General features: G+C 43.3%; 3 protein-coding genes across 3 annotated transcripts in view; 2 read left to right on the forward strand and 1 right to left on the reverse strand.

Moving 5' to 3' along the window:
* lhfpl4a (LHFPL tetraspan subfamily member 4a) overlaps nt 1-11,195 on the reverse strand; it is a gene marked incomplete at both ends in the record, with an annotated part of 15,618 nt that extends 4,423 nt beyond the window's left edge. The window contains one exon of the mRNA XM_079242871.1: nt 10,790-11,195. Within this exon, the coding sequence (XP_079098997.1) occupies nt 10,790-11,195 (406 nt within the window). The remainder of the gene's footprint in view (nt 1-10,789) is intronic.
* Nucleotides 11,196-14,378: 3,183 nt separating this feature from the next.
* On the forward strand, nt 14,379-59,135 carry mtmr14 (myotubularin related protein 14). The gene is made up of 19 exons (XM_079241879.1): nt 14,379-15,043; nt 17,567-17,715; nt 20,370-20,478; nt 22,307-22,382; nt 27,237-27,297; nt 27,499-27,621; nt 31,257-31,330; nt 31,789-31,859; nt 31,941-32,015; nt 35,817-35,883; nt 38,085-38,170; nt 40,760-40,836; nt 43,157-43,193; nt 43,443-43,513; nt 43,602-43,660; nt 45,821-45,953; nt 46,884-47,060; nt 49,564-49,776; nt 57,347-59,135. Exons 1-19 carry the CDS (start codon nt 14,909-14,911, stop codon nt 57,525-57,527), a joined length of 1,974 nt encoding a protein of 657 aa, XP_079098005.1. The 5' UTR covers nt 14,379-14,908; the 3' UTR covers nt 57,528-59,135.
* A 3,810-nt stretch (nt 59,136-62,945) lies between these two features.
* Nucleotides 62,946-71,877, forward strand: part of LOC306757746 (copine-9-like) — a gene marked incomplete at both ends in the record, with an annotated part of 209,250 nt that continues 200,318 nt past the window's right edge. The window contains one exon of the mRNA XM_079242872.1: nt 62,946-63,022. Within this exon, the coding sequence (XP_079098998.1) occupies nt 62,946-63,022 (77 nt within the window). The remainder of the gene's footprint in view (nt 63,023-71,877) is intronic.

Here is a 71,877-nt window from a genome sequence, read left to right on the forward strand (position 1 = left end):
AAGACGGCGGGTTAAGTCTTGGGAATATTTAAATCATGACAAAACTGTGAATACGTGTTAGCATGTAGTACCACATATACATTCTCACACATACTGTGTATGTAACACAACAGTGTATACATGAGTGTTTCTGTATGAATGAGTGTGTCTGGTTAATATAAACACGTTTCTTCACTGCATTTCAGGGGTGTCCTTCAGGTTTTACATGTATACCTGCTCCAACACACCTGGCTTCCATTAAATGGATCCAACAGCCAATGAAGTTCTGCACAATGACTGATTCATTTCAGTCAGGTGTGTTGGAGCAGGGATACATGGAAAACCTGCAGGGTTGTGTCTCTTGAGGAGCTGGACTCCCCCATGAATATACTGAGATTCAGGTCATGGACGTGTCTTGGACATTCTTGTAACTTAAGTAAATAAAATGTTGGAAATGTTTAATCCTCAGTCCTGGTCGTCCAAGGTCGGTGCCCTGCAGGTGTTAGATGTTTCCCTGCTGCACCACACCTGGCTCAGACTCAAATTTGTGCACATCTTCATGTCTGGTTCTGCACAAGTCTGGTGATTACCCTCTGATTTATGTCAAGTGTGTTGGAGCAGGGAAATTTGGAGGACACAGGCCCTCGAGGACCAGGATTAACGTCCCTGGCTTAATTGCTTTAAAAAAATGAGATGATATTCAAGGTGTATTTCAGGGGCTGCACGGTGGTGGTGGTGGGCACAGTCGCCCCCAGCAACGAGGTTCCAGGTTTGAGCCTTGGCTTGGGGTGGGGGTGGGTACCCACATATGTTCCATGTGGATATCCAGTTTCTTCCCAAAGTTCATAATCTGCCTATGAACACCTTCAGAGCCAGCTAATTAATACAGGATTGTGTCTGTGTGTGTGTTTGGTGTGTGTAAGCGGGACCTGTTGGCCAACCTGTGCAGCAGATGGAGGGATAACAGGAACATATCTGTTCTGCATGAACAGAGGAGAAGGATGATGAATGCAGAGGAACCTTCCCATGAGAGGCAGTGCAACCTCTCTGTGTTATTTAGTGATGTTAACATCATAAATAGCTACGATAAAAGTTCTCTCTTAAATAGCCGATTTCTGTTATGGATCCAATGCCAACAAATGACAAGAGAAACGTTTTCTAAGTGTAAATCGTACACACTACTGTACTATTTACTAAGGTTTTGCCATAACCCTGTTGGAAATACATTTAAATGCTTCTAAACTCATAGAAATCAACCACACACACACACACACACAGCAGAACATCTGCTGGTTGAAGCTTGGTTCCTCCAGATGTTCTCACACCAACCAGAAATATGTTGAAATGATGATGCATTCATGGAAAATACATTACCCCAAAATATATCTGAAAACTGAAGTATTTGTTTGCCTTTAACAGATTTTCTTTCCTTTTCTGACAGGAAAAGATGTCAAAAAAATGTATGCATGTCTCTGTTTGTGTGTGTTTGTCTGTGTGTTTATGGTCCCTTTGGTGCCTCAGTAGTATCCTGGTGTGTTTAAAGTCCAGCTGATGCCAGGCTGTCCCAGACAGATGGGTCCCTGAATGCCTCATTAACTAGACCTCTGTTACTGTGAGAGCCGACAAAAGAAAACGGAAGTTCAATTCAATTCATGTCATGTCATGCTATGCTGTGTTATTTTATGCTATGCTATGCTATGCTGTGCTATGTTATGTTATTTTATGTTATGTTATGTTATGTTATGTTATGCTATGCTAAGCTATGCTATGCTATGCTATGTTATTTTATTTTATGCTATGCTGTTATTTTATGCTATGCTATGCTGTGCTGTGCTGTGCTATGTTATGTTATGTTATGTTATGTTATGCTGTGTTATTTTATGCTATGCTATGCTATGCTGTGTTATGTTATGTTATGTTATGCTATGCTGTGTTATTTTATGCTATGCTATGCTATGCTATGCTATGCTATGCTATGCTGTGCTATGTTATGTTATGCTATGCTATGCTACACTATGTTATGCTAAGCTATGCTATATTATTTTATGCTATGCTATGCTATGTTATTTTATGTCATGTCATGTCATGCTATGCTATGCTATGCTAAGCTACGCTATTTTACTCTATGCTATGCTATGGTATGGTATGGTATGGTATGGTATGCTATGCTTTGCAATGTTGTGTTGTTTTGTGTTGTGTTGTGTTGTGCTGTGCTATGCTGTGTTATGTTAGGTTATGTTATGCTATGCTATGCTATGCAATGTTGTGTTGTGCTGTGCTATACTATAGTATGTTTTGTTATGTTATGTTATGTTATGTTATGTTATGTTATGTTATGTTATGCTATGCTATGCTATGCTATGCTATGTTATGCTATGCTATGCTATGCAGTGTTGTGTTGTGCTGTGCTATGCTAATCTTTATTTGTATACAACACAAATTCCCTCATATTAACTGATGGTGGAAGCACAACGTGGAAGAGAAAATTTCTGGAGTAATTACTTCCCATCCATCTGTTCAACTTCCATTTAATACAAATATCTAATCAGCCAATCACATGGAAACAACCCAACACATTTAGTCATGTACACATGATGAAGACGACTTGCTGAAACTGAGCATCAGGATGAAGAAGAAATGGAATTTAAGTGTATTTGAACTTAGCATGTTGCTCTGAGTGTTTCAGAAACTGTTGATCTGCTGCTCCTCACACACAACCATCCCCAGAGTTCACACAGGATGAAGAGGTCAGTGGAGAATAGACAGACTGACATGAAGGGAACGGGGGTTCGACCGGGTACTAGAAGTTGGACATCATAAAGTAGAGGCTGGCAGAATATTAAAAGTATCCCTGCAACCTCTTACTCCTCCGAACTGGTTTGGCCTATTACCATGACAACTGTAGTAGGCATCATCCTCCCTGCTGCATCTGATTAACTTCATCCTCATCATCCTCCTCTTTCACTATCTATCCTTTATCTAGTTCTGTCAGCCTGGCTTTCCATCCAGCAGACCTCCTCTACCTCTTGTTCTCTCCTTTCACTCACTTTATCTTCTGGATTTGATTGTTGGTTAGATGATTAAAATCTTGCACTAACGTAAAAACACACTCAGTAACGCACACATCCATATCTTCCTGTAGCTCTGACACAAACACAAAAACAAACTTCCAAACTAATCTCTCTCTTCTTCCCACTTGATTGCTGGTCTAAATAGACGTAATGCCCTGTAACTCACACCGCTCTTTGAGAATATGAGACATGAACATCGTGTCCTGGTCAGCTAGAATGTCTTTTTCTATTCCAGCTGAAACCACATGACAGCAATGCACTTTGCAGAAATGATGTGGGTATTTGCTGCTCTGGGATGCTGTTTATGCCATTAAAAGGAACCAGTGTGAGATAATATCCCTCTGTGCTCGGGTGAAATGGGCCAGTTAAGTCAAAAGAAACACTGCGTTTCTGTAAAGGAGTGCGGGGATGTCTGCATGAACGGACGGCCTTCTCACAATAGTTAAATTATTTCACAAACTCAAATTTTATAGCCTTCATAAGCAATCCTACATGTGAATGCAGAGAGAAAGAATCACTCACCAGCATTCCCGACACAAACATTATACCTTATTAATTATTAAAAGCTAATTGTGTCCACTTCTGTTCACTCACGGAGCATGCAAACACTTAACCGCTCTTAAAACCCGTTGCTGTAGAAATGGGATGTCACGTGTTCTGTTTGGCCAGAAGGCACATACATGGTTCGATCAAAAGTAGACGCTTGAACAACTTTGCACTAAGTGTTTTTAGAAAGTCTGCAGTCAAATATCAATGGATGATTATTAATGAGTTAATATCAATGAACATCATGGACTTTTTCAGGTGCTCATGACCCTTATCATGGGTTAGATGCCTTCTTTTCTTCAGAACTGCCTTCATTCTTGGTGTCATTGATTCAGCATGGCTGTGGTGGTTGTGGAGGCCATTGGTGTACAGTGAACTCACTGTCATGTACATGTACATTAAGTCATGTAGACGTCTTGACTATGCCCACATAAGAAGCACTAACTTGCTGCTGTGTGATTGGCTGATTATATTTCTATGTTGAAGTGGACAGTGAGATTTATGTCCTCTTCCCGTTTCTCAGACCCAATGAGACGTTAATGAACACACAGGATGAGATGATGGACATGTTTCTATAGAAACATGAGGCACATGAGTACCATTTATTTGGCACCTCTGAGCCAATGTGTAGGAGCCATAATGTAAGTTTTGGTTGTTTGGGAATACGGTGATGTGTGCACACTTGATTGGCACTTGGGTGGAGGGTGTGTCACTTTGGGTGTGTATGCTGAGGGTACAAATAGTTGCACTCACCTGAGCGCACCCCTCGTCTTGGAGGATGTAGAGGTGAGGTGAGCTTGGGAGTGAACCTTTTGTTGACCGCAAATTAGGTGACTTATGTATCTAGTACTGCGTGTTGTAAGTTTGTTGTGTTAGCTGATTTATTTAGCTGTAAATATAAAAATTAAACAGACGTAAGATGGAGAACATGCAACTTGGTACGTGTTATCAATATTTCCCGTACTTAGCTTGCCGCGGCTGAAGAAGATGATGGTGTTTGACAATTAGCCGCAACACAGTGGATAAGACTTGAAGGAAGCATAAAAGGTACAGATATTGAGGGAGATGAATATTTTTAACGCATCATGCAGTATCTCTTCCAGCAGTCATGTCAGTATTAAAAGAATTTGGTTTTTTGTCAGGTTATAAAGTAAACATGGAAAAGACACAGGTAACACAGGTAACACACATTTAACTACATACCAGACTGTCAGAGAGCAATACAAATTTAAATGGAATTCAAAATCCTTTAAATATCTGGGAATAACTTTGTTCAAAAACTTAGGCGGATTGAAAACGATTAATTATATACTGCTGATTTTAAAAATAAAATCAGACGTGAATTAAATTGAGTTTCAGAGTGAAATGAGAAAGACTGCAGTGGCTAAAACACATCAGACAGGATGAAGACAGCTAACTCTGCTTTATCAGCTTGTACTTGCACTAAACAATGACTGAATGTTTTTTCTTTGAAATAGATGAAACACATTATTTATCACCAATGAGTTCCAGGTGATGTGTTGGAAGTTATGAGTGTAAATTGTTTTCTTCATTGATCTCTTTTAGCTGTATATTGATAATGCGAATGATCTCAGGGTGGTTAATCATCTGTTTATATTTAGGAAAGCAACAGGTTTGTAACTGATTAATAACGTTGGCTTATGCCAAAGAGTGATGACAGATGAGGGAACATCTGGAAATGGAAATCTGTGGATACGGTTCTTTTTAGATTCTTTTATCTGTACTGGGTTGTTCGGTGTTAGAAATACCAAGACCGATTCGAGAGAAAACACAGGATCAAGTCTGTTGGAGCCTTTGAAGTGTGTTTGGTTGAATTCATTGTTTTTGCCTTTACAGTACAATGCTCTTTGGCTTAACTGGGTTTCTCAATTTCATGTTATGTATGGTTTGGAGAACTTTTACTTTTACAGAAGAGATGCACCAACAAAAAGGTGAGAGTTTGTCTGTTGATGCTATTGAATAAAGAGGTAAGACTGAGTATAAACACAAAGTGAGGATTTGATTAATGGAGATATTTTGGTTTTATCATGATGGAACAGCTCCCAACCTCAGCACCCCAGCCAACGTAGCTTAACGGCCTGGACAATGGATCCCATCAGAGCTGTAAAGCTCAGATTGAAGGGAAGAAAGTTGTACGAGATGTGAGATAAAGGTAAATGTCATCAGCATATAGGCTCATTATGATAGAATCGGTTTAAATTCAGGCTGACGGCTGTGGCGAGTTGATGTATAAAAAAATAAAGAGTTAATGGAGATAATGGGTATCAATGTCTGGTACTGTCTTATTGTAAATGGTCAGTATTTTCCATCATTTGAACATGCTGAGTGAGTTGTATAATGTTTTAATCCAGTTTATGAAGCATAATCCAAACCTGACATGATTTAGGATGGTGAAGGGCGATACCAAGTTCAAGTCATTAATTTAAACCATGTGCGTGCTTTCTACGTACAGTATGCAGCACTTTTTCTCCACAATCGTACATTAGTAATAGTGGGAGGGCCACTAGTTTCCCATATTTACCCTTGGAAAGCCACTTCTTTAATACATCCAGACTCTACCTTGGTAAATTTGACTTTCTTGAGGGTTATAAGGCCATGACCTCATCAAAGATTACTGAGGAAGTATCTGCATCCAGGCACTGTCTGAATGACTAGCTGCGGTGAAACTCACCAGACAATGTTTGAGTTTTTAAATGTGACATATCTGGGACAGTGGGTGCAGCAACCAATATCATACCAACTGAACCGTATACTTACACACAAAAAAAATGACCTATTTGGCCATCAAGCTTTTGATTCTGCTGGGCTTCTTTGAGAAACCTCACACATTTACCAAGCATTTCTTTTCTAGGGGGATGCCAATCCGTTGGGGGACAATCTTACTGCAGGACAATGACAACAATTTTGCAAGACCAGTCAAGACTCTTTTTTTTTTCTATTTTCTTTTAAATCCCAAATATCAGCCATGGTCTGTTTAGAGGACGATTAAAAGCTACTGGACTTTTTGTTGTTGTTGTTTTTGTGTATGAAAAGCCACACTTGGCAACGCATCGCTGAGTTAACTGCAATAGTGAAGGATCTGCGGTTTAAACTAGGAATCCCCAACCCTGGTCCAAAAGCACTGGTGCCCTGCAGGATTTCCCAGTGTCCCTGCTGGAACACACCAGACTCAGACTCAGACAAGCTCTGCAAACGTCTGCTAAACACACACTGATTTGAGTCAGGTATGTTGCAGCTGGGACACTTGGAAAACCTGCCAGACACCAGTCCTCGAGGACCTGGATTGAGGATCTCTGGTTTAAACCAAGGATCAACAATCCTGGTCCTTAAAGGCTGATGCCCTGTAGCGTTTCAGTGTTTACCTGCTGCAACACACCTGATTCATGACCATTCACAGGCTAACGCAGAGTGACATCAAGCAATTTTATTTGTATCTGGTATGTTGGAGCAGGGGCCCTGCGATGGACTGGTGACCTGTCCAGGGTGTACCCTGCCTTTCCCCCAAAGACTGCTGGGATAGGCTCCAGCTTCAGTGTGACACTGAATTGGATCAAGTGGTTAAAAAAAATGAATGAATGAATGAATCTTTTACACCCCAGTCCAGACTCCTCATTCTTTCACCTTAATTTTCCACAACATAACCTCTCTTGTTTGATTTCTTGCTTGTGTTTTCTCACTCTCAGATGTAAATCGCTTTGGATAAAAGCATCTGCGAAATGACTGTAGAATAGAATAGAATAGAATAGAATAGAATAGAATAGAATAGAATAGAATAGATTGGAGGTCCTTTCTCCTCGGTCTGTCTTTGAACTGGGAGCTTACTGACTGAGGAAAACAAAGTCCCAACAATACCGTGCCCTGAGCTGAGAGGAGCTCTTTCTTCTCACTCTCTGTTCAGCGGAGAAAAAAAAACAACCCAGTGAACTGACAAAACATTCACATTTATTCACTAAAAAACAAAATCCTCTGTGAGTTGAAAACATCCCAAAATAGCCCATGACATTCATATATGGACTGTCTTTATATAATCCTTGGATTCAGCGGGAGCCTGGTAAACTCGTCATCAGCCCCGGAGCATACACCAACAGTCAGCAAGACAAACGTCTCAGGCCACTTTAGAAAATGGATAGTGACAGCTCATTAAAGCAAAAATAACCTAAACCATCACAAACAGGATTTTTATCATCCCTTCACCTCCTTCGCTCCACTGGTTTACAGTTCTGTTCAGAGCGGTAGAGCTTTAGTAGTCGCTTTAAGACAAGACAATGTGCAGGAAGAACATTTTATTCCTCCTTTAACTGAATTTGACCAAACTGTCCTTTATATGCATGAGATGCCAGACAATCCTTCGTGCTTGCCAGCCTACATAAGCTGATTGCCACTGGAAGATGAGTGTGTTTTCAACCCTGAGTCTCTGCCCACTGACTAGCTGCCTGACACAGCTGAAGGTATGGGCTGCTGCTGCCTTCCGGCCTGTGGTGCAGTACTTTCCATCCATCCATTTTCGGAACCACTTCATCTAATTTAGGTCCGCAGGAAGCTGGAGTCTATCCCAGCAATCATCAGGCGAGAGGCAGGTATACCTGGACAGGTCGCCAGTCCATGGCAGGGTGAAGTAGCTGATTGTGGCTCTCTGTAGCTCGTTTCAGACCCTCCCCTCCCATTGCTGGTATCTCTTTCATGGTGGTATTTTACCAGTGGCGATAAGTGCATGTGCTCCTAGAGCAATCCGGCAGGTTTTGGTTGTTTCCCTCTACCAACACAGCTGATTCAAATAAAATGGATCCAGCAGCTCGTCAACCTGTTTATGGATTTTGGTTGGGTGTGTTGGAGCATAGAGACAACAAAAACCTGCAGGATACCGGCCCTCGAGGACTGGAGTTTGACACCTGTGCTCCTAGAGGTTAGCTGGCGGAGTTTGAGCTGTTCGTCTCTGGTGTTTTTAGATTTTGCTGCCTGCTTCTATTTACACACACACTCTTTCTTTAACTGAAGTCAGTAAACTTTTGTCTGCATCATAGGGTCTCCAGGTCAGGCCCAGCGCCTCCTCCTGCAACCTTCTAGAGCAGCTAAGTGTTGCTGCAGCCGACACCGGCTAACCTGCGCTACCACCAAGCACACACTCTGCTGCTGCTTTGCTTTAGTTTCATCTTTGCTATTTTAGTTTGTTTTAAAACTGGTTTTACTGGCTGCTGCTGACTGGATCCCAGGAGGGACCTTGTTTGTGTGAAGCTGGAAACTATTTCATCTGTTTTAATGTGATTTTGAATAGATCTAACAGCTTACAAAGTTCTGTACTGTGACTCATTAATTTGAGTCAGGTGTGTCTGAGATGGCATACATTAAAAACCTGCATTATAAGGATAAGGATAAGGATAAAAATAAGGATAAGGATAAGAATACATTTATTTTTAACCCACTTTACATTTTAATCCAAATCTCAAAGTACTACATTAATATACATATAATCTGAATATGACTTTGCCTGTGTGGTTTCTGGTCAATGGAAGTCAGAGTTTAGATTTGCTGAGGGAAAGTCTGGATAATGACATTAAATTCTGCACAGTTTTAATGAATCTGACATGGTTTGGACTTTATGTGTCTTTAGTTCTGATTACCTGTTTTATTTTGTAGTTTTCCTTGTTTAGTTCCGTCATTTCTTATTTCCTGTTTTAGCTTCCCGTTCATTAAGTTCACCTGGACTCAATTAGCGTATTTATTACCCCTTGTTCTGTTTCACTGTATTTAAACCCCTTGGTTTCTGTTCCCACTGCTGGTTCATAGTGTTAGCTTCATGTGTTTGTCTTCCGGTCATCCCTGTTTTGCCTTCAGTTTAGTTCTTTAGGATTAAAGACGTCTTGGTTGTGCATCCTGCCTCAGAATCCTGTTTCAACGCATGTTGTTGAAGTTTTTTATTTTTTACACCACCCAGCACTAACCAGCATGTTCTTCCTTTGCCTGCATGGATGCTTGGTCCAGGAACTCTAGTTTTCCCCCGGAAGTCCATGAACATAGTGGGCTTACTGTTTATCATAATATTATATATTAAATCAGGTGTATGAGATGTTTCCATGAATCTGTCTTTGTCTTCTTGTCCGTTTTGTCTCTGAAGACACAGACAACCTGAATAAGTAAAAGATTTTCTAAAGGTCCACTTGCAGCAGCAGCAGCAGCAGCAGCAGCGATCTTGGAAGGAGGCATTGATACTTGTTCCTATTCCAGACCAATGCACAATTAGATACACACTCACATTTCCTCACACAGAAACACACACTCACCGTTTAATCTACTTTATAAACTGAAATCATACATCTATCCATTCATTTTCTTAACCGCTTTTTCCAAAGGGTGGCGGGGAAGCAGGAGCCTATCCCAGCAATCACCCTGGACATGCCGGCAGTAAATGAAATTATTATAAAACAAAATCTTAATGCAAATCAGTGCTCCAATCTAACCTCATCTTCAACAGAGTTATGAACAGTTTTATCTAAATCTCATAAATCAGGAGTTTATGTTCAGGAATCCCACAGTGATGATGATGGGAGACAGATGAAGGCTCCACCTGAACTCATCTGTTCAACATAAAGCCAGACGAACACACACACACACACACACACGGATGAGCATAAGAAACAGCCCTGCAAACATTAAGAGAACTCTCAGCTGTTTTACATCGAGGTTAAATATTTATTTGCTGCCTTTTATCAAAATAGTTCATTCCTGACACTGTAACTTTTATTTAATGCATTTTATCTACTTATTTATTTTCGTCATTAAAATCATTTGGTTTTTTTTAAAATGCATTTTGCTTTACAGCCTTTAATGTTTTATGTTTTTATGTCAAGCACTTTGCATTGTCTTGTACATAAAATGTGCTGTACTAAACTTGCTGCTGATATACTGAAACTAGAAGTACTGACCATCACATATTCCACAGTAAACTGTGATGCTGAGACAGTTTAACCTTGTCCAGTCTTCAGCAGATGCACTTTGCATCCTCTAGAACAGGTAAACACAGACTTTGCGTGATGATTTCAGCTTCAGACTAATAAATGGACAGGAGGGAAACATGACCATGCTTTGGGAAGCTCTGCTGTGTGTTTTGCAGCAGCTGTGTGCAGATGTTGTGCAGCAACCTGCAGACAGCATCCACACCCATCCTCCCTTCTTACCGCAGAGCAGCTGCATCCACGCGCACGTCTTGTAAACCGTGGCGGGGTTGCAGAAGAAGAAGAGGGCGAAAGCTCCGATGCAGCTGACGGTGAGCACAATGGACATAAACACGAAGAAAGAGGCCGCCTTGAAGGCTCCTGAAGGGATGGAGCTGAAGTACGAGACGCTGCCCTCGCAGAGGAGCTCCCGGTCGGACTTCCCGTTGCCCACGCAGAAGTGGAACAAGCCGAAGTGTCCAGCTTGGGGGGTGCTGATGCTGTCACCGATCCAGTACGGCTCGATGAAGACCACCACGTTGATGCTGGCCAAACAGATGGTGAAGATGCCCCACAGGATGCCGATAGTCTGCGAGTTCCGTATGTAGTTGTCATGGTAGATTTTAACGGCTTCTTGCGAAGGAAGCATTTTTTCTCCCACCCCCCCCACATCCACCAGCACAGCACTGACAGTCTGGATGTCCTGCTTCACCTGATCTCTGCTCTCTGGCCACTGGCGTAACAATCAGATTAAACAGGGTGATAATAATAATAATAATAATAATAATAATAATAATAATAATAATAATAATAATAATAATAATAATAATAATAATAATAATAATAACAACAAATCCTGTGCAACAAATGTCCAAAGATCCACTGATTCCACTGCTCTCACATTTCCCACATCCCCCCTCTGCCTCCCCTCAGATCACGAGTCAGTTCAGAGATGCGGCTGATCCCAGACCAGCCATAGACAGCGGCCAGAAATGGATGAGCAGCATTGCCTCCTGTCAGCGCCTCACCTCCTCTTCCTCCTCTTCCTCCTCACAACAGCTACAAACTGATGATGTCCACTCAGCTGTGCGTAAGAGGAGACGCGTCACCCTGTGGAGTTTCCCTGAGGTGATGATGATGACAGAGGTACACAGATCCTCCCACACCCTTTACCTTGCTCCACTCAGATAGATTAAAGAAATAAATAAATCTGGGTCAGTCCTCACACGCCGCGCGCTTACAGCCCCAGGTCTTTGGATGTTTCTTCCCCCGCCAGTCTCTCCACTGCGCGCGCATCCAACCCCCCCACTCTCTTACTCATGATTTCACGAAAGCACGTTCACATTCTGAATTTTGATATGGCACAAGTTCTTCTTACACCCTCCACGGTGTCCATATTTATACTGAGGTTCTGATCCGGATCAATAATTCCCTGACAGACAGACAGCAGCCTGTTCAGAGGGTCGACAAGTTTTTATCACATGTAATAAATACATGATTAATCCTTAATAAATGCTCCAGAAAGCAGGAAAAGTGTATTTTCTAGGTTTTGTAAAACTTTGTTTTTGAGAAAAACTTTTAGAAAAACAGAAAGAACCATAATAATTTAGATAATTTACTGTAACTGTATCAATCCTGTTAGAAATTATTATATAACCATCTTTTAGTCATCGCAACAAATACTGTCTTTACCGTCAAATCACAAGACATTATAATTCTTTTTTTTTCATTGTTTTATAAGATTTTCTTGGCTCTAATGGTCTTTATTTTAGTTATTAGACAGAAAATGGGATCCGAGAGGTGGCGAGACATAAAGAGTCTCAGGTGAGGCTGTGCACCTCTTAGAAAGCACAGCCTCTGCACATAAACTGCATGTTCAGACTGTTAGACTGAACCATCCCATAATTATCAATATTAATTCTACATTCAACATCGTCCTCCTCCTTATCCATACGGTTCAAATTAGTTCATTTATAGATTATTTAATTGTTTGCAGGTGTCACAATAGTGTTTCACCTCTGATTGACTTCTGTACCCTTTGTGTATCATGTATAGAATAGAATAGAATAGAATAGAATATGCTTTTATTGTCATTGTAACATTCCCCATGGATGACAAAATTAAGTGTTGATCAGTTCAAGGTGTGTATGATCGCTCCTCTGTCTATAAAGTGAATATAGTGGGAATGCAGACACTTCATGTGACTGCGTCCTGGGTGGCCTTGAACTCATCACCACTCCAGCGCATGTAAAGTTTATCAGTTTTCAGATTCCCACCATTTGTTCTGATTTGGCACAAACTAAATAAAAAAATTAATCTCTACTGATATGGATCATTAAATTAGACCCAAAACAGTGACAATGTACACAAATTTGTTGTTGAAAAGTGTACTCTTTTTTTTTTTTTTTTTTTTTTAATAGATATTTGGATCATTTTAAGAAAATAATTCTGTTAATGTTTTTTTTTCTATTGCTGTCAAATGTCAAAAGAGTTAAGTAAGACATGAAGACAGTAAGAACCATAATCCAACCTTATGAATGAGTGTTTAAAATTCAGTCTATCCCAAAATAATGTTATCTCAAGATAAAAGTTACATTTCTTTAAAAAAACAAAACAAAACTAAGACTTGATCTATAAAAGCACCCCCAATCCAATATTTCACATTAGGATCAGACTAACTTTCAAAATGTAGTAATTTAAAATGTAAGTACATTTCTATGTGTGTAGTAATACCGACCGCAGGAACTGACTCATACAAGCTGAAGCCACATCTATTAAGTCAGAACGATAGAAAAGAGGAAGTTATCCTTTGTTGAGTTTCTCACATGTCCCTGTGTGTATGAGAAACACTGATTTAAAGTGTTTATTTTCAGTTAATGAGTGAGACATTTAAACAGTAAAATTGATGTAATAATAAATTATTTACTCCAGTTTTTTTTTTCACTCCTGCTGACAATCAGGACACAAACTGATGACCGACACCTTCCTTCCTCCCACCACAACACTCTTGGCTATTGGCAGAGAATTTCCCTCATTTTAAAAATCCAGAACTTGACAGGTTATACTAAGAGCTTTTATTTTGTTTGTGCAGATGTGTGCATGTATTTCTGATACTCCCATTTTTTTTTTTTGTTGTGACACATTTCTTTTTCACCTTGTTCATCTTTTGGTGGTGCTCCTGATGATTGTTTTCCAGTATTGGCAGTAGGAAATTATCAATAAAGTTTCTGTTTTCAGTTATAGAGTATTTTGTATCCTCTTTCTTGTCTTTTCCACACATCTTTTAATTTCTTCTCACAATTCCTTTTCTGTCCCTCTCTTGTCAGGTTCAGCAATATTATATAAATTCAGTAAGAAATTAACAAATAAATAAACAAATATCAGATTATCAAATTGAGCCTATGCCCATACAAACCCTTTAGTATGCTGTATTTGTTCAGCACAACATCAGCAAGATCACTGTGCTTGCCAAGATGCTGATTCTATTCTACAGTCATTTGGCAGACACTTTTATCCAAAGCAACTTACTTACACATTCATAGGCACATCGGGGGGGCAACTTAGGGCTCAGTGTCTTGCCCAAAGACACTTCGGCACATAGTCAGGAGAAGCCTGGAATCAAACACCCAACTGCTCTTCCTCCTGAGCTATAGCCACCAAGAAAAGTTTAAATACAAAAACAAAATAAAAAACAAACAAACAAACCAAAACTCAATGTTGCATTTTTGTGTTGAATTGTGGCACTTTTGTGCTTCCATACATGCAGGTGCAGTTGGTGACGTTTCCAAACATCAGCCTCATGATCAACAGACGTAAAAGGGGAGATGGCTGTCACGTGCTCACGCCGTCTTCCTGTTTACCGCCTGAGTCTTCAGACTGTTATGTACATTGCAACACCACACTTCTGCTCTGTCATCTCCGCGTATTATTGATTTCCTGCTGCTGCGGACTTCACGTCTGAGCTGCTTTGACCAGCTTGTCTCGCGGAAACATGAAGACGTGACATTGAGAAACGTGAGCAGGCCTGGAAGGATCCTGGAGATTTCCTGACTCCAGGTGTCCGGAGATCAGCCGGTGAGAGCGTGGAGCAGCGCGGCGGTGAAAAAGTCCTGCAGCTGGAAGAACCGGCGCTGCTGGCTGGCTGTACGCCGGCGACAGGCTCGTGTCTGCGGGGTGGAGCTGTAAGCCGGTGCCCTGAATCCAGGAAGGGTCCCCGGCTCTGGCCCCCTCAAGCGGGCAGTCAGGAAGAAGCTGGCCGGGAAGGGATGGCCTGTTCGGCCTTCCCGCTGCACAGGACAAGGCTCTGCGGTGTTTGAAGGGGGTCGAGTCCGGCTAGAGGCCACCGCGGCCGGGCGAGGCGTGATGATGGCCGCGCTGCCCTCCGCGGGCGACGGCTTCACGGCCTCCGGGCTGTCGCTGAGAAAGGGCGAGGAAATAGCGGATTTGATAGATTTGTTCTCCAAGACTCAGTACAGAGCAAAGGAAGTCAGTCCTCGGGTAAGATTGTGGGGGGCGTGTCAACATCACCCCCTTTCCAACACCTCTGTTTACAATCAATATATCTGATCTAATCAATGTCACAACATAATATATGTGATTTATGACCAATAAATTAGTTTATTTGGGGGGGTTAGGAAGATTTTAAGGGCCCCACGACTTGATGGGGAGCCAAAAAGATGTAAAAACTATATAAGAAACTCATTAAAATATATTAAACATTTTTTTCAAAGGTTGGAATAAAATATTGCAGTAAAATAAACTGATAAGCCATTTATATAATTAAAATGACCTAGTTAGATGTATGCCCTTTATAGGGCACTCATTGAAATACCTTCAAATTAGAAATATTAACCTAAAATTGTCCTAGTATGAACCAAGACCTTCATTCTGTTTTTACATTAACAACAAAAAAAAAAAACTAGTTTCATGCTGAATATGAAAGGAAACAAAGTGATAAAAAATAGTCACTTGCCCCATAAAAGGTTAAACACAGCCCTATATCTTTATTATTCCCATGAAAAGTTTTTTTTTTTTTTTTTTTAATCAGCTTGAAGCAAAAACAAAAATCTAAAACTTGCAATCCAGTGGTGGGGTCTATGCTGTTGTCTTTCATAGGACCCAAAATTCCTGGCGGCAAACCTGCTTGTATTAGAGTTGTTACAAGTTTGATCAGAGTAGATGTGATATGCTGCAGATTATTTGTTGGGATAAGATCACAGATTCTGCAACAATATGATCTGGATCAAATCCAGAGATCGATATCAGCCAAAGTTACAGCTGATTTCACACAATAACTTCCATGTAAATCAATCGCAAATGAAATTTCTGTCCTGATCAATCAGACATTTAAATAAAAAAACAAAACAAAAGCAGACTGAAACACATCATGCATGTTAAGATTGAACATGTTTACACCGTAGAACACAAACAAATAAAAATGTATTTTTGTTATTCATTTAAAGCAGGATAACACATTTTGTGAAAAAACCCCCCCAAAAAATACCAAACAAACCTGTAGTTATCTATACATTTATTGTCTTTTGGGGCATTTAAAATTATGTGGGAAAATGTGATCCTTCTAAGCTTCTGATAACCATAAAAGTGACTGTTTTACTGTCTGATAAATCTGGTAAATGCAGACTGGCGGGGAGATATGTGAGAATAATACATCCTCCTCCTCGTGCTGAAATACAGACACTTGATGCCTAAGGTTTTGTTTCTGGCATCATGTTCGGACTCCGTCTGGGTGTCATGCTGGTTTAATAAACAACAAACAGATTTAAAGCCGGCTCTGCTGAATCCTCCGTCCAGAGGTCGCCTCATTACAGCGTCGCAGTGTGAATATGACACATGACAGACTGACCGGATGGTTTAAATGTCATCTGAGCTGATTTACAGATCAGAAATGAACACACTGATGAGCGGATTGTGCTGCTTTATCCTCCTGCAGTTCTGAAGCAGGAGCTCTTTCCCATCTTCACCATACCGCACACGTACGCAGATTTATGGATTGTTATATGCCTATAAATGATCAAACTGCTGTTTAAAATCATTACATCGGAACTGATGATGGATGTAAGAAAATGTGACATGATGGACCAACAGGAAACTGTTTGGAACCATTGGTTAGGTTGGGACAAGTCATGTGAATTATCTGCTGCTTATTTCTGTTCACATATTTAATCTTTTCTCCTTCTATATCTGAGGTTGCCAAAAGTTTTAAATCTACAGGTATACTGTGTTCTTTATAAATGTAAATGTTCTTGGATATGAAGCTGAAACTAACTCTGAAAATGTCTCGCTAAAAACGTATTGATAAGTTTGTTTATTGGTATATGGCAGCAATACAATAAAAATATTGATTTAAAGCCATATTTTGATTGAAAATGGTTACTTTTCTTGTTAATTTTCAATATTTTTGTACAATTTAGACATTTTTTAGTTCATAAGTTCTATTTTCATACAAAGTTTTTATATTTTCCTTTCTTTTTTCTTTATTTTATTTACATATTACATTTATTTGACATATAATTTATTATATTTACTCATATCCACGTCTGTTATAACTTGCAGATCACAATGAATCTATAAAACCACCAGAAATTTACTCCCAGGTTTTTAGAAATGAAAAATTCAGTATTTCACATGATCAGAAAAACTTTCCATGATCTGTAAGTTATACATGTGAACATTTCTACGTGTGTAGTAGTTCTGACCACCAGAACGGAGTCATCTCATCATACGAGCTGAAATCAGGAAGAAATATATATTTAAAAAAAGGTGTTTTGAAATTTTTTACATTTAAACAGAAACAAATTAAAGTTAAGGTGGACAAATTAAGAACTTTTATTGAAATATTACAGTAAATCTCTTCTATGTTGTTTTCATATTGACCAAATTCACCCTGCGGACCAGATTGGACCCACTAGTGGGCCGATTCTGGCTCCCGAGCCATATGTTTGTGCAAACCCCAAACTGTTAGCAACCATTAACATCATGTTGTCTCGTTTCTTCCTTCAGGTGGAGGCGATAGAGAGGCGCTGTCTGGAGCTGTTTGCCAGAGATTACAAGTACAGCGTCATCCATAACTCCAACGGAGAAGTGTGTGGCCACTATCCCCGCCAGATAGTTTTCCTGGAGTATGAATGCACGGATGTCGACAGAGACAGGTACTTGTACTCTGTCAATCCGATCATTTCTGGATGCAAAGTCCAGCCAGCGGAGTTACAGATTACCCTGCTTGTTGTTTGTGTGTCTCCTCAAAGCGCACACACATCTCGCAATGGGGCCGGGAGCAAAGGTCAGCCTACGTCTCTGACCCCTCTGAGCACATATAGGGAAATGTTGGGATTCCTCTGTCACATCCGCCGATGTTGCAACCAAAACAGGGAAAAGAAAAATGTGGCGATTAAATAAGCGACTATCTGATAAGGGGAGCTTCTCCTGAAAATGGCTGCATGTACCGTCGTGAAAGAGCCTCTTCCTCTCGCATATCGACCCTTTATGAAATGAATGAATGGAAAATACTTTATTATTCCCCAAAGGGAAATTCAGTATTGTAGTAGATAATAATTAACTAGAGGAGATCTTGTTCTGGAGGCTGATGGCTGCTGGCAGGAATGATCTTCTGTATCTTTCAGTCTTACATCGGACCTGAAGAAGCCTCTCACTGAACACACTGTGTTGTGGAGAATCCTCCATCATCTTCATCAGCTTGTGCAGCATTCTTCTTTGGACAATCAGCTCCAGCGGCTCCAGAGTTTATTATGAGATTTCAGATAAACGTAAATGAACCACTAACAGGACAAACGCTGCTTAACTCAAACATACTGCTTAGATTAGGAAATATTTAGCTAGTTCTCCAATAGGGCTGCTCAATTATGGTAAAAATAATAATCACAATTATTTTGACTGAAATTGATTATTTAACACAATTATCCGTTATCTTTAACAACATGAATTTATTTAACATTAAACCGTAGCTTTTAAACTCTGTCTTTAGGATTCAGCAAATGTTAGAAAGCAAATAACATGAAGCTTTGTCTTGATAAAGTGCAAATACTGATGTACACTGAGTAGATAAGTATAAACTATGTTTAGGTGAACTTCCACAACCTGCTGCAGGTATTCTACATTGACCTGCAGCCGGAGCCGACTGAGACTGGCCGCCTGGGAGTGCTTTAGGACGGGAGAGGCTCCCGCTGCTCCTTCCTTACAGTAACTGCAGAACAATATGTGCCTTCAAGTCAGTCGCCAAAACACCAGAAAAGTCTCGAATAACTCCAGTAAAAGCTGCTAGATTTGTCGCTTTTAACAAAAAAAAGTCTCCAGATTTAGTGAGAAAGTCGGCAAGTTGGCAACAGTGTCTGAATGAAAGCAAAGCGGCTGTGGGAGGAGTTTACAGCACAGCGCTGCAACGCCAGAGACGCTCGATTAGCAGCTGAAGACAGCAGGAGAGGAAACTGCAAAGAGAAAAATAATTGCACCTTTTTTTTTTTTTTATGATTGTTGAAAACCTAGATCGTAGTTGAGATTAAAATCCGATTAATCGCTCAGCCGCGTGCACAACCCGCCCTGCCGCGGACAAAGTTGCTCGTTAAATATGAAACTATAAAAGCACTCGGAGAGCGCAAACCTCCACCAAGGCCTTTAAAAAGTTCCTGGAAACGGTGATCTGGATCATCACCAAAATTTAATCAGTTCTTCATTTTCACATTTCCATCAACTCTTGAAATTTTGATAAGTCTGTCTGTAACCTTTTGAGTTATCTTGAGCACAAAGAGGCCGAGAAAAAAACAACCTCCTTGGCGGATCGTAGTTGAGATTAAAATCCGACTCATCGCCCGGCTCTGTTCTCCAACTGAGTTACCGACGTTTTCCTCATGTACAACCGACTCTTTCAGGATGCGCATGTCCCAGTTGACATACTGGTCCGAGGAAACAGGAGACTCGAACCCTCCTGGTAAAACTGTCTCAGGTGACAAATGAGGCAGGTTTCGGTGGTGATCCTGAACTCTGACCTCTGACCACGCCTCCGTTCGCTGCAGATAATGCTGAAACCTTCATCGTTCTAGTCGGAGCTCAGCCCTGAAACCTTCCCAGTACGGTCAGTTCCTTAAACATGACTCTTCAGAGTGTAAAGTTGGATCGTACATGACAACATGACAGCAGCTTCTTTCTGCGTGGAAACGTGTACGGACACGCGGAGGAAATGCGATGATCAGCAGAGAGGAGAACTGGTTGATGCAGCTTCTGTTTCCATCAGAGTAAAACACGGAGCTGAATCCGATCCAAGCGGTGTGAGCTTGATCATGTTTCTATCAGAACCTTTACAGAGTTATTCCACATCTAACCGCGGCACATTTTCCCTTCTGTGGTTCTCCCGCTACGTGTGTTTTCATCGTGTTTACCCACAATGCCCTGCGCTGTAGTTCCCTTCCTGCATTTGATTCACTTCACGCACACTGAGAGCTACGTTTGTAGCCGGACTGGAGTTCACGGGACTTCCTGAGCAAACGGAGGATCCCTCGGAGGGCGACGTACTTCCACACTCTGGCTTTTAATGCAGAAGTTGCTGTCAGGCATTCACGTGCGCGCCACCAGCTGTGCAGCTGCTGCATCGCCAGGACTTCTACCTCCACAGTTTGCATTCCTCCACACTTTGGGGTTAACAGTAAAAAAAAATGGATTTAACACTTGGATGCCGAATCGTCGGCGCCTGCATCGTTGTAACCTGCTTCTGCAGAGATGAAGGCAGGCGACAGTGTGGAGCGTCCGGGTGAGGCGGTGTGTGCAGGTATTTACGTTTGCTTTGTGTTCGCAGGTTTGAGAGCACGGTACAGATCAGTAAGCTGCAGGACTTGGTGAGCCGGAGCAAGTTGGCCCGTTGCCGAGGGAGATTTGTCTGCCCGGTCATCCTCTACAACGGCAAGGTAAGACGTCTAACGTCCGCCGTTAACACAGCTTTTCATGAATGCCGCATTTTACAACGAGTTCAGTGTGGAAGGTTAAGTACAGCGAGCAGTTTTCAGTTGTCTCAGATGAACGATGTCAAAGCCGTCTTTTGTTTTGTGTTTGGTATTCCAACAAAGCAGGAAAGGTGAAGAAGGACTTGTGACCTGATCGACGGGTCTGATGTCATCCAGCTGATTCATGCAGACTTTTACCTCTTTGTGCGGTTACATGATGTTTTTTTAAATCGGAATTAATAATTCGGAGTTAACGTATTCTCCTACAAGTTTACATGAAAATAACTGAATAAAGGTTTACATAAAACACATCCTCACTTAATTCCTCTTTAGAGCGGCGGGTTGGGAAGGGTTCTGATTGGACAGAGGGTGCACGTGACGTATGACGTATACTGGAAATAAACAAAGTTAACTCCCTGCTTCTCGTCTTTTCAGTCGTAACTTGTAAAAACTACATAATAAGTACCAGTTTTGCTGCTATTTTTATTATAAATGTGAAGTAGCAGCTCAACACGAGCATACTACTTCACTTTCTGCAGCAACTGAGAAGGAGAAGAAAGATAGACCAGCGAACACGGGAGGCAAAACAGCGGGACAGGACAAGGTATGACGAGCATGCTCAGAACGACCGGAATTAACTTGGAGTGGAATAAAAGTTTACATGACAGAGGAATTAAATAGTTCAGAATTAAAATGCGAATAAACCAGACACTTACATTGGAATTAAGTTTAATTCTGAATAGAAATTAGCATGAGGAATGAAGTGTTTACATGGTCGTTTCTTATCAGTTTAAAGCAGAATTACTTTTATTTGGAATTAAAGAGGAATTAAAACTCCCATCTAAACACAGCAAATGTTGAGAAATGATGCTGTGAATTTCCTGCAAAATGTTTACAAGATTTGCAGGAAATTCAGAGAAATCCTGCACATTCCCCACAGTTCTGTCACAGTAAAGAAGATAAGATTTTGTCCGGATTTGATTCTGATTTTTTTGGGTATCGATTCGATTTAAATTGCAATTCTCACAATTCTTTGGTATGCAGATTTTTGTAGATTAAAAACCAAAAAAATGTATAAAACTTTATTTTTGCTCGTCATTTTTTTTAATTTCAACGAGGAGAAAACAACACAGTAGCCAGACCGTCATTCTGCTGCTATAATGCCCAAGAAGACAAAAAGATCAATAAAAACAATAAAAATGACAAAAATTTGGATTATTTTTTATTTATTTGGAAAAAAAAAAAATCACATTTAGAGTTATTCCACATCTAAAAAAAAAAATCACATTTTTTTTTTATCAAACAATTGATTTTAAAATTGTAAAGCAAAAAAAAAAATCCTGATTTTCAATTTTTCGATTCAATTTTCCCACCTCTAGTAAAGACCTTTACACACCGATACATTCATTCATTCATTCATTTATCATCCTAACCACTTAGTCCAATGAAGGGTCACGGGGAAGCTGGAGCCTATCCCAGCAGTCTTAGGGTGAAAGGTGGGGTACACCCTGGACAGCTCGCCAGTCCATCGCAGGGCCCGATACGATGGACTGGCGTGGAGGTGAATCATCAGCGTTTCTGTCTACGCACACCGAGCATCGTGTGAAATTGTGAATAAATGATGAAAATTGTAAATCAGACTTGCAAGGCGGATTCCACATGTAGCCACGACAACAGCGTGTTGATGCTGGAAGAGAAAAGACCGAAAGATCGCCGGACTGGAAAAGAGGGGAGAACTGGGAGAGTTTCACTGTTTAACCGTCAGTCTGATCCTCTCCTCCTCTCATCGCAGCATATCTGCCGTTCCTCCACTCTGGCCGGTTGGGGCGAGCTCTACGGACGCACAGGCTACAACTACATCTTCTCAGGTACCACACAAACACCATGCCTGTGTGTGTGTGTGTGTGTGTGTGTGTGTGTGTGTGTGTGTGTGTGTGTAGTACACACAGAGGAAGTCACAGCAGTCAGATTTTCCATTCTGGCTTCACTTCCTCCATTTTGAACTGTTAATAATCAGAGCAGCTGCTAGAAGTTCCTCAAAGTGTCAGAGGATCGGTTTTGTTACAAAGTCGCCGCCTTGTCGGATGTCAGGACGCTCCGACCAGTGATGTGCAGTGAGGTTCAAGGCTGGGGAGGCACTGACTTCTCAAGAGTCAGGTTTACAATAGTAAGAACTGGAACAAACAGCACCTTTCCACACAGCCAGTCTTTTGGCTCGTACCACTCAGTTTGAAAAGAACGACTCCTCTGCCCCGCAGTTTGAAGCAAACCTTTTAGCTCCGGCGTTGCTCTTCCAGCACGTATCGCCTTCTGTTTGGACTGGAAATGAAGTTTTGAGACATTTTTTAGTGTTGAAATATAATCCTCCATAATGAGATGGATCAGGCAGAGTATTAAATAGCTGCTGGCTTCAGCTTGGCGCCGACTTTCCGTTGCCTCTGCTGAAGCCGCTGCAGCGGCTCACTGGCTGACTTTTCTTTGCACTTTATTGTGCGATCGGCAAGGATAACTCTCTCACACATACATACAAGACATTACACAGACTGTAGGAAGTCATGGTGTTTCACTAATGTTTATGTTAAGTTCATATTGGCTATAGGCCGAGGAACAGAGACGGGCATGCATCATTTTATCCAGTTTGTATTGGATTGTGCTGTCGGACGTGTCGCCACAGCCTCACCCAGGGTTTCTCCCTTCGGTGATAACTGACGGACCTCCGACCGACTGACGGACCTCCGACCGACTGACGGACCTCCGACTGACTGACTGACCTCCGACTGACTGACTGACCTCCGACTGACTGACTGACCTCCGACTGACTGACGGACCTCCGACCGACTGACGGACCTCCGACTGACTGACTGACCTCCGACTGACTGACGGACCTCCGACTGACTGACGGACCTCCGACTGACTGACTGACCTCCGACTGACTGACGGACCTCCGACCGACTGACGGACCTCCGACTGACTGACCTCCGACTGACGGACGGACCTCCGACTGACTGACGGACCTCCGACTGACTGACTGACCTCCGACTGACTGACGGACCTCCGACCGACTGACGGACCTCCGACTGACTGACGGACCTCCGACTGACTGACCTCCGACTGACGGACGGACCTCCGACTGACGGACGGACCTCCGACTGACTGACGGACCTCCGACTGACTGACGGACCTCCGACTGACTGACTGACCTCCGACTGACTGACGGACCTCCGACCGACTGACGGACCTCCGACTGACTGACGGACCTCCGACTGACTGACCTCCGACTGACGGACGGACCTCCGACTGACGGACGGACCTCCGACTGACTGACGGACCTCCGACTGACTGACGGACCTCTGACTGACTGACGGACCTCCGACTGACTGACTGACCTCCGACTGACTGACGGACCTCCGACTGACGGACGGACCTCCGACTGACGGACGGACCTCCGACTGACTGACGGACCTCCGACTGACTGACGGACCTCCGACTGACGGACCTCCGACTGACTGACGGACCTCCGACTGACTGACGGACCTCCGACTGACTGACGGACCTCCGACTGACTGACGGACCTCCGACCGACTGACGGACCTCCGACTGACTGACGGACCTCCGACTGACTGACGGACCTCCGACCGACTGACGGACCTCCGACTGACTGACGGACCTCCGACTGACGGACCTCCGACTGACTGACGGACCTCCGACTGACTGACGGACCTCCGACTGACTGACGGACCTCCGACTGACGTTCAACCGGGATGTTCGATTGGTTTCATCGTTCTGCAGCTGCCGCCGTGAAGACGAGAGAAAAACGTTGCGGTCCCGCCCAAACCGAAGCTCTTTAACGCTGACATAAAGGTCTCGATGAAGAACTTCCTAATCCGTTACAGATCAACCATCAGCAGCAGAACAAATCGCCTACTGGAAGCGTGGTTTCCGTGGCAACCTGATGAAAGCCTGCATGTTGTTTTGCTAAAACTTCAGTTTGTTTATATTCAGTATTTTTTCTTGTTTCGTTGTTCAGTTCTGGTTAAAAAAACAACAAGTTTGGGTTTAAATCTCCCAGATGTTTGATCTCACACCGTGGACATGGACGGGTTTTCACACCGCTACACTTTCAGACTTTATTATTTTTCTGTCGCGGATGTTTTTCTTCTTCAGAAAAGTCTTCCATCCTGAACCCCCCTGTAGTCCAGACATCTGGAGGATACAGGAGATTCTTCTCACACGCAGGAATCGACCAGAACTTCCTGCAGCTCCTTTAGCACAACTGCAGGTCCAGTTTTTCCTGCTCCATGGCAGATCCACAGCTGTGGTACCTTCCAGATCTTTTTCACGGCTTCTGCTCTGCAGGAGACCTGAACAAACACCAGGAAGGTCATACGAGGACAGCTGGACTTTATTTCATCTGAGCCTCTTGGACTGATGACAGCTGCGGAGCGACTCGTTCTTTATATCAATCAATGTCGTCGTTTGATCGGAATAAAAACACTGGCTGACTTTAGGTTGCTGAGAAATTCCTGATTTTTTTTTTGTTGTTTTTTTCACAATTTAACATTTATTTAGTGTTTATGAAGCTATTTCAGTTTCAGCCTTTAAAACTCTGGCGTTTCTCAGAAACTGTTTCTATGTGTTTATTCTGCAGACAAGTCTCTCTGTGTTTCTGTTTTCCTGTTAACAGCCCAGGTTTTATCTCGTTGGTATCGTTGGTACCGAGTACGGTTACAGGCACAGAGCGTCGGGCCCATACCGAATACTGGTATCAGGGTATCCAATGTACACAGTATCATAAATAACTGTAACCAGCAATAAACAGCTGGAGGAAAAAGTGTAAATATGTAAATAGTTTCTGTTGTGTGTCTGTTTTAAAGGCATTTTTTTCCCCCCTAAAGTCCAAGACCTGAGAGAATGATGAAAAGGCTTCATCTGCGCGCGTGTGTGTTATTTCTATAAAGTTCTTCTTCTGGTTGCCTGTCCACTGCTACATCTACTGACATCTAACATTGACATTGATTTAAAATAATTTCAACCTTATAACCTGACCAGTGAGGCTGTCATGAAACCATAATACCAGCATGTTGACTGGGATTAAAATGGTAGCGTTTCTACATTCAGTTCAATTCATTTCAATAAACGTTATTGTCATTGCACAAGTGCAATGAAAGTGACACAGACCGCTCTCGTGTTAAAACGATTAAATCAATAATTAAACACATAAATAAAACACAGAAACAATACTATAAAAAACAAAACATGCATTAAAATAGAAGGAAACCTCCCAAAACAGCAACGACTGGTTGGAGTTTTAAGGATTAACACAATGTGAGACATAAACTTTAAAAACTTGTGCTTGAGGATGTTTAAATGTTACGTCGGCTGTCTGGAACATGATCAGGAAAAGTCTCAGATATTTGTTTAAACTGGATTTACTGAAGCTAAACTTTACGGAGCAGAGTGGGTTTCTGTAGCTCTATAAATGCCACCTTCCTGACGGCGAAAGCTGACTGTCAGCGTGACGCAGCTCACCGCGCCTCCTCCAGTCTTCTACATTAAACACAGCGATGACAGCAGATCAGCGTAAAAACCAGTCCTGACTGGGTTTGTAGTGGTTTCCTTACAAGCAGACTGGTGTTTCCCCCCAGACCTGCTGGTGTTTCTGTTCACCACACAGTCCGGACAGGACAGGAGTTTAGTTAAGTGTGTGTGTGTGTGTGTGTGTGTGTGTGTGTGTGTGTGTGTGTGTGTGTGTGTGTGTGTGTGTGTGTGTGTGTGTGTGTGTGTGTGTGTGAGCGGAGGCTGAGCCATCAACATGTTTTATTTTCCAGGGAAAAGCGTGAAGATACAAACATACGATTGATAGAAATGTAGATTTAATCTGGACTTCTGAGAGCAATAAAAGCCATAATATTCAGCGTGGTGTGTGTGACGCTGCTGCGCTGCGGATCTGATCTCACCGAGATGTTAAACACGAGATGAAGGCTGTTTTCTGCTCTCTTCTCTCATGAACATCATGGAAACATGTGGAAGAACGAAGTAACTGTTGTCTGATCAGATAAAACGACTTGCTGAGCGACGCTCCTCCAACTTTCAGCTGTTTCACACACAACTGGATCGCACAGAAGTTGTCATTAAAACAATAATTAGGATTTAATGTGATTAGTTAATCGTCAACTTTAGAAAAAGTGCATAGACAAACCTGCTTAAACCGGTTAAATCCAACATTAAATGAGACGTAGAGGAAAAGTGAGGGATTGTATGTTTAATATTTCATTCCCAGTTCAGACTGCTGTCCAGACCAACACACACTCTGGACGTTGAGCTTTGATATTTAACATCATGGGAAAGAAAAACGACAGATTTTCTGCTTGTTGAATCAGGATAGAGTGGAAACCTTCTCCTTCCTGGTGAGGATAACCAGGTTATTACAGTCTGACTTTATTGGCTCATTGATCGCTGAACTGACCTATCATTAAAGCTGCAGTGGGAAACTCCACCTCGTGCATGTGAAGGTCTAAAACCTGGCTCTTCTATCCGTGTAAGCTTAAATCTGCCTCTGCTGGTTTGGTAAAGAGTTCATGACATGCCCAGCAGTTAGCATGCGGCTTGTTGCTCTGGTGCCGATGCATCGCCGGCGGCGTAATGTTGTCATATTTCTACACGGAAGTGCGTCTGAAGAAAACCTGTCATTAAGTCTCAGTTCTGGCCTCATCTCTCGGTAGGGGGCAGTGACGACACATGGACGGAGACAGAAGAGGTCCCAGAGGACGACAGCGCAGTCAGGTAATCACATCTGCTTTGTTTCATTAAACCAGACTCTGCTCTGTTGAGTCAGCATCACTGTGAAGAACCTGGAACCAGAAGCTGTCAGGAAAACAGAAGATTTATATGTCAAAGTGCTGAAAAGGATTTTTAAGCTGCAGAAATCTTGAGATGGATAAAAATCATAGAAATTCGAAGATGTGTTGTTCCTCTTGTGCTCAGGAATGGGGATTCGCAGCTCTTTGACAAGGTTCGAGGACACGACATCAAGCTCCTACGCTACCTGTCGGTTCGCTACATCTGCGACCTCATGGTGGAGAACAAGAAGGTTAAGTTTGGCCTGAAGTAAGGAAGCTTCTCATCAACTCTGCTAATTGTCATGCATGTTTTTATTTCCATGTGCGTGAGGAAAAGGACTGATAAACAGGCCTTAGATCAGGTTTTATCTCTCTGATTGCTGCTTTCATCTGTGGTTTAAATCTTCATTTAGTTTTTTTTAAAGCTTCGTTCAACATGTTGCGTGTTGGAAGTTGACATTTAATAAGATGCAGTCACATGACGGCATGTCAGCATTCATTACAGCATCAGACCAACACACTGAGCTGCTGTCAGAGCTAAAGCCGCGTGTGCGTCTGAAAGAAGTTCCTCTGTCGGGTTTAATTGATAACTTGAGAAAAACTGCATTCATCCTTGTTTTAAAAAAGCTTCAGGCTTTATCGTTGCTGATCTGTTTTAGCTGCTTCCGCTGCAAGAGATGCATGATTGGCCACAAAAGTCCTGATCCAAGCACTTTGTGAGAAGTTCATTTTGGTGCTGAACAGCGAAGTGGTGGAAAAATCTGAAACACCTCTGGCTTCCAGTTCAGCTCCAACTCAGCTTTATTTGTTTCACATCAATTCACGACAGGTCGCTTAGAAAATGTGGAGCCGAGTTAGAATCCATGTAGAACAAATCCATCATATGATCCACGTTAGTCCTGTTTATAATAACTGTTCATTTAAACATAGAAATCATGAGCTGGATAAGAGACTAGCAGCGGATCAAACGGTCTCTTTGACTCAGTCCTGAGTCCTGAGCTCCAGTAGAACCAGTACAAGGAAGGAAAAGCTCCAGTAAAACCAGTACAAGGAAGGAAAAGCTCCAGTAGAACCAGAACAAGGAAGGAAAAGCTCCAGTCGAACCAGAACAAGGAAGGAAAAGCTCCAGTAGAACCAGAACAAGGAAGGAAAAGCTCCAGTAAAACCAGTACAAGGAAGGAAAAGCTCCAGTAGAACCAGTACAAGGAAGGAAAAGCTCCAGTCGAACCAGAACAAGGAAGGAAAAGCTCCAGTAAAACCAGTACAAGGAAGGAAAAGCTCCAGTAGAACCAGAACAAGGAAGGAAAAGCTCCAGTAAAACCAGTACAAGGAAGGAAAAGCTCCAGTAAAACCAGTACAAGGAAGGAAAAGCTCCAGTAGAACCAGAACAAGGAAGGAAAAGCTCCAGTCGAACCAGAACAAGGAAGGAAAAGCTCCAGTAGAACCAGTACAAGGAAGGAAAAGCTCCAGTAGAACCAGAACAAGGAAGGAAAAGCTCCAGTAGAACCAGTACAAGGAAGGAAAAGCTCCAGTAGAACCAGAACAAGGAAGGAAAAGCTCCAGTAAAACCAGTACAAGGAAGGAAAAGCTCCAGTAGAACCAGAACAAGGAAGGAAAAGCTCCAGTAAAACCAGTACAAGGAAGGAAAAGCTCCAGTCGAACCAGTACAAGGAAGGAAAAGCTCCAGTAGAACCAGAACAAGGAAGGAAAAGCTCCAGTAGAACCAGAACAAGGAAGGAAAAGCTCCAGTAAAACCAGTACAAGGAAGGAAAAGCTCCAGTAGAACCAGTACAAGGAAGGAAAAGCTCCAGTAGAACCAGAACAAGGAAGGAAAAGCTCCAGTAAAACCAGTACAAGGAAGGAAAAGCTCCAGTAGAACCAGAACAAGGAAGGAAAAGCTCCAGTAAAACCAGTACAAGGAAGGAAAAGCTCCAGTCGAACCAGTACAAGGAAGGAAAAGCTCCAGTAGAACCAGAACAAGGAAGGAAAAGCTCCAGTAAAACCAGTACAAGGAAGGAAAAGCTCCAGTAGAACCAGTACAAGGAAGGAAAAGCTCCAGTAAAACCAGTACAAGGAAGGAAAAGCTCCAGTAGAACCAGTACAAGGAAGGAAAAGCTCCAGTCGAACCAGAACAAGGAAGGAAAAGCTCCAGTCGAACCAGTACAAGGAAGGAAAAGCTCCAGTAGAACCAGAACAAGGAAGGAAAAGCTCCAGTAGAACCAGTACAAGGAAGGAAAAGCTCCAGTCGAACCAGAACAAGGAAGGAAAAGCTCCAGTCGAACCAGTACAAGGAAGGAAAAGCTCCAGTCGAACCAGTACAAGGAAGGAAAAGCTCCAGTCGAACCAGTACAAGGAAGGAAAAGCTCCAGTAGAACCAGAACAAGGAAGGAAAAGCTCCAGTAAAACCAGTACAAGGAAGGAAAAGCTCCAGTCGAACCAGAACAAGGAAGGAAAAGCTCCAGTAAAACCAGTACAAGGAAGGAAAAGCTCCAGTCGAACCAGAACAAGGAAGGAAAAGCTCCAGTAAAACCAGTACAAGGAAGGAAAAGCTCCAGTAGAACCAGAACAAGGAAGGAAAAGCTCCAGTAGAACCAGTACAAGGAAGGAAAAGCTCCAGTCGAACCAGTACAAGGAAGGAAAAGCTCCAGTCGAACCAGAACAAGGAAGGAAAAGCTCCAGTAAAACCAGTACAAGGAAGGAAAAGCTCCAGTAGAACCAGTACAAGGAAGGAAAAGCTCCAGTCGAACCAGAACAAGGAAGGAAAAGCTCCAGTAAAACCAGTACAAGGAAGGAAAAGCTCCAGTAGAACCAGAACAAGGAAGGAAAAGCTCCAGTCGAACCAGAACAAGGAAGGAAAAGCTCCAGTAAAACCAGTACAAGGAAGGAAAAGCTCCAGTAGAACCAGTACAAGGAAGGAAAAGCTCCAGTAAAACCAGTACAAGGAAGGAAAAGCTCCAGTAGAACCAGTACAAGGAAGGAAAAGCTCCAGTCGAACCAGAACAAGGAAGGAAAAGCTCCAGTAGAACCAGTACAAGGAAGGAAAAGCTCCAGTAGAACCAGTAAAAGGAAGGAAAAGCTCCAGTAGAACCAGAACAAGGAAGGAAAAGCTCCAGTAGAACCAGTACAAGGAAGGAAAAGCTCCAGTCGAACCAGTACAAGGAAGGAAAAGCTCCAGTAGAACCAGAACAAGGAAGGAAAAGCTCCAGTAAAACCAGTACAAGGAAGGAAAAGCTCCAGTCGAACCAGTACAAGGAAGGAAAAGCTCCAGTAGAACCAGAACAAGGAAGGAAAAGCTCCAGTAGAACCAGAACAAGGAAGGAAAAGCTCCAGTAAAACCAGTACAAGGAAGGAAAAGCTCCAGTAAAACCAGTACAAGGAAGGAGAAGCTCCAGTCGAACCAGAACCTCCTAAATTTAATGTTTATCAGAAAGAAATGTTTGAAGTGTGATCTTGAAGGTGGACCGGGTTCTGCCATGGAGAGGGTTGTGAAAGTCGTGGTAAAAGCAGCGACATTCTGACTCACGGGTAGCTGAAGTACAGCAATACTAACAGTATAAAGCTAGATTATCCGATTTTACACACACATATGTATATATATATATATATATATATAGAGAGAGAGAGAGAGAGAGAGAGAGAGAGAGAGAGAGAGAGAGAGAGAGAGAGAGAGAGAGAGAGAGAGAGAGAGAGAGAGATATACACGTGTGTGTGTGTGTGTGTGTGTGTGTATAACAACACTGTCAACAATCACGTCTGAAGCACCTCCTGATTGATTCTCTGGATTAAAACTTTCCTCCCTTCATCTGTATGAAGTTCATCTGTTAGCGGCTGTGTGTTCACAGATTTTCTGTGTGTGTGTGTGTGTGTGTGTGTGTGTGTGTGTGTGTGTGTGTGTGTCTGCAGTGTGACGTCCTCGGAGAAGGTGGACAAGGCCCAACGCTATGCAGACTTCACCTTGCTCTCTGTGCCTTACCCAGGTAAGCAGCCGCAGCGTTTCACCAGAGGTTCAGAACAGAAACGATGGATCTGTTCTGAACTGGGTCACCGTGGTTACGTCCCTCAGCTGCGTTTCACCAGCTGGGTTTCTGCAGCCAAAGCCAGTATTTCAGAACCTGGCCGCCTTAGTCGTAGTGACAAAATCCAGTTACTTCTATCGATCTCACTGGAAACTGATCATATCTGTCCACATGAGCTTTACTCAGCTGTTCATGTGGACGAATGTCCTCATTTTACATGAAATTCCTGTTTCATCAGACGTTGCCTGTCTGCTGGACAAGATGAAGTCTCTGTTTGCTAGAAAGCAGGACAAGAGCTAACAGATGTTGACTGACATCTGGAAAGTAGCTCAAACCATCACATGAACTTTTCAGTCTCCTGAAGCATGTACCAGGTGCTGTGTTGGAGCTTTCTTATAAAAAATGTCTTTTTTCCCCAGGCTGTGAGTTTTTTAAGGACTACAAAGACAGAGACTACACAGCTGAAGGTCTGGTGTTCAACTGGAATCAGGTAGAGGCTCTGTGCTCCCAGTTAATCCAGTCTGTGATGGGAACCGGATGTGTTCTGACTCCTCTGTGTCTGCTCCAACAGGACTACGTGGACGCTCCTTTGACAATCCCAGAGTGTTTTACTCAGAACTTGAACATTGACTGGACCCAGTACCAGGTTAGTTCTCCTCCTGTTGTCTCTTCTCCTCCTCTCCTCTTCCTGTCTTGTTTTTCTCACTTCCCGTCTCCGTGCCGTCACCTGTCTGTCAGCTGGCCTCCGTAGCATATGTGGTGTTTCACTGCCATCTGTTGTACACATCATGAACTTCTCTGCTCAAAGATCCTGAACAGCAAACGTCTCACACTGTGTATTCCAGCATCATTCAACCCACAAAATGTTTCTAAATCCAAGTACGCCCAGTTCTGGTCCTCCAAAGACCTGATTCAGATGAACGGATCATTAATGGGATTGTGCAGAACGTGTCAAGCTGTGTAGAAGGTTTGTTTAATCTGAATGAGGTTTGCCGAAGCAGGAAAATATCTAAAACCAGCAGGACAGCGGAGCACCAGAACAGGAGATCCCCGACAAAAATCCACTGTATAAGCCAGACCTAGTCAACTTCCTGTTATCTAACCAGCCAATCACGTGGCAGCAACTCAGTGTGGTTAGTCATGTGGACATGGTCCAGACGCCTCAGTTCAAACTGAGCATCAGAATGAGGAAGAAAGATTTAACCCTTACAACTCCAAGCAGTTTCTCACTTTTTCTTTTAATTATTTATTATTTTAGTTTAAAAAATGCATTTAGAAGTGCAACCCTTTTAATTCCAGTCAACATCCAGACATTTAGACATTGTCAGATGGCGGACGATGAGGCTAAAACCAAGCAGCAACCTGTGGCGGGTTAAAAGTGAATAAAACTGCAGTTCCCCCTTCATCCACTAGGGGCTCCATAACAGAGCGAATCCCCTTAGACTCCCATGTTAAAAAGACCAACTTCACAGCAGAAATAAACATGTTTACTGTCTGGTTCAAAAATCCATTTTCAGTTGAATAGGTCAGGTTTACCTTCATGACAACTGTGGGGGGAGGGAATTTTTTTCACACTCCCCCATTTAAAAGTAATTTAATCTAGAAATTCAGCATATTTAGGGGCATGTCATTTTGATTGACAGGTACCCAATCTCCCGCTTCAAGTAAGAAGAACGTAGAACAACCGCGGTTTTTAGCCGGTTGACAATATGACTTAGCTTTAGCTCGCTTACCTCCGTTAGCTGGTTAGCTCCTGTTATCTCGGGGTTAGCTCGGTTAGCTCTTAGCTACAGGCAGGTCGGAGTTAACTCGATGTCAATCATCCACCATGATGCTCACAGCCCCCCGTCTCAGCTCCAACTCTTTGCCTGTATTTGTATTTTCCGAGAGACGACACGCATGACCCTGCCAAGATGGCGATGGTAGGAACTGCCCACTGAGCTTCAATTCAGCTCTTCAGAAACCTACGGGTGACGTCACGGAGGCGCCCATACAGTCTATGGGCTAAAATGATGTAAAAAAACCAATCTAATATTGAATATTTTACTTTGCAGTGTTAAATAAAGCACTTTGCAGAAATTACACACAGATTAACAGTGAACAAACATTTTGTCATTTCCAGTTCATCTTTCATGTCTTGGCTTTCAGGGGGAAAATATTAGCTTTAAACAAACACACAACACAAAATATTTACATATTTATCTTTTTTCTTCCGGCTGTTTGTTGTAATTTAGGCCACTATTTATTTACAATAAATAAAAAGCAGTTAAAGTAAAACTATATTACTCTACCTACTGTACAACAAAGCTGCTTTTAGTACCACTCTGGCTTTATTCCAGCCATAGAGGACCATTATTTTTCTTCTTTTCAGACACACAGAACTTTTGACTCCGTTGTTGTTATTCGGCTGCTCCTGATTGGACATTACCGTCAATTTAAGCTCTGATTGGTGGAAAGTTCGACAGGAGGTGGTTTCCTCATAACCCCCAAGATCAAAATAAGAGGTTCTTTAGCTACATAGTAGTGTTGGTGATCTTTTTTTTATTATAGAAATGTCATAACTGATGGTGTTATCATGGATCATAGTGGATTTACCGTAGAGTCTCTGAATACATTTTGAGGCTGGGTGGCAAACCTCCCTGATGGGATGTAAATGCCTGTAAAACTTCTGTAGATCAACTCAAGGGTAAACTGTCCATCATAATTAACCCCATAGAGTTACACATTACTGTTCCTGAGACGTTGTTGATAATATAAGCGATCGGGCTCAGGGCTGCTGGAGATCTAGCGGATTTTATGGTTTAATGTGGAGCAAATAGAACCTCTGTTTATAGTAGCCTCAGTTTCCTGTTGTAGGCTGGCACTCGGTGTGGTTTTCTGCTGCTGTAGACCATCTGCTTCCAGGCTGGACGTGTTGTGTGTTTAGAGATGTAGTTCTGCATATCTTGGTTGGAAATAGTGCTTGTTTGACTTCCTGATGTCTTTCTGTCATCTCCAACCAGTCTGCCCATTCTCCTTTGACATCAACAAGACATTCTGGTCTAGACAACTGCTACTCACTGGATATTTTCTCTTCTTCTTTTATGGTTTTTATGGTTTTAAACTTTACAGTTTTATTGTTTTGTTTTATTGTTTTCTGTTTTAATATTTTAATTATGTTATGTTTAGCACTTTGTTTGCAGTGGCTGTCAGAAAGTGCTTTATAAATAAAGTTGGCTTGGCTTCTTCAGATCTTGTCTGTAAACACTAGAGATGGTTGTGTGTAGGCCTGTCTCTGTAACAAATTGTACCATGCGTTTAATTGTCTCAGAAATAATTGCGATAGACGATAATATTGCGTGAAGCGATTATTGTTGTCATTTTGAGACATTTTCATCTAAAATAATAATAATGCTATAGTAAAGCAAGTACATCCTTTCAGAGATCAACATACTTTCATTTCTAAAGAACATTTAGCTTGATGTGCAAACTAGACTCATCCAGTTCCCAGTCTGCTGAAACAGATCAGGACTTCTCCTGGGGTTTTGGCAACGTGGTCATCTGGAACACATGGTCTCTAAACACCATGTAACACAGTTACATAGTCTATGGTCAGCTCATATAAGGGGACATGTTTGGACTGGACCAGAGGTGGAATGGTAAAGTTGAATGTCTTTGATCGCCTTCAGTTTGGCATTTTTCATGTCGTCGTAAAGTTGGAAGTTGCCGTTTGTAAGATGTATGTTCATCCAGGCTATTCATACTGGTTGTGAAATGTTTGCAACATTTTTCTAAATGTCACATTTTTAACAACATTAAAGGATGGCGTCGCTTTACCAACCACGCTGTCTGAGAGCACACCATGTTGCCCTGTCCTGTTTGTATTCAATCTGTCCTTTAAACACCACAGTGATGGTACTGTTGGGAAGATGGAGCTAGCCTGTTTGTTATGGTCTTTTTTTTCCCAGCTGGGAAAACTGAAGTTGATAATTGTGTTTTAAGTGCAGATAAAAGCTTGTTGTATTGCCATTTTTAGTTAATATTGCCTTAAAATAAATACGGCACTCGACAAAAGAAAGAAATGAAAAGACAAATGAAAATAATTGCATCCAGCGCACATTTTTTGTTACTGTGCGATTAATTGACTTATTGCGACAGGCCTAGTTGTGTGTGAAAATCCCAGTAAATCAGCCGTCAACCAACAAAATGTCACATTCAAAGTCTCTTAAATCCTCTTTCTTCTTCATCCTGATTCTCAGTCTGAACTTCAGTAAGTCGACTTCATCATGTTTACAGACTAAATGTGTTGAGTTGCTGCCATGTGATTGGCTGGTTAGATATTTGTGTTATTAGACAGTTTAACAGCAGATGAAGTGGACGGTGTTACAGTTAACAGGTTACCAGATCTCAGCGTTTGGTTCTCTTGTAAAAACTAGGAGTTCATTCGTATGTTTTGTTTGTTATTCAGTCCTGGGACCTGGTGGAGCAGACCCAGAACTACCTTAAGCTGCTTCTTCACATCATCAACAGTGATGGTAAGTGGATGTTTTTGTTCTTTGTGGCTTAATCTTGCTTTAAATTTTTCACACAGACTTCTGGACTTTCCAGCCTCTTCAACAACATTAAAAGTTCTCAAATTAAATGTTGACTCATTTGCAAATTGTTCTTTTACTTTTTTTTTTTTTTTTTTAAATCCGGAGTGAAATCTTTCTACATGCATTGGTTCCCATTCGCTTTTAAAAAGTTCTCAGTTTTTTCATGGGAAATGTGTGTTTCCAGACTGGTTTTCCTGTTTTTATCAAATGACAAAAAACTGTAACTGATGCACACTTGGGATGAACAGTAGTCCAGCAACTTCCTTCTTCATCTTTATTTTATTCTTTTTTCACGTTTTCATGGCACAAATATACAAACACATGTAGGTCCCCTATGAAAAGCACATATTGTACATTTGTACATTGTACAAGTTAAATTCAGATTAAGCTTAGTGTGCAAAAGAATAAAAAGGAAGACACACGTCTCGAAGCCTCAGCCGGCAATTTCAACCCAGCACTTCTCACCTGAGAACGCTGTGGGTCTAGTACTTAAAGAAAACTATGAAGTCGCACACGGGCTTGCCCAGTGACTTCACAATAAAAGCAGTGCGTTCGACAATCACAATATATCTATATAATACGTACCGTGATCAGAGACACGCTTACAGTAAAAAGTATATGGGCTGACAACATAACAATGAGGATGTATTACAATAATCGCCTTTTAAAGGGTTATTAATCATTTTAAAGCCTGAGAATTTGAGATTTTCCTGCACAGAGGTTTCCCAGAAGATTACTTATGGCCGGGGTGTCCAGCTTCGGTCCTTAGGGGCCACAAGATGGAAGGTTTTCTGTGCATCCCTGCTCCAACACAGCTGACTAAAATGAATGAGTTAATATGCAGACCGTCATAGGCTGTTGGATCCATTTAATTTGAGTCTGGTGTGTTGACGCAGAAATACGTAGAAAATCTGCAGGTCCGACTTCGGACAGCACAAAGAGTCACAAAATCAGAGGAAGAGGAACCTTATGGCCGCTCCGCGCCGACCTGGTGATGGAAGTAGTTCATCTCACACACATCTCCGTGTTTACAGTAACATTTCCTGACACGTGTTGGGAGGAAAACGGTTGCAGTGAAATTCAGATGAACATGACTGAAGGAGCCAGAGAAGTCGTCAATAAGTTTCTGTTTGTGTCTGAAAACAAACATCTGAACATGTTAATATAAACTGTTCATCTCTGGTCGTTTATTCTTAGTAAGAAAAACACTAAAACAATGGTGAAAACAAGAAGCAATTGATTATTGGATTTGGTAGAAGATAGAATATTATGGAGGAAAAAAACCACTCACGATCATGCGTGTGTGTGTGTGTGTGTGTGTGTGTGTGTGTGTGTGTGTGTGTGTGTGTGTGTGTGTGTGTGTAAAATACATGATTTATAATGTGTGTAAACTAATTTCTGACTAACTTTAGGTAGATGTAAGTTTATGTTTAAATGCACACTTAAAAAAAAAAAGTAACACAAATATTTTACACGCAGTTTTTCTTCAGCCTCACAATAATAGTTTTGTGTTTAAAAAGACTCTAAGCAGACGAGTCGTTAAATAAACCATCCAGAAGTTTACACACTTTTCACGCCTCATGTGGACGTGGTGCATTCAGGTGCATCAGATTTTCTTCTATAGTTGGTTTAAAGGGACTCCGTGTGACTTTTGGGGCGCTAAACCTGTGACTTCCGCAGGCTACACGACACGATTAAACAGTCTACATCCCTGATGCTTGAAAAAACACTCGCACAAAGCAAAAACTGACTCAAAAACTTTAGTAAAAGTGAGTTTTGAGTATTAAAAATCATTGTTTGCACTGCAAAAACTGAAATCTAAGTAAGATTAAATATCCTAAATTGAGTACACATACGCTTATTTTTTTAAAGGTAAGATAATTCTTAGTTTTTATGCCAGAGAATTCCTCTCATTTTTACATGTTTTTGGAAGTCTTGACAAGACAAATATTCTTGTTCTGTTGGCAGATATTTATGTAATTTTAGGCAACATTTACCTAATTTTCGAATTTTTTTTTTTTTTTTTTTTTTTAAGGCTGAGTTTTTGTAGTGTAGGGAGTCACATCATTGAAGCCAATTAGCTTAAATTAGCCCCGCCCCCTTCACGCCTTAATGTCCAGTTTGGTTTTGTGTCGTTGCAGATGACAGCGGCCTCCTGGTCCACTGCATATCAGGGTGGGACCGAACGCCTCTCTTTGTATCCCTCCTCCGGCTCTCCCTGTGGGCAGTAAGTTTTCTGTCTTTCTGGTTTCTGAAGCTCACTTTGTCTTTAAACATTCATGAAGGACAAACCAGGAAAACTTAAGTTCCCATCACATTAAACGAGTCTCGTGTCCAGTTTCCTGAATTTCACACAGAAAGCACAAGACTCTTGATGTGTTTTTCACTAAGATTCATCCCTTCATCCTGATATTGACCCATTTCCTAACATACAGAAGGTGGGATGACTGGTGTTTCCCAGCAGACATGCTGGTGTTTCTGTTCAAAATCACAAAATTGAACTACAGAGTGCGTGTGTGTGCATTAGTTATGAATGTGTTTATTGATTTTGAGGAAAAGTATGAAATAGTTGAGCTTATAAAACCATTTTTATGTGTATAAAAAGCAAAAATGAGTTCAAAAGGTTAAAAAACAGATAAATCCTTTAAAAATCAGCCCATGAAGATGTCTTGCACAGGTTGGCCTGGTTGCTGACAGAGCTGTTTACACTGATTACAGTCAGTCCCTTCAGGATTTCACCGCTTTTTCAAGCATTTTTTTTTCTTATTTTGGGATCTAAAATCCCAGACTTTGTTGTTGTTGAGAAAAGTTGCAACAATTCTTTATTTCTTGCAAAAGCACCTGAAATGTTTTTAACATGATTTATAATAATAATACCTGTGGTGGCAGTGGTTCAGGAGGGAGGACCACTGGCCTGCAGGTCGGCGGTTTGAGCCCCCACAATGCAGCCATCCTCTGAGGACCAGCTTGGATAAATGCAGGAGTTGCGTAAGGAAGGGCATCTGGCATAAAACATGAGCCAGCGTAAACATGCTTACGTGGCTTCTGATTGGTGGGTGGGAGAGAGTGGGTTGCTTTGGCAACCCGTTGAGAAAAGGACGAAGCCAAGAGCAAAGGAGGAGGATTTATGATAATTATAACAGTGAATTAAAATCCAGATTCTGGTACACCGAGACTTTTAACTGGGAGGGTTTTTCCCCGTTCAGCAGAGCGAAGCTCCAGCAGGAAGAAGGAACGATTCAGGTTCTGTCAGCACTGGAAACAGATGCTGATACTTCTGTTCCTCGTCAGATCTTCTCTGGAGGTTTCTCTTTGAAATGAAATGAAAAATGTAAGGGATAATGCCCGACGAGGTGTCCATTATCAGAAATTAATGGACGACGCGGGGGCGTGAACCATCCTACGCGAAGCAACAAATACCCGATGATGCGCCTCAACGTGGGTGCATCATCGGGTATGATGATGCGCCTCAGTCCGCACACTGTGTATGAATGTGAGTGTGTGTGTGCACAGTGTGCCATCCAGCAATCGAGTCTGAAAGATAAGAGTGTTGAACAGAAGTGCCGTCCCCCTCCTCTTAACGGGTTCCAGTGAAAATGTGATTATTTTCTGCCTGAAATGCATATTTCTTCACAATATGAAGGAAATCGGGGAGGATGTTTATCATGTTTATGTGATGTCTGACGTTGTCAGTCCAGATATTCTTTCTAGCCGTTTGTCACTAACATTTCTGTTGCCACGGTTACCAACTGCTGTTTGAGCCAGCGCACTGATTTAGAACTATTAGGCTATTTGACGGAACTTTTTTTAACTGGTGTCGAATATTACTTTTTAAATGACAACCTGCAGCCAATCAGAATCGAGTATTCACCATGGTATAAACTTTATTAATCCCCAAAGGGAAATTCAATATTGTAGTATATAATAATAATAATTATTAATTTGAGGTCTTTTTCCGGAGGCTGATGGCTGCTGGCAGGAATGATCTTCTGTATCTTTCAGTCTTACAGCGGACCTGAAGAAGCCTCTCACTGAACACACTTTGTTGTTTCATCACTGTGTTGTGGAGAGGGTGTGAAGAATCCTCCATCATCTTCATCAGCTTGTGCAGCATTCTTCTTTGGACAATCAGCCCCAGTGGCTCCAGAGTTACTCCAAGCACAGAACCAGCTTTCTTGATCAGTTTGTTGATTCTCTTCAAGCCTCTGGTTCTGATGCTACTACCCCAGCAGATGCTGCAAAGCTGACTGCACTCTCCACAACAGACTTATAGAAGATATGCAACATCCTGGTGCAGACGTTAAACCATCTCAGCTTCCTTAAGAAGTACAGTCTGCTCTGACCTTTCTTGTAGATGTAGTCAGTGTTGCATTTCCAGTCCAGTTTGTTGTCCAGCTGAACTCCAGGGTTCTGGTACAATACTATGGTTTTCAGCACAACCCTGCAGTTACAGAACAGTTTAGCTCCACCTTCACGCAGAACTTGGGAGGAAGAGTCGTGGATGTTTTGAAGCCCGTCATCCAGAATGTGCTTCAGTCTGATCTAGGTTTTATGTAAACATCTGATTGATGAGGAAGAAAATTAGACATTATTGTTGTTTTAAAGAACAACATTTACATATTTAACAACACACTAACGTTGGGGCTAACGGCGGTTCGTTCACCTCTCAGATTTAGTTTCTATGAGGTTGTCTGATCACATCCTGATCAATAATTATTGATTGTTGTGAAAGGAAGACGATTTCCTGGTGGATTTGAAGTGAACTTGACCAGAGACATGAAACATGAACGTTTAACGTGTTTTTGTACGTTCACAGGATGGTGCGGTGCACGCCAACCTGGAACCTGCTGAGATCCTGTACCTGACCATTGCTTACGACTGGTTTCTCTTCGGGTAAATTCATCTTCTTTTCATCTTTCTTAATTAATATTGAGGATTTTTGGCTACTTGTGGTCTTTACTTGACAGTAGCTTGACAGGAAGGAGGTCAAGATGTGGGGTGGCATGCAGCAAAGACCCTAGACTTGGACTCCAACGTCGGTCAAACTGTCCACTCCATCTATGACTGTCACGATGCGTGGAGATGAGGACCCAAACGCTGGCTAGAGCGACAGGACAGAGATGTTTTAATGAAAAACTTGAAAGGACAAACAGACAATGAACTAACAACTGAGAACAGAAACCAAGTGATATAAATACAGAGAAAACAACGAGTCTCGGGTGTAAACGATAAGCTAAGTGAACCAAGGAGAACTAATGAACAGGAAACACAACTGCAAAACAAAACAGGAAAGAAGAAGTAAAGACTAATAATAACACAAAAGCCACATCATTAAAAGGAGCGTCCATCTCCAGTCTGCTGCACTCGTATTTACGTCATCATGGATCAGGACTTGGTATTCTTTCTCAGATGGTGGAGATCATGATGCAACCCCCCTTTGCTCCTGTCATCTTGAACCCCTCCTTGCTGTAACATCTTGGTTGTACTTCAGATGCTTCAGTGATCCAGCTCACCAGGATGTACAACAGAAGTGTTGGAATGTCGTTTGGATTGGATAAATGTGGATAAATGGCATCAGAGGGGGGCAAAATAATCACAACTGAAGGGGTCACCACCACCAGAAGGCACTGTAGCAGAGGTTTAGGACAGATACCAGTACTTAGGGATGCCAGAGACTGATAGCATGGACATTATCTACAACCTGTTATCTACAGAGAGTAAGGCAGGGCCTGAAGAGTAAGCTTAATGGAAAGAACAAGTCCAAAACATCAGAATTACCTGCCAGTGATCACATCCCAGCTGGTAGGGGCGGGAGACAAAATAGTTTCACATAAAAATCTGGATTTTTTTGTTTTTTGTTTTACAATTTTTAAATCTTTTTTTTTTTTTTTTTTTTGGTCAAAATCTTTTTTTTTCTTCCAATTTTACATGTTTATATTCCAGATGGAGAAGAAGTTTGCGGTTTTCTCCAGCAGAAGGCGAAATGTTTTATCTTCGACTGTAGTAACATGACGCTATTTCTGTTTTGGAAAACACTTAAACAGAAGATGACAGACAACCTGCAAAAATTCACATGAATCCTCCAGCATCACATTTTAAGTGAAAAGTGTCGACACGTTTAGAATTATTTGCTTTTAAGTGAAAAGTAGAGCTGGAGAAAGTTGTTTGTAATCTCTGTAATGCACATGTACATCTGCAGTAACACGACTAACGTTACTGCCCGCCTAGCAAGACGCCATCCTGAGGTGTAAATGCCGAGCTAGTAGCCAAACTTAGTGCAGCAACAAGGTGACACTCAAACCAGCACTTTTATAAGCAGCAAGCTTATTGAAACAATAAGTTTAGACAAGCTGATACTAATGGGAATGAGGCAAAAGATTCTCATGGTGCATGGAGGCTTTCACCCAAAGTCCTGCACCCTGAGACTGGGCAATAAGAGGCAGGAGGAGGAGGGGGGCATACAAGCCAGTATGCAGGATGAAACAACTCCTCCCTAACTGCTCTCTCTGGACATGGACTTTGGGACCCCCTGTGTCCTTTAGAGGACCCAGCTGGTCCAGGACGTAGTAGCAGGTGGAAGATGGAGCCAGGTAAGGCAGGAACATCTGTAGTAAGTTCAGGGTGGAAGTCCTAAAGATGCCTCCAAACATGGTGGAGAGTGACACAGCTTAAGTCCTGCAGGACTTCCAGATCCAGTCCAATACACTGGTGATAGAGAACCAGTTAGACTTCATGGCGGTGGACAAACCACAGAAGAAGACAGCAACGATACATGTAAAGATCCTGAACGATGAGAAGCTGGAAAGAAGACGACGGTGGTGTCAGCGGTTTATCAAGCAGTGGGAGCTCCACACTGGGACACTGGGAGAAGGGTTCCAGAAAATCCCAGTAACGCCATCAGAGGAGGAAAGAGTCGTGGAACTGCTGGGATCCTGCAGAGAACTTTGAAGCTGCCAGACTTCTGGTGGAAATCCCAAAGCGGTGCCGTCAGACTTGACGCAATGAAGACGTCCTGTTTAGATTCATCTGTTGGATCAGAGAGATTGATGGTTCTGGACTTCCTCCAGTAAGAAGGACACAACATCCGTAGGCTTGTTAGTTCCTCCTGACAAACCTGGTCATCATTGCATTTCCTCTGAGCATGAAGGCTTTTCTGTCTTGTCATGAATTTACAGACATGAAACGAGCTCATATTTTCTGTATTTCTTTCTAGTCACATGCTGCCAGATCGACTCTCCAAAGGGGAAGAGGTACTTCTGTTTTTCTCTCAAATTACCTTAAATATGATATAAATAACTCCAACCTCAGAATGAGGCCATGAAGCTTCAGAAAAATCCACATCTCCTTGTTTAAAATGGAATAAACAACCCCCAGTTGAAGTTTTTCAGCTGCACGTATCGCCTGCATGAGCATGTTTATTTATTTTCAATAAGACAGTAATGGTAAAAGTATGGGAGCCTACTGTTGTCATGACTACATTGTTTTTTTCTCTTCCTCAGATTTTCTTTTTTTGCTTCAATTTTTTGAAGCACATTGTCTCAGAGAAGTTCTCTGCTGTTAAGAAACAAAGGTACTGCTGTCACGTTGGAGGTCATTCATCATAGTTTCGGGGGAATCTTTCCATGACTGACATTGTTGTACCATCTGTTATTTCACAGGAGGAAAAACTCCCACTTCAAAGACGGTGATTTCACTGTGGAAGACCTCTGTCAGCTGAGTAAGTCTCTGTGTTTATGATTCCTGAAGAGTGTGGGAAGGATTTTATTCCTCTTTAATTCCCATTTAAAGTTAAACCCGCTTTAATGAAAAATGGCTGTGTAAACACCTAATTCTGAATGAAAAAGACCATTCGGAATAAAACTTAATTCCAAAGTAAGTGGCGTTTTAAATCCAAACTAATTATTTCCTCTGTCATGCAAACCTTAGTTACGCTCAAGTAACAACTTCCAGCGGTAAAAAGTGAAGCCTGTGTGGAAGTGCATAAAACTGCAGTTCCCCCTTCATCCACTAGGGGCTCCAAAACAGAGAATCCCCATAGACTCCCATGTTAAAAAGACCAACTTCACAGTAGAAATAAACACGTTTACAGCCTGGTTCAAAAGACAATTTTCGGTTTAATAGGTCAGGTTTACCTTCATGACAACTGTGGGGGGAGGGAATTTTTTTGTAACTCCTCCGGACTCAGACAAGCTCTGCACTAGGACTGGGTCATATGGCCAAAAAAATAAAATCTCTGATTTTTTTTTTAAACCAAATTCGATTTCCAATTTTAATAAATTTTTCCCCTTACTGTAAAGAAAAAAAAATAGTAAAAAATTACAAATGTCAAAAATGGTTCTTTTTCCAAAAATTCAGGAGTTTACCTGAATTTAAAGTGCAACTAAACAAGCTGTTAGACAAGATTGTAAAAAGAGATGCAGGTGCTGCCACTGTAAACATTATAAGAAACAACATGTTTGCATTTAGTGCGTTTCCACTGTGAGATAGTTTTTAACTTTTGATCATACTTTTAAGAATAGACCTCACTTCACCTGTGTAATTTTATTCTAAAATAAAAAAAACTGATAAATAAATAAATAAAAATGCCTCCTCTTGGAAGAAAAATAGTGATGCCTTTTAGAGTATTTTGACATTAAATAACCAAAACAATTTCCCACATTGGCAATGAGGTAATAAAAATGAATGTTTCTTTACACTTAACGTGTTTCGAGAAAATTGACCTCTTTAATACAAAATACCATTTTTAAAAAATCCCAAAATGTAATTAAAGCTATATTTCTAACATACATGTAATGTTACATTCTTGCGGTTTTTTGTTTAATTTACATTTTTGGCAAGAAAGACGAGCCTGTCAGCTGCATCTGGCTTCAGACCCCTGTGCCATGTGACAATGCCCCCTCCCACTCTGAAAACCCTGCGTTTCCATGACACCTAGAACTGTGCAAAAACTAAATATCACCATAAAAACCGCTGCTATAAAAGTTTTTACGATCTCAGGAGGTGGTTTTTCAGACATTTCGATATAGGAACATTTTACAAAAGTGTAATGGAAATTATTTTGCAAAAAAATGTAATGGAAACACAGAGGGGGCACTTGTTGTTCGTTTCTAGCTGCCATGTTGTGTTTATGCGTTTCTGTGGGAAACCAGCAGGAGCGTGCTGACGTCACTATAAGGTATGGAAGCCCAAAACGTGCTGGCGGGGCAAAAAAAAAAATCCAGATTTTCATAAAAATAAATCTTCATAAACAGTAAATTCGAATTAATCTTTTAAATTGATTAATTGCCCAGCCCTGCTCTGCACGTCTGCTAAATACACATTGATTTGAATCAGGTGTGTTTGGGTTCATACCGATGACTTTTCCAGCCTTTTGTTCCTGCTTTTTACAGATGTGTTGCTGCCATCGGGGTCAAAATGAGTCATGAAATAATAAAAAGTCTGTTTCAACATCTGATGTCTCTTTTTTAGAGCTGGGATTTTATCTGAGCAGACAAACCTTCACAGGGAAGGTTCCTCCGTGCTTTATTGACTTTTCCCTTCAGTTCCGGTTCTGTAAGCTGCAGAGTTGTTGTCTTGCCTCTGGTCTGATGCAATGAGGGATAATATGAGGCTTGCAGAGCTACGAGCACTGGAGTGTGGGAGCAGACATAACAATGATAACACAAAGCTTTCATCTCTTCAGAAAATTGCAAGATTTAAAAATCCAAAACATGTTGCATCATGACGGAGAGACGTCTGCAGGCTTCCTGCCTGTTAAGTAGGACAGCTGTATGTTGAACATAGGAGCCAAATATTTCCAGTTCGCGTTAACGTGTCGACCAACATGTTTAAAAAAAAAAAAAAAAGAGGCTAAAATGTAAAATGTGTTTTCTCTCAGAGCCCAGGGATCGGGGCAGCGTGACCAGTCTGAGCAGCGAGTTTTCCCTCATCACCGAAGAGGTGGGAGGTACCTCCTGCCCCAACGCTGACTCTGTGGACCCGTTATCCAGCCAACCCCAGGCCTCCAGCTGGTCAGCCTCACACACACGTGCGCGCGCACGCGCACACACACACACACACACACACACACACACACACACACACACCTCCGACTGCTCCACCTGTTCTTACTCAAACTGGCTTCACTTTAATTCTGCATCCTCAGTCTGGTCATTTATCCATCTGTACTGCACTAATTCATCCATCCATCCATCTGTCAATCCATCTGTTTGTCGATCCATCCCTCCGTCCATCCATCCATCTATCCATCGAATCATCCATCCGTCAATCCATCTATTCATCCTTTCAACCATCCATCCATCCATCCATCCAACCATCCATCCGTCCTTTTAACCATCCATCCATCCATCCACTCATCCATACAACTATCCATCCATCCATCCACTCATCCATACAACTATCCATCCATCCATCCATCCAACCATCCATCCGTCCTTTTAACCATCCATCCATCCATCCACTCATCCATACAACTATCCATCCATCCAACCATCCATCCGTCCTTTTAACCATCCATCCATCCATCCACTCATCCATACAACTATCCATCCATCCATCCATCCATCCACCCGTCTATCTGTCCGTCCGTTCGTCTGTCCGTCCGTCCATTCGTCTTTCCGTCCGTCCGTCCATCCATCCAAACAACCGCCGTCCATCCATCCATCCATCCATCCATTCGTCCAACTAGCCGTCTGTCCGTCTATCCATCCATCCGTCCGTCTGTCCATCCATCCATCCATCCGTCCATCCTTCCATCCGTCCGTCTGTCCATCCATCCGTCCATCCGTCCATCCTTCCATCCATCCGTCTGTCCATCCCTCCATCCATCCATCCATCCATTGCTTCTTGTCGTTGTGTTTTCTTTTTTAGCAGGACTTTAACAGATCTGTTTGATCCTGCTCTTCTGCTCTGTGTCTCTAAATGTGCTTCTGTGTCTTCAGGAAAAAAGTGGCCACCTCCTCCCCTCAGATGGTGGTTTGGTGTAAGCAGAACATCCTGGATGAGCAACTGCCCCATCCCTTTCATGAAGCCAGGTCTTCCAGCTCCTCTTCGTCCAACCAGTCAGAACATGGAGTCCCTCGGACTGGCAGCAGCCCATTGGCCGTACCGAGCAGGAGGTGAGCGGGGCGACGCATCACGGAGCAGTTCAAGTCTGCTCGACCTCATATTTTTATACACACTTAACTCTGATGGCGTAAATTTTGCATGATCACCAGAGGCTCTTAGCCCGGCTCTGGAGACTCTTTGCTTTACTCACAGTTAGGTCAAGCCTGCAGAGCACAAGATCTAAAACAGCTCGTGCACGGCACATTCAGCTACAGTGAGGGACGTTTGTTGAGAGTGGAGGTCCCCACCGACCGAGCTGAAGCCAGTGATTGGATAGACAGACTTCAGAGTCACCATACCTTTCACAGCTGTGGTGCATTCACTGACATCTTGCGACACTCTGCTCTCAGCTGAACTAAAGATGATGTTCGTGTCAGGAGTGAAATTAGCTTCACAGTTCTGATTTCTAAGCGAGGAAGACAATTTGAAAGTAGCTTGCACAAAGAACTGATGTGTTTAAGTGCTGTTGGAAAGCTGGGTCTTCTGATTTTTAATGGGACTTGAGTGTCGTTTTCCTCCAGTTATTTCAGAGATGGAGACGCACTTTCTGCGTTATCAGCCATTGACAGCGCAGCCGGGCGCGACCACACACTTAATGATGTGCATCCATGAACGAGCATGAAAACAAACATTTCCCCCGAGATTGAGGCTAAACATGTTTGTGCACAATATAAATGTTTATGCAGTGTGTGCATGTGTAACGTAGGGATGACAGGCTAATCAATTGTTTCTGGCTCAATTACTGACGGAAAAAGTCAAAATAATAAAAATATCAGGATTATTCTTCCTTAATTAAATTCCCCAAACGATAAATTGTGTAAAACCGCATAAACACTCCTTACAAACACTCCTTTAAGTTTGATGTAGTTTGATGCCAACATAGTAAAACAGAAACAAAGCAAAGTCGTTCCAACTAATCCCCTCTGCTCTGGAAACTATAAATAAACCCTGCAAATGAAGTTTGTGTTTGTCTCAGAGAAAACAGATGGAAACAGCTACAGGACCTTTACCTGCCTTCTTTCTGGAAACTACTTTATAAAAATGCTTTGTTACATTTTCAACCTGAAAGAAAAACAGTGAAAACACACACAACACACACAACGAACAGCTAGCTTTGACTTCCAGCGGCCCCTCAGCAAATAGCTGCTGTTTGACACATAAATACTCCTGGAGTAGTGTTAACAGTGATGTGGTGCTCCCTCAAGAAGTGGGTTTAATCATTTTTTTGCTCTTTTTTTTTTTTAAATATGGCGCAGACATCAGGCTGCTGGACCCATAAACATCTTGATCTCTTATTCGTAGCTCATCTACTGCTAAACTGCACCTTTTCTGCCTGCATCCATGTTTATATTTTTCATACTTTATATTTATACTTCTTTAGTCTTTCTGATTACTTTTTCTTTGTTTGTATATTTTATTGTTTTTACTGTATGGCAACCCTGGCACAACAACTTTCTGCTGGATCTTATCTTGTCTGTTGGTGGGCTAAAGTTACCAGAGCTGCTGGATAACTGCACCAGTGTGGCAAAAGCAGCATCACAAGGGCTTTAGAAGTGGATAAACTCAATGCTAACTGAGAAATAAGCGGCTATACTCCGTATACCTGCACATACCCTGGATGACACCACTGAGTGTTATATAAAGAAATGAGAGCAGATATGTGGAGTTAATCGTTCAGCTACAGGCCACTAAAAGGCATCAACTTCATGCAGATTGGCTTTTCTTTGAACAGTAATGTGACGTTCAGGGTCCAGCCAGGGTTGGACATTACCTAAAGCTACAAATGACATCATAACGTTACATTAATGTTCAGTCTGATAAAGTCAACATAGTCTAACTAAATTACTGAACATTTACTTTACTTTGTGGCACAGAGCTTTCATTGACCCTGCAGGTGCTGAAAGGTGTTGGATGCATTTCAGCTGACTGGCGAGTCGTCTTCCAAATGACACTTTGTGTTTTTCTCTCTAACCAAATAAATCTGAACGGATTATTTATCTGTTAGTTTGGAGGGAAAATTCTTCCTCTGCAGGACTTTCGCACTCCAACAGGGAAGGAAAATCAAGCAACACAAGCAGGAACGAGTTTGAATTAGTTTCAGATCCATGCAGACGTTGTGCTGGTGCGGTTCAGACAGGGTCCGTTCTTTGGGATGAAGTAACTCTGGTGTTAAACCCTTTAAAGTCGAGTCGGATTTGCCACTGGATGGTGTTTATTTAGATTACAGATTGTAATGCAACTCAACAGGAATAATAAAAATCTAAATGTAACACTCAGATAAAAGTGATGCTTATAAAGTCGTTCCTGTTATTTCCTTCATCTCTGTAAAATTTTTATAACTTTGCATCTAAACTCTACTTGATATTAAAGACAGACCTCTTTCATTCTAATTCTGTGTCAGAAAATGTTGAGACGAAAGTGAGCTGTAGGATTGAAGTGTCCTTCCTCCCAGCGAAGCTCTCTGTCCTTGTTTCTCCCCCTTCTTACATTTCTGTCTCGTCTTTTGTCTGTCAGGTTAGCAGCAGACTACGCTCGGTCAGGCTCCTCCCTGTCCACAGAATACGGCAGCTGGCAGATAGTTTCTGGTTGCGGCAGCATCCACGACCACAGCCACTTCCATCCACCTCTGGCATCGGTTTCCTCAAACTCGTCCGCCGTCGCTGCCGCCGCCGCCTACGACTCGCCCCTCCCCTTCAGTTTTCAGGATGAAGGGCCCAGCGGACGAATGTAAGTAGAGCTGGACCACTTGCTTAGTTAGGACATCTGCAGAACCACAACTTGCAGATTTACCAGATTCTGCTGGTTTGTTTGTCTGATTTCCATCACAGACGCCACCAAGTACACAGATGTAGCCTGTTACCGTATCGATGTTCGAACACAAAAGCATCCTGGGATTCCCTGAAAAGCATCGGCTCAGACCGGGAGGGTTTCCACTCGAGTGATTTCTCTATTTCTTAAAAAAAACATGATTCTCTATAAATCCGAGTCTAAACTGTAGAGAGAAAATAGACAGAATTACATCCTACAAACCAACGCGTCGGACAATAAACGATGTTCTCTCAAGCTGTTTCTTCTGTAAAATAAATGAATAAAAATAAAGCTTTAGTTTTCAAGCTGAATCCTTCAGCTGTTGTAAAATGTTTAGAAATCCAAAGTTTTTGCAACATTTTTTCAGATCAGTGGAAACTTCATGGAAGTAATCTGCATTTCTAGAGCAAACACCTACAAATATGCAAATGAATCTGCAATTAAAACTTGATTTAATGAGCAGCCGCTGATTGACAGGAAACACGGTCCCAATCAGAGAGACGTCGGTGGAAACGATGGAGACGGTCATAAAGCTCCTACAAGATGCTCCGAGTGGAAAACGGTGGTCCGACTGTTAGAACACAAAATGGGAAGGTTGTAAAAGTGAAACGTACACGTTAATAATACGAGATGTTAAAGCAACATGAGAAAATATAGAAAATGTCCCAGAAAGCAACTGAAACCAAAACCAAAAAAACACATTTTATTTGTTAAAGTTAAAATAAAAAAGAGGGAATTAATCTCTTCTCTGATTTATGCTCAGAGCAATAATAGCAAAACACATGAAGATTTACATGTTAACATGATCCATTAACCGTAATGTTCTGAAAACACCTCGCGATACATCAAATCTGCAAAATACAAATAGATATCAAAGCTATAGTTGCTCAGTACATTTTTTTTTTTTACTCTGGGTGAAGTGGTTCCTCGTCCTGATAGTAGTCTATACATTCTGCAATCATGAACAATAAGAAATATAGTTAGACCCCTCAGTTTACTGTAAATCTGTAAAAACTCTGACCAATCCAAACGTTCGGACCAAAACGGAGTCGTTCATTTCTGATATTTTGTAAGCTTCTTCTCCCGGCTCCCCTCCTCCCCCTCCAGCAGCGCATACCTGATAGCCACACCCTGCATATATACAGCGTGTTAGGATGAAAATAAAGTCGTGAAGAAGAAACTCTGAAGACAAACATCGCTGAGAAAATGCAGGAAGGATTTCCCGACCCGGCTCGGTTTATTTGCCTCTCTCTGCTGAACAGCCGAGAAACAGAAAATTGTTGGTGAAAAAAGCTGCAAATAAAAAAGCCTTGGATCACGCAAGGAGCATAACCAGAGGGGGAGGAGCCAAGACAGGCGGAGGAGCCAAGACAGGGCACCACTTTCAAATCTTGCTAGCTCCCTGACATTACCTACCCCAGCTTTAAGGCTTAATCGTGTTTATCCACCTTTCCCAAACTAGAATGAACATTTTCAATTTTCTCACACTTTATACACTCTTAAAAACCTTCATATGTTTAACATCCGACCTCTACGATGACGACCAACCTGGGCATGAATGTTCCCTTACCCGGACGCGGGTTACCGGGACCCCCCTCTGGAGCCAGGCCTGGAGGCAGGGTACGAGAGCGAGCGTCTGGTGGCCGGGCCTTCGCCCATGGGGCCCAGTCGGGCTCAGCCTGAAAGGGTTACATGGGCCCCACCTCCCGTGGGCTCACCATCTGCGGGAGGAGCCGTAGGGGTCGGGTGCAGTGTGAGCTGGGCGGCAGCAAGGGGCGGGGACCCTGGCAGTCCGATCCCCGGCTGCAGAAGCTGGCTCTAGGGACGTGGAACGTCACCTCTCTGGTGGGGAAGGAGCCTGAGCTTGTGCGCGAGGTTGAGCGGTTCCGGCTAGATATAGTTGGACTCACCTCGACGCATGGCTTGGGCTCTGGAACCAGTACCCTCGAAAGGGGCTGGACTTTCTTCCATTCTGGAGTTGCTCATGGTGGGAGGCGCCGAGCAGGTGTGGGCATTCTCATCAGCCCCCAGCTTGGTGCCTGCACGTTGGGGTTTACCCCGGTAGATGAAAGGGTAGTTTCCCTCCGCCTCCGGGTGGGGGGACGGGTCCTGACTGTTGTCTGTGCTTATGCGCCAAACAGCAGTTCAGAGTACCCACCCTTTCTGGAGTCCTTGGAGGGAGTGCTGGAGGGACTTCAATGCTCACGTGGGCAATGACAGTGAGACCTGGAGGGGAGTGATTGGGAGGCATGGTCGTCATGGATTGTCCATAACGAACACCATGTTCCAACATAAGAGTGTCCATATGTACACCTGGCATCAGGATTCCCTGGGCCGGAGTTCGATGATCAATTTTGTAGTCGTACCGTCGGACCTACGGCCACATGCCTTGGACACTCGGGTGAAGAGGGGGGCGGAGTTGTCAACTGATCACCACCTGGTGGTGAGTTGGCTCAGATGGTGGGGGAGGAAGCCGGTCAGATCTGGCAGACCCAAACGTGTTGTGAGGGTCTGCTGGGAACGTCTGGCTGAGTCCCCCGTCAGAGCGATCTTCAACTCCCACCTTCAGCAGAGCTTCAACCATGTCCCGAGTGAGGCGGGGGACATTGAGTCCGAATGGGCTGTGTTCCATGCCTCTATTGCTGAGGCGGCCGGCCGGAGCTGTGGCTGTAAGGTCGTTGGTGCCTGTCGTGGCGGTAATCCCAGGACTCGTTGGTGGACACCAGCAGTGAGGGATGCTGTCAAGCTGAAGAAGGAGTCCTATCGGGCCTTCTTGGCCTGTGGGACTCTGGAGGCAGCTGATGGGTACCGACGGGCTAAGCGGCATGCGGCTTCGGCTGTTGCCGAGGCAAAAACTCGGGCATGGGAGGAGTTCGGCGAGGCCATGGAGAAAGACTTCCGGACGGCTTAGAGGAGATTCTGGTCCACCATCCGGCGGCTCAGGAGGGGGAAGCAGTGCTCCATCAATACTGTGTAAAGTGGAGGTGGGGAGCTGCTGACCTCAACTCGGGACGTAGTGGGTCGGTGGAAGGAATACTTCGAAGACCTCCTCAATCCTACCAACACGTCTTCCGATGAGGAAGCAGAGCTGGTGGACTCAGGGGTGGACTCTCCTATCTCTGGGGCTGAAGTCGCTGAGAAGGTCAAAAAGCTCCTTGGCGGCAAGGCCCCGGGGGTGGATGAGATCCGCCCGGAGTTCCTTAAGGCTCTGGATGCTGTGGGGCTGTCCTGGCTGACACGCCTCTGCAGCATCGCGTGGACATCGGGGGCAGTACCGCTGGATTGGCACGTCCCTCTGGGAGGAGACCCCGGGGAAGACCCAGGACACGCTGGAGGGATTATATCTCTCAGCTGGCCTGGGAACGCCTCGGGATCCCCCCCGCAGAGTTAGCAAATGTGGCTGGGGAGAGGGAAGTCTGGGCTTCCCTGCTTAGGCTGCTGCCCCCGCGACCCGACCCCGGATAAGCGGCAGAAGATGGATGGATGGATGGATGTTTAACAACATGAATTTCTTAATAATTACTCTTCTGTGAAATATATTCCAGCTACCCTGCTGGCGCTGCTTCCCCACCCTCGTCTGTAACGTCGTTTTTCATATAAATCGCAGTGAAGCGATGTTCACCGACTGTGATTTGCCGAGCAGCGAAGAACAGTCAGGCACAGGTTTAAAGTTCAAAAATAGTTTTATTTTTTTTATTATGACCCAAAAAAAAAAAAAAAGTTATTTTAACATAAATGAATAAATCAGGCCCATAAAAGAGGTCAACTTAACAAAACTATAATCAAAGAACTTGCAACAGAAGTAACTAAAGCAACAAAATTAAACCAACTGACCGAACAAACGACACAAGGGGAAACTTAAACAGTGGCTGATCAGCCCAAACAAAACCTGACAAAGGGGATGACACACAAAAACCTAACTAAATGAACAAAATAGAATACTAAATTCCCCTCTTATATTGCAGCAAATGATCTGGTCCAATTATCTTCTCCACCTGTGGCCACCTGCTGGTTTACAGCCAAGGGACTGGAGCTACTGGAACTTATAGGAAAAAGAAAACAAATGAAAAAATCACAACATAAACTAAAATACACGCTGTTTCAGAGTTGTTGTGATGCTAAATTAAACTAGTGTAAACTAATGCCGAACAAATATAATTTCTGTAAATTAAATCCTGGTTAAACAAAATAAGTCTCAGCGTATGTGTGGTGCATTTTAATATCACCCATGTGTGGCTGTAGGCACAGCCATCAGACCGACCCAACCAAGAACCAAATCACAGCGATTCCTACAGACAAATCTGCACGTAGAATGGTTGAAATTGGATTTACATTAACTTAAATATGCAGTGCGATATTTAAAAAAAGAAAAAGCTGTGAAACAGCGAGACCGCAGAAGATGAACCGCGATATGGCGAGGTACTGCTGTAGCTTTCTTCCTCTGAGAGAGGTCACATGACCCAGAAGTTTTCTCTCTGGTCCAACAGTGTTGGACTCATCCGATCACAAACACATCGAGCATGAAATATTTCCCGACAGTTTCACATGTGCAGATTAACCTCTCTTATTTTTGTGGCCCCTCTTTAAAAGGACTGACCCAGAATAAAACCAGTTCATCTTTACATCTACTCCTCAACAGAAGGCGTGGACGTGAGATTACTGCAGTGTCAGTGTGTCAGGATCAGGATTCACCTGCAACACAGTAGAACTTCTAAATGGTTTTTTCCTAAAAACCATTTCCACTTCAGTAAAAATCAGTCCATAGCAGCCCAGTTCATCTAGGAAATGGTAAAGTAGTCCTAGAAATGCTAAATAATAAAGTAGTGCTATGAATAAGTAAACTAACCGTAGGAATGAGTGAAGTATTTGTAGGAATAAGTACATAAACAGTCAAAGGAATTAGTAAAGTAAACCATAAGAATTAGTCAGGAGGCCTTGGGATGGAATAAAATACTGGTTCTGGCCCAGTAAAACAGAAAGATGAAAAGTAACAGGACGAGGGGGGGGGGGGTCCTCCCAAAATATTTTCAGGATGATGAAGATGATGATGATGATGAGCATCACAAGCGTCTGAGTCACCCTCGTTCTTTCTGCTTCCATCGGTGGTTTATTCATTTGGTCCTGATTTGACAGGCAGAGGAAGAGTATCGAAGTCTGAAGTAGAGCTGCAACTATTGAGTACTTTTGGAATCGTTAGAGTACTCGATTATTTCTACGAGTAATCGAATACTTTATACAATTATACTTTTTTGTTTTTAAACAATTAAATCAATTGTGTAAAATGCAACATGAAAGGCATTTCAAAAATCAGCAAAAAAAATGCTGCCTTTCCTTAGAAAAAGATTTTCTTATTTCACAACTTTAACAAGGTTTAAACCATTACGGACGTCGTCCCGAAGCGGTCGTCCCGCCCGAAGCGGTCGCCACGCCCGAAGCGGTCGCCCCGAAGCGGTCGTCACGAAGCGGTCGGCCCGAAGCGGTCGCCACGCCCGAAGCGGTCGCCACGCCCGAAGCGGTCGCCACGCCCGAAGCGGTCGTCCCGCCCGAAGCGGTTGCCACGCCCGAAGCGGTTGCCACGCCCGAAGCGGTTGCCACGCCCGAAGCGGTTGCCACGCCCGAAGCGGTTGCCCCGAAGCGGTTGCCCCGAAGCGGTCGTCACGAAGCGGTTGCCCCGAAGCGGTTGCCCCGAAGCGGTCGTCACGAAGCAGTCGTCACGAAGCGGTCGCCACGCCCGAAGCGGTCGCCCCGCCCGAAGCGGTCGCCCCGCCCGAAGCGGTCGTCACGAAGCGGTTGCCCCGAAGCGGTCGTCACAAAGCGGTCGTCACGAAGCGGTCGTCACGAAGCGGTCGCCACGCCCGAAGCGGTCGCCCCGCCCGAAGCGGTCGCCCCGAAGCGGTCGCCCCGAAGCGGTCGCCCCGAAGCGGTTGCCCCGAAGCGGTTGCCCCGAAGCGGTCGTCACGAAGCGGTCGTCACGAAGCGGTCGCCACGCCCGAAGCGGTCGCCCCGAAGCGGTCGCCCCGAAGCGGTCGCCCCGAAGCGGTCGCCCCGAAGCGGTCGCCACGCCCGAAGCGGTCGCCCCGAAGCGGTCATCCCGAAGCGGTCGCCACGCCCGAAGCGGTCGTCACGAAGCGGTCGTCACGAAGCGGTCGTCACGAAGCGGTCGTCACGAAGCGGTCGCCACGCCCGAAGCGGTCGTCCCGAAGCGGTCGTCCCGAAGCGGTCATCCCGAAGCGGTCGTCCCGAAGCGGTCATCCCGAAGCGGTCGCCACGCCCGAAGCGGTCGTCACGCCCGAAGCGGTCGTCACGCCCGAAGCGGTCGTCACGAAGCGGTCGTCACGAAGCGGTCGTCACGAAGCGGTCGTCACGAAGCGGTCGTCCCGAAGCGGTCGTCCCGAAGCGGTCGCCACGCCCGAAGCGGTCGTCACGCCCGAAGCGGTCGTCCCGAAGCGGTCGTCCCGAAGCGGTCATCCCGAAGCGGTCGTCCCGAAGCGGTCGTCCCGAAGCGGTCGTCCCGAAGCGGTCATCCCGAAGCGGTCGTCCCGAAGCGGTCGTCCCGAAGCGGTCGTCCCGAAGCGGTCGTCCCGAAGCGGTCGTCCCGAAGCGGTCGTCCCGAAGCGGTCGCCACGCCCGAAGCGGTCGTCACGCCCGAAGCGGTCGTCACGAAGCGGTCGTCACGAAGCGGTCGTCACGAAGCGGTCGCCACGCCCGAAGGGTCGCCCTGCCCGAAGCGGTTGCCCGGAAGCGGTCGCCACGCCCGAAGCGGTTGCCCCGAAGCGGTTGCCCCGAAGTGGTCGTCCCGAAGTGGTCGTCCCGAAGCGGTCGCCACGCCCGAAGCGGTCGCCACGCCCGAAGCGGTTGCCCGGAAGCGGTCGTCCCGAAGCGGTCGCCACGCCCGAAGCGGTCGTCCCGAAGCGGTCGCCACGAAGCGGTCGTCACGAAGCGGTCGTCACGAAGCGGTCGTCCCGAAGCGGTCGTCACGAAGCGGTCGTCACGAAGCGGTCGTCACGAAGCGGTCGTCACGAAGCGGTCGCCACGCCCGAAGCGGTCGCTTCGTCCCGAAGCGGTCGGCCCGAAGCGGTCGGCCCGAAGCGGTCGGCCCGAAGCGGTCGGCCCGAAGCGGTCGCCCCGAAGCGGTCGTCACGAAGCGGTCGTCACGATTCTTTTCTGCTCTATCAACATGCTGTTGCCACGGCTTCACGTGGAATCCATGTTACAAGTTTTGTTTTACAAATTTCATAACTTATTCACAATTTTGCTTCGCGGTTGTTGAGCATAGACAGAAACATCGATAATTCACCTGGTGTTGTTTATTCGAAGTGGTCCCGGTGTGTAAAGCTCTGTAGCCGCTACAGGAATCACCGTGTCGGTCTGTGAAGATCGAAGAGAACCAGTTTGTTTTCTGAGCTGGTTCATCCCAACATGTCTGCCTCTGCTCTCCCTGAACCATCTCCTCTTTCTGTCCTAACCTCGTTCCTTGTCTCCTCTCAAGGTGTCCCTTCCCGTCGGAGCGGCAGGCCCGTCTGGAGGCGGTGCGGGAGCTCTTCCTGGCAGCCTACAGCTCCACCGTGGGCCTCAAGTCCTCCACTCCCAGCCCGTCCGGTGCCATCAGCGGCCTGCTGGAGCAGTTCGCCCGCGGCGTCGGCCTCCGTGGCACCAACGCCATCGTCTGAACTCTTCCCGCTTTCTTCCATCCGCAGCCTGGTCAGGACGTTTGGGCCAGATGCATAAAACTGTCCAGAAGCTCCACTTCTCCTTTTTAACCATGAATGGATGCAAATATTTTAACCTGTCAATCAAAGTAACAGCAAACAACATTTACTGGAGAAAAAAACGTAAAAAAAAGTGACGAACTGGATTCAGAGGACGACTCTGCAGACTTTTAACGGTCTGACCAGGAAGAAACCGAGCAGAAACCTGGTTTTTATGCATCTGGCTCCTTCGTTCTGTCCAACAAAGTGCCAAATATCTCTTCAGGGATGAAGCGTTTGTTTTCATCCTTTCTCGTCTATTTTGGCTTTTCGTGCCCTTTGTTTTATTTTCTTTGATTCAGGGAGGGAAACGTCTCAGCCATAAGCAACAAAAGGGATGGAGAGAAACGGAAAGAGGCGGGAATCAGGCGCCGCGTTCTCTCGCTCTTAATGTCTTTCAGAGCTCCTGCAGTGTCCGTCCCACGTGCCGTCGAGCAAAATGCTTTCAGTTCTCTTGTTTCGCTGCTGTGCTTCACCGCGCCGGCGCAGAGGAAGGTTCCAGTTCAGGTCGCGACGCGATCCAAACGGAAGACGCTGGAAAATAATCGGTTTTTACTTTAGCTTGAGGTGTTTGGTGTCGGCGCTTCACTGGTGGAATGTTTTGGATCTTAAATCAGATGTGAGATTTTCCCTTCTGTCCACGCCGAGCGGGAAGTCAGGAGTTCCATCAGACCCCGTCAGGCGGCTGGTTGCGCCTCTTTGTTCTTCTTCTGCAGTTATTTCATCCTAATAAACTGCTTGACATGCTGAGATGGTGCTGAGGCGACCCGGTTTAAACAAATCCATCATATGTTTCTGGTCGGTCCGGATCGTCCATATCGTTCATATAAACCAAATCCTGACGAAGAAATCTGATCTGCTCTTAGATTCAGTCTCAGCCCTGAGCTGCACAAGAAGTCAGTGGAATGAAAACCTCCATCAGAACCAGAAGCAGGAAGGAAAAATTCCAGTAGAACCAGAACCATTAAGGACAACCATTTGGACCAGTTAGAGGTGAAGAGGACAGGAAAGAGGGTCAACAAGCGGCCATGTTTCCACGCAGAACAGAAAAATTTATCATTTAAAACGTGGTGGGAAGACGGCAGGAAAGCAGGAAACGGGACCAGACATGATGGAGCTGCACACCAGGAACTCTACTGGGCCAGGAAAACACACACCCAGGTGTGTGTGGACACCCAGGTGTGTGACACAGAGCTGTTGCACGTCAACTGCTAGTTATCAGCACATGCGTCCTGGCGGCGTGAATACTGAACTGGAAAAAGCAAAATGGGAGCTGGTTTGCTTCCTAAAGCCAAACTGGGACCTGATTTTGCTTCTTGAAGTCAAACTGGGAGTTGGTTTTGCTTCCTTAAGCCAAACTGGGAGCTGGTTTTGCTTCTTGAAGTCAAACTGGGAGTTGGTTTTGCTTCCTTAAGCCAAACTGGGAGCTGGTTTTGCTTCTTGAAGCCAAACTGGGAGCCAGTATGCTTCCTTAAGCCGAACTGGGAGTTGGTTTTGCTCCTTGAAGCCAAACTGGGAGCTAGTTTTGCTTCCTGAAGCCAAACTGGGAGCTTGTTTTGCTTCTTGAAGCCAAACTGGGAGCTTGTTTTGCTTCTTGAAGCCAAACTGGGAGCTGGTTTTGCTTCTTGAAGCCAAACTGGGAGCTAGTTTTGCTTCCTGAAGCCAAACTGGGAGCTTGTTTTGCTTCTTGAAGCCAAACTGGGAGCTAGTTTTGCTTCTTGAAGCCAAACTGGGAGCTAGTTTTGCTTCTTGAAGCCAAACTGGGAGCTGGTTTTGCTTCTTGAAGCCAAACTGGGAGCTTGTTTTGCTTCTTGAAGCCAAACTGGGAGCTGGTTTTGCTTCTTGAAGCCAAACTGGGAGCTTGTTTTGCTTCTTGAAGCCAAACTGGGAGCTGGTTTTGCTTCTTGAAGCCAAACTGGGAGCTTGTTTTGCTTCTTGAAGCCAAACTGGGAGCTGGTTTTGCTTCTTGAAGCCAAACTGGGAGCCAGTTTGTCCATGTCATTGTGGAGGCCGTGTTTCTACAGGCTCAACATCGGTGACGTCTGTTTGTGGGAACTCGGACTGGAAGCTGTAAATGAGTCATCAGATCAAACCGAGTCTCCCAGTTTAACATCGTGGATCTGATGCAGACGTGGAAACCGCTTGTTTGTGTGAAACGAAGCGAAACTTGGTTCTGTTGGGGAGAAATGGATTTCCTCCAGAGACACTTCAGGTCTTCCAGCTGAATTTCTGCATCCTTGAAGGCTGGGACGAGTCCGGTGAAGATCTTTATTTCATGAGGACAGGAAACGGTAACTTTGATTGACTGGAAGAGCAAACAGCCCTGCAGCGGTTAGAAACCCGCCCCCCCTCCCAGGTTAAACGGACAGCGATGGTCTCCGACCGCCAGTTTGGACAGAAGGGACGGCTCGACTTTCCACTAAGTGTCTATAAAGTTTCTTTGTGTAATAAATGAACCATGAATCATCAAATAGCTGCTTTCTAGAATCCTAACCAATGAGATGTGACCAGTCTAACCAGTTACATCACCTCTGCTTCAGGATAGATCCTGTTATTGTACAATGATGATGATGACGAAGATGCACTGTGCATGATGGTAGCCGATCCAAAGGGCTTTTCAGTGACATTGAAATGAGGTCCAGTTTCTTCCCACACCCAGAAACGGTGTTCCCTCCGCAGACCTCGGTGGTCCACGCCGGCGGTTCGATGGCTGATTTACCTCAGGACCTCTCCTTGTGCCTTTTTGTTTCTTCTCATTGTCACAGAATCACACCTTCAGTCCGGTTTCACGCGTCTTTTCTCCTCCTGAGATGCTTCCAGTGACAATTTAGCTGAACAGAAACGTTCGGTCCCTGAACGCATCGTTTGCTGAAGAAGATTTAAGGACTAAATCCTGCAGGAGGTCGAGTGAAGCGAGGAAATAACACATTCACACTAACCTTCGATTTAAAGAAGAATCATCACATTCATCCCAGAATGAGTTCTCAGGCTGGCAGGTTGTTGTATAAAAACGAAGCTAATCTTGAGTCAGAGAGGTTTTCCTCCTTTTTTATCTGGATGCAGTGAAGGAACCGTCTGACGGCAGAACCGTCCGCCGCTGCTCGACTGACTGAGAGAACAATCAGCATCCAGTCATGTCGCGCTCGTCCTCGTCTCCTCCGGCAGGTTTTAGACGCGTCTCTACTGGATTCATCCCGTTTGTAAAGCCTGCCTGTCGCTCACAAGCAGCTTTCCACTGCACACACACCTGCAAAAAGAACACAAGTTCTCTCTTTTCTCTCATCTTTTCACTCCTTTCACTCCGTTTATCTCACAGGAAATTGTTTTCTAAATAATTTTTTAACTTTTACTGAAATGCTGCATTGCACTTGTCCCACTGTCTTGTTTTTCTTTGTACAGCTGATGTATTTTTAAATGGATTTATCTTTTTTTTTTTTTTTTTTTTCCTCTTTTGGTTGTAAATTGCATTTAATTGTTTGCAGGCGACAGGCCGCAGTCAGACATGAATGGAGCTGCAGGTGGCAACTGTCAATAAAAAAATAAGAGAAAATAAAAGTATTTTTCTCTTTTCTTTCTGAACAAATGAGATTTAGTAGAAAATGAGAGGCTTGATAGTTGTGGGGGGTCATCAGGTGTTCTCCAGGTGAGGACTGAGTGGTCCGCCTACATGTCGGCAGTAACTGACCCTCCATTAGAGGACGGGGATGTAGGAGGAAGAACGGATGAAGAGAAGGTCAGGTCTCGCCTATTCCAGACAACGCTGGATTGATTATTTCACAACCACTTCAACCCTTTGGTCACTAAACATTTCACATGCTGGCCAGGCTGGTGAGGACCTGACAGGTAACTGGGAGGATTGGGAGGATGAGTCCATGAGAAGAGCTGTTAATTATAAGTCAGTGGACGGTGATCCAGTTTTGCTGATTTCACAGGATCCAAACATCAATATGAGATTTCACAGCTAATTTAATCCGGTGTCATTCAGTCTGTCTTTCCAGACCAGTTATCCAGTTATAACACATTTATTACATCATTAGTTTAAATCCAGTCTATAATACTGTGTGAATATGAACCAGTTCATAAAAACGATTACCTGGCAAAGGAAGCCACATGTTTGGATCAAGTCTTCTCTGGTTCAGTCCTCCTGAGGTGAATGAGGAGAACCATGGAGGGGGGGGGGGGGTCAACAAAGCCAGGGATGCCTGCTGAGAAAGAAGAGAAACATAATATAACAGCAGTGTCAGATGTTTCTGCATGGAGCTGCAGAGAGGAGCCGGTGCATCATGGGATGTCGCAGCCTCGGCCTGCAGCAGACCTACAGGGATGGATCAGGGTCACCAAGCCAGACCTGGCAGATTCATCCAAAAGGAAAGGAAGAGAGAGTCTTTCTTTCCTGAAAGAAAGAGTCAGGAAAGGAAGAAAGACTCTCTCTTCCTTTACTGAATCCAAACGGGGAGTTGTGGGTCTGACAACTGAAGGTTCTGTTTCTGGTTCTACTTTCAGAACCTCTCAGAACCAAAAGCAAACCTGAAACCGATCTGATCTGGGAAATCTGGATCTCTCACATCTTCAGGATCCAGAAAAACTCACTGACCAGAGTCAACTTTGTAATCACTCTCAGTTGGGTTTATTTAATCTTGTTGTTGAAAAATGCTCCATTTAAGTGGAAAAAAAAAAAAAAGTTGGTTTTTTTCAGAGTGTAAACAAGGTTTTATTATTTGTCTCTTTTATTAGAGAAAATTAAATAAAAGAGAAGATGATGCTTCGGTTTCAGGAAGATGCGTCTGATGTATTTATGTATTAAGTCCTTTTTTAATGGCAGTACTTTTTATTTATTTACTTATTTATTCATTTATCTATTTATTTATTTAGGTAGGTCTGTTTAATAAAACCGGAACTGTATAGTTCGGAGATTCCTCAGGAAAAAGCTAGAAGTTGCGTTCAGACGAAACTCGGAGAACTTGTTGAGGTCTCTGCCTCCACCTGCTGATGGATGGAGAGAAAAGGTGCGTCCGGTGGGGGGGGGTCCACGTCTGCGCTCCGGTGTGTTTCCTCTCCTCCCCTCCCTCCTCCTCTTCCTCCTCCTCCTCTCTCGCCATGAATGAAAGCTTCATCTTCAGGTATGCCTCCAAACCCTCAGCTGCGCTCCAACGACCGTCAGCAGCAGAAGAGCCGCAGATTGATCCTCATCTCAACCAACACACACACACACACACACACACACACACACACTCCAGCCTCAGGAACGTCAGCGCCGCGAGACCAGGGCGAACTTCAAAGATTAAGTAGTGATTTACAGAATAGAGAAGAAAAAGAGGGAGAGGAGGAAAGAAAACAACCATGGCGACAATAGGAGATTTCGACCCACTCAACTCCACCGTACCTGCGACTAAGATAGAAATCACGGTGTCCTGCAGGTAAGAGAGCTCCGTGACACACCGACCATCAGTGATGCTGCTGCCTGCTTTTAACATCTGCTTCTGTAAAGTATCATTTTCTGCCACGCGCTTTGAACGTTTCTGACATTTTGTGCGTAATTTTACACTTTCCGTCACACTCCTCGTGAATGAGAGCACGGAACAACTCTTTTATTTATTTATTTCCATTTCACGGAGAAATTTGCATGTGCTGTGGGTGTAGAAGTGCGTGGGGGTGTGCAGTAGCCATCAGGGGCAGGATTTATTCTGAGAACCGTGGAGAGATCCAGAGAGCGCAACTCTGATGGAGACAAAAGCTGTTTGCATCAGGAAGGATGGAGATGAAAGACGAAATAAACTATTAATTCCTGATCAGAGGAGAGGACAGGGGACTCCAGAAACAGGCTGAAGACTGGTCAAACTGTCCTGAAATGAACACAAGTGCAGCCAAAGGAAGGATTGTGTGACGGATTCATCAGTCAAACAGATTCACCTGATGAAGTTTGCATCCTCTTTCTCTCTCTCTCTCTCTCTCTCTCTCACACACACACACACACAGAGAGAGAGAGAGAGAGAGAGAGAGAGAGAGAGAGAGAGAGAGAGAACAGCACATGCATTCATTAACACAGCATTCAGCAGAGAAGTGAAACACACCCAAGTCTGAGCAATGGCCTCTTAATGCATCTTAATCTTCAGGTGTGTGTTGACATCAGACTCTCCATCCACTTTTCCACTTTAATGCAGATGTCTTGTCCACCAATCAAATGGCAGCAACTTAACACATTGTAGTCATGGTGAGGAGGAGGAGGACTTGCTAAAGTCTAAACTGAGCATCAGGATGAGGAAGAAAGAGGATTTCAGGGACTTTGAACGTGGCATGTTGTTGGTTTGACACACAACCATCTCTAGAGTTTCCAGAGAAGGTCTGAAGAAGAGAAAATATCCAAGCAGCAGTTTGTCTGGACCAGAATGTCTTGTTGATGTCAGAGGAGAATGGTCAGACTGGTTGGAGATGATAGAAAGGCAACTGGAAGTCAGATAAGCACTGGTTCCAAGCCAGATATGCAGAACATCATCTCTGAACACACAACATGTCCAGCCTTGAAGCAGATGGTCTCCAGCAGCAGAAGACCACAGCGGGTTCCCTCCTGTCAGCTAAGAACAGGAAACTGAGGCTACAATTCACACAGATTCACCAGAACTGGACAATAGAAGATGGAGAAACGTTGCTGGTCTGATGAGTCTCCAGTTCAGCTCCACATTCACATGGTAGGATCAGAATCTGCTGGAAGCATCATGAAAACATGGATCCATCCTGACTTGGATCAATGCTTCAGGCTGCTGGTTGTGTAATGGTTTGGGGGGTATTGTATTGGCCCATTGGGCCCCTTCAGTACCAACATGGTTTAACCAGCACAGCCTACCTGTGTTCTGCTGCTGACCATGTCCATCCCTTTCTGAGCACAGTGTAACATCTTCTGATGGAACCTTCCAGCAGGATGATGCACCATGTCACAAAGCTCACATCATCTCCACCATGATGATGAGTTCACTGTCCTCCAACGTCCTCCACAGTCACCAGATCTACATCCAGCAGAGCAGCTTTGGGATGTGGTGGAACGGGAGATTCTCATCATGATGTGCAGCAACTGTGTGATGCTTCATGTCAACATGGAGCAAAACCTCTGAGGAATGTTTCCAACACCTTGTTGAATCTATGACACCAAGAATTAAATAGTACTGGAGGAACAAGGTGGTTCTGACCCGGCACTGATGGACCTGATGAAGTGGATGCTGCCATCATTAAAACATCCGTTCAGCTTTTCTACCACAGAGTTTTGAAACTCTTCTAGCAGGAGTGGGCACATAAAGCTGGTGTTCTTATCTTGATTTGCTGCTTTTCTTATTGGAATCAGAAATGTTTCAGAGCTTCAGGTATCAGATCTATTGAACAGTTTTTAGTCGCTTATGATCACAAGTTGTGTGTGTTTGGGTTGGTGTGGATTGTTCTATGCACAGCTGTGTGATTAACATTTTGAAAACTGCACATTAAGGATAATTTGGTGAATGAAAAACAACAACAAAAGAATCTTTCCACATTTCTGCTGCTGGATGTAAATAGAGTATAATTGGATGTATGATGACCTGTGATGGACTGGTGACTTTGCTGGGAGGCTCCAGCTTCCCCACAACCCTGAAGTGGGCTCAGTGGTTAAAAAAATGGATGAATGAATGAAAAATTGACCAGAATCTATTGAGCAGTATCAGCTTAGATAAAGTAAAGTTGTTTGTACCTGACATGGTGGAGACGATCAGCTATACTGTCATTCAGAACATCCACTGGTTCATGTTGAGATTTACTCTCTACAACATCAAACAAGATGCTAAAATAGAAAAGGAGAAAAATAAGTTTGGTGTAAAAATACAGAAACTTTTAAACAATCATCTAAAAACTCTTGTCAGTTTAAAAAAAACTAAGACTTCTACATTGCTTGACATTTTTTCAGCCTATATCAGTTAGCAGCTTTATGCGTGCTGCCCACATCGCTGTTAGTCAACATGAGTTAAAGATGTTCCTGTTAGTACCGTAAAACTCACTTCAGATGCAAAGATTCACAATCCTGGAAGGTTTCTTTCAGTGCATTTTCTTTCTTTGTTTTTTTTCCTTTTTAGATCTTTTGGTTTAAATGAAAACTAATAAGTTTTTTCTCTTTAAGTTACTGATTATTGAAAAAAAAAGAAGCCAATTTTCTTCACATAAAATATTTTAACATTTCTCTGTAGGTCTTACTTAACGATCTTAATTTGATTAATTCATTCATTTTCCATACCAGGTAACTGTTAACCAACAAAGGGTTTAATTTAATTTAATTTAATTTAATTTAATTTAATTTAATTTAATTTAATTTAATTTAATTTAATTTAATTTCCTAACCGCTTAATCCAATTCAGGGTAGTGGGGAGGACAGCTCGCCAGTCCATCGCAGGGCTTAATTTAATTTAATTTAATTTAATTTAATTTAATTTAATTTAATTTAATTTAATTTAATTTAATTTAATTTAATTTAGTTTAAGTTAATTCAATGTTATTATTTTATATTACTCGAGTTTATTAAGTTTTAATTTGAAGTTAATTCTACAGACATGTAAAAGGATGCTTACTTGCGTCATTTCTTTCTAAAACTCTATCTCTCTACTAGTTGGCCAGTGGGTGGCCTTGTATGTGATGTCACGCTAATCGCCAGTGACGTGGCTCCTCCACAACAAAAAATGCAAATATATGGACACAGCTGACCATTAGCGCACACCGTACAGACACACCCCAATCCTTGCATAGCACAACTAGATGCATCTTCTGCCTCCTGAACCAAAAGTAAAGAAATAAATGAACATCTGGCTTGGCACACTGCGAGGAAATGATATCCTGGGGATACTTTCACACCAGGGGCCAGCCCACCATGACCACAGGGGCATCACCACTGGAACCGCCACGACTCATTCTCGGCCCCGATCCTCTCCACAGCCAAAAGGCTGCAGTGAAAGGGCCGCTGGGTAAAAGCCATCCCCATAGCAACGACCTATCAGGCATAGGCATAGGCATAGCCCCCAGTGTGGAAGACCCCCATGAGGAAAAAATGGAATTAACAGAATTTAAGAAGAAAAAAAAACTAGGACCATTAAAGACCAGTACAGTAAAGACCAGTGTTTGCAGATTAAAGTCAGACAGAAGAAGTTCCATGTTACTGGTTATATAACGGCGAACGGAGCCTCGACGTGGCGAGTGGGGCAAACTTTTCCTGAACTTCAACCTCCCCTAGAAAACACCAGTCCACAGTGGTTAGAGCGATGCCTCCCTGATGAGATATGTGGGCTCGTAGAGTGCCATGAGAATCCCAGTGCAGATCAAGTAGAAGTGGGGTGAAGGTGAGAAGGAACCAGAAAGAGCTTTCTGAAGGTTGACCTTTACATGGAAGGAAATAAAAGTGGAGAAATCTGTTGGTTGTGGAGTGAAGCTGTTGGATTTACCTGTCAGGTGAGGTGCTTGATGATCAGACCCAAAGACCCAGACAGCGACTTGCTCAGGAGAATCGGTGGGTTTTGATCATCGGCTCCCAGATGGTCTGCAGATTTTCTTCCAGGAGCTAAAAGATCCTTTCAGTCTTTGGTCTTTTGCATTGCCAGTGAGGTCAAAGTTTCAAGCAACTCCAAACCCACACCCACCTGCTTACTTGATGACTTAATGTTGCATTTTAGGACAAAAATGTCCCATTAAATCACTTCAAGCAGCATTTTTTAATCTAATAGCCATAGAAATATATTTTCTGCGATCCAGGATGTTAGAGTTTTAATTTCTGACCATTTTTAAAAAAAAAAAAAATTTTACCAGTAAAATCAGCCCAATTACAAGCCTGCACATATAATACTAAATTAAAAGATTAATTGTAACACTTGTGAAGAAATTTTCTTGTGAATAATTGTGCCATATGCACAAACAGCCAAACAATGGCCAAAGTGAGAAATAAAAATCTACTCAAATGGACAAAAATGTCCATATAAAAGGACATGGTTTAATGTTCCCTTCATGATCAACATCAGCAGCTGTGTCGCTGTAAATCACTGTGAAATGAGAAAGTAGAATCTTAACATAAAAAAAAAAAACATACTTCTGGAATAACATTGATACTGAGCATTAAATAAATAAATAATAAATAAAACTGTATATAATGAAGCAGAAGCATTCTGACATTTACAGAGTGTCATTGAACATGTCAGAAAAAGTCGTGTACGACGATATTTAGGATCTGTGATCGGCTGGAAGTTAAGGCGACGGTTCTGTTCTAGTTAAAACGTAAATCATTGCCATCGCCCGCTGCCTCGTCTCGCCGCTGTAAAGGTTTCCATCAGATCAGTCTGAAAACAAGTCGAGCTCCACTAACTCTGTCCATACGACACACGTTTGGTTTTTATTGGAACTATGTCTTCTCGTTCTGAAGCCTCCAAAAATAAAATGACAATAGCAGCTATTCCTGAGAAATTTCAAATTAAACTTGAGGTGATCGAGACAAAGAAGCAGAAATGATGATGGTGACACATAACCAGTCAGAAATGTTCCACACTGTAAGTGTCAAACCAAATTAGGATCAGGATGGTCTTAAAAGTACTAACTCATAGCAGGTAGAGCTGTAACAACACAGTATTTAATGAGCACTAACCCAAAGCGGGGGGATCTGTATCCATCTTGGATCCAGTAATCATCTGTTTGTGGAATTATTTCTGTTTTTTTTTTTCTTGTAATTTGATCAGGAAAATATGGACACTGATAAACCATTCTGATCTGGTTATTAAGACTAAGTAGCAAATATCTCTGCAGGGTCTTCCAGATGATTCTACATGTAGGATTCCCGGTAAAGAAACTGAGTTTTTAGTTTTCTTCATCAGATTTATGTGTTGTTTCTCTGCCTGTTTAGATCTCAGACAGGTTTCATCTTTAGTTTCCATGTGAGCTTCGTTAAAGGGAAACTACTGGAGGAGGTTGTTTCGCAGTTTCCATGCAGTCTGGGGGGAAAAGGAGGATCTTTCTGCAGAGGAAAAAAAAGGAAATAAAAAGGCTGGACATTTAAGGAAAACGTTAGTGAGATCCTGGTGCTGTTAAAGGAGTGTGTGAACATGTTGGTTCAGATAAATCAGGTGAAGGAAAGCTGCACCTGAGCCTCCGTTGTTAACGCTCACACACACACACACACACACACACACACACACACACACACACACACACACACACACGTTTGCAAAAATACACAAAGACTCATTTTGAAACAGTTTTATTCTCTGATGAATGATGGAGGTCTGGATGGAGACCACGTCCCAAGAAGGCTGCCGGGTCAGCGAGGTGGAGGTGGAGGGGTGCTCGAGCTGGAGAAATGAAAGAATCTTCTATCTGACCGTCTCCTGCTATCATATGAAATATTGTTTTATTTGTTGAACATTTTCAGTTCTTTGCAACTTGTTTAATCGCTACGGTTACATGGTGTTTTTTCATTCGGAATGAATAATTTCGAAATTAAATAGTTTGGAATTAACGTATTCTCCTACGAGTTTACATGAAAATAATAATTTTGAATGAACGTTTACATGAAACACGTCCTCACTTAATTCCTCTTTAGAGCGGCGGGTTGGGAAGGGTTCTGATTGGACAGAGGGTGCACGTGACGTATGACGTATCACGGAAATAAACACAGTTAGCTCCCTGCTTCTCGTCTTTTCAGCTGTAACTTGTAAAAACTACATAATAAGTACCAGTTTCGCTGCTGTTTCTATTATAAATGTGAAGTAGCAGCTCAACACCAGCATACTACTTCACATTCTGCAGCAACTGAGAAGGAGAAGAAAGATAGACCACCGAACACGGGAGGCAAAACAAGTTTAAGTTTAAGTTTAATTCCGAATAGAAATTAGGATTGGGAAGTGTTTACAAGGTCATTTTTCGTCAATTTAAAGCGGAATTAACTTTTATTCTGAATTAAAACTCCCATGTAAACGCTGGAATCTGGAAACGGTTCTGTAGAATCATCTGGAAGTCTGGGTTCAGTCAGGATGTTTTCTTCACTGGTAGATTTGTTTTATAAAATCCAAATGATTATTTATATCTGACATAATTTTGATGATTAAAAAAATATCCACTTCATTCACACTGATTATTTATTTAGGGAAAATGAGCTAAACGGCAGATGCAGAAGGATTTTCTCCACAGGGTACATAGGAAGGTTTCCACTTTATACTGGGATTATTCAGATTTGATCTGAATGGAGGTGATGTCATCTCATCAATTAGATGGATCCTGGATTTGATCCGATACGTTTTGTGAATGAACTTGTGAGATTTCTCCCCCAGAACCCTGATTAGTTCCTGGTTCTGGTGACGTAAACAGAAGAGCAGATCTCTTGTGTGTCTCCCCAAACAGGAGTGATTGATCATGTGTGGAAGCTGAAGACCACATCATGGTTGACCTGAGTTTAAGTTGTGTGACTATTTGTTGCACATCGTCTCCCTCTGCCAGCGCTCCTCCTTTCTCTAGTCTAAAAAAAGGCTGATAGAAGGATGGGATGGTATTGGAAGCTCCTGTATTGGAGGCAGGAGTCACTGCAGTTTTAATATTGCAGATTCTGAGTGTTTGTTGACTCAACGACTGACTGCTGGATCTGACTGACTTATTAGTTATATTGTCTGATTCGTAAGGGAAAACAGAAACGTGTTTCATTATAAGTTTTTGTGGAAACTTGTCCCATGTTGCCAAGAAAGGAATAAATAAAAAGAAAACATATCAGTGCATTTTTACAATATTCGCTGTGATCTGGTTTCAGGCAGACATTAGAATAACACAACCGCCTTTAAATTTAGCAACAAAGGCACCATCAGGGGCAGAAACATGCTGGGGTGCAGCTCTGTAAACTAGTTTTTGATTGCTGCATCACGTCCGGTATTTGTAGAGGGGCAACACATAGATTTCCCATCAGACCCCAGTATGAGGACTTTAAAGTGGGGCAGTGAGTCATGACATCACTGTTTGATGAACCTACAGTCTCAATGGATTCCTGCAATGGGTTTCCTTTTATTCCCCAATATGAGCAGGGGAAATAGTCCAGGAACCCCACAGGGAGCTGCCGTCTCACCGGCTGACTTCAAGTGTAACTCAGGATCTGTTGAAATGTCCAGATAGCGGAGAGATGGGCGTGCCAACGATTGAGAGTAGGCTGCTTTCAGGAAGCTGGTGGACTGTTTTCTGGCTTGCAGATGGAATCTGTGAACAGGAAGTTTAGCTCCTCCATTGTTTGCAGCAAGCTGTAAAATATCTTCCCCAAGGCTGTCGTCACCTGATGAAGCAGAGACTGTGACTCAGAAGCTGCACAGCGGTCCTGAAACGTTACAGATCCACGCTTTCATGTTTCCACCAAATTCTGAGCCTACAATCTGAATGTGGAGCTGAAATGTAGACATATCTATCAGCATCACTAACTCACATCCCACTTGCTTCACTTTTTACCTTTCTGGCCAATTTCTTCAACACAAATCTCATTAATCCAACTCTGTCCTTTGCTGGTGTTCCCCAAGGATCTGTCTCAGGACCCCTCCTTTTCATTATTTACATTCTTCCACTTGGTAACATCTTCCTTTTTGAACATTATAACCTGAAAGCTGGAGCTTTATATTATGTTCAATCTGCGGCAACTCTTTAACTTCTCTGAATGTTGTGTCATAGAAACTCAGCTGAGATGAGGGACTGACTAAGCACTTAGCATGGTGTATGTGTGTATGTATGTGTGAAATGTATCGCACCACGTGAGACAAATAGTGGTCACACCAGATTGTGTCTGCGGTTCCATTACATTTTTATGCAAAATAAAAGCGATATTTGTAAGTTTTGACAAACAACAATTGGATTTGTGGGTGTTTTAATTAAACAGTGTTCCGCACATTAGCCTCAAGTCTGGTAAAATCTCGTTATTCTCACGAGATTTTATGAAAATTGCACCTTATACAAGGTAGCCACGTAGCGTTATTTTGGGGTTTTCTACTTGCTGCGGAGAATTTATTGTAGATTTTGAAGCTTGTCTTCATCATTTTTTTTTTTTATCTAAAACTCTAAAATTCCATGTTGGTTGCTTTGCACTGTGCAATCTTTACTGGAAATGACCCCAACGTCACATCCGGGGACACGTAAATGCGGAAAAAGTGCACTTTTGCGATATGTTTCTATATCAAAACATCTGAGAAACCACCCCATGAGAGTGTAATAACTTTTTAACAATATTTGAGACTTTTCAAAATTTAGGTGTTTTTTTTTTTTTTTTATTGTG

This window comes from Telmatherina bonti, assembly GCF_933228915.1.
Source record: "Telmatherina bonti genome assembly, chromosome: 6".
NCBI lineage: Eukaryota > Metazoa > Chordata > Actinopteri > Atheriniformes > Telmatherinidae > Telmatherina > Telmatherina bonti.

Excerpts from the sequence above, each read along its gene's own strand:
- mtmr14 (XM_079241879.1), top strand. The coding sequence starts at position 14,909 with ATGATGGCCGCGCTGCCCTCCGCGGGCGACGGCTTCACGGCCTCCGGG. Across the intron at positions 15,044-17,566 it reads CAAAGGAAGTCAGTCCTCGG|GTGGAGGCGATAGAGAGGCG; the intron begins GTAAGATTGTGG and ends TTCTTCCTTCAG. Across the intron at positions 45,954-46,883 it reads CAACCCCAGGCCTCCAGCTG|GAAAAAAGTGGCCACCTCCT; the intron begins GTCAGCCTCACA and ends CTGTGTCTTCAG.